Source organism: Onychomys torridus, chromosome 11 (assembly GCF_903995425.1).
Source record: "Onychomys torridus chromosome 11, mOncTor1.1, whole genome shotgun sequence".
Lineage (NCBI taxonomy): Eukaryota > Metazoa > Chordata > Mammalia > Rodentia > Cricetidae > Onychomys > Onychomys torridus.
In genome coordinates, this window is record NC_050453.1 from 19,487,772 (window position 1) to 19,559,860 (window position 72,089).

The following is a 72,089-nucleotide window of genomic DNA, read 5'->3' on the forward strand; positions in this document are numbered from 1 at the left end:
TATCTCCTCATAAATTAACAGCTGAAGGGTGTACAGCCCTACAACATGTACAAGAGGCCCTGGAACAGGCTTATGTGCATTATATAGATCTTTCTTCTCCCCTGTTGTATTTGATATTTTGTTTTTCTCATTCACCTACAGGGGTGTTTTGGCAAATAGGTCCTATTCTATGGGTACATTCCCCAGCTTCTCCAGTGAAATCCATTACTCCTTATCCTCAGGCTGTTTCTCAGATTATATTCAAGGGAATCAAGATCAGTGTTGAAACTTTTGGTAAGGAGCCAGATATTGTGACCCCATACACCCAGTCTCAAATAGCATGGTTGAAAGCTAATGATAATGATTGGACCATACTGACATGCTCCATGTAGGGTCAGTTTGATACTCACTACCCCTCCAATGATGTGTGTCAATTTTTTAAATTGCATCCTGTCATATTTCCCAAGATAGTACAGATGACTCCTATTCCTCAGGCCCGTGTAGTAGTTACTGATGGCACATCACGTGGTTTTGCTGTGGTAGTTTCTGGTAACAGTGAAAAGAATGAAAGTCCAGGGCACTTCCGCCCAGATGGCGGAGGTACAGGCACTGTTGCTTGCTTTACAGATGTTTTCTGATGAGTGTGTAAATATTTATACTGATAGCCAATATGTGGCACACGCAATTATGCCTTTGGAGACAACAGCCTGCATACCATCCATTTCTCCATTCATGAATATTTGTTGCAAGTGCAAGGACTCATATGGTCCCGCTCACATAACCTTTATGTGGGTCATGTTAGAGCTCATACCCAATCACCTGGACCTCTAAGCGAAGGTAATCAGAGGGCTGATGCCATTACTCCTATGGTTGTCACATTAATTTGTTCTGCCTTTGAAAAGGCTACTCAGTTGCATCAATGTTATCATCTTAATGCTGGATCTCTCCATTATCATATGGGTATAACCTGGGAACAAGCCATCCAGACAGTTAAATCTTGTCCTCTTTATGCTCAGTTTTTACCTGTTCCTCATTTGGGAGTTAATCCCCAAGGACTTTTACCTAATCATGTGTGGCAGATGGTCATTACACACATGCCTTCCTTTGGAAAATTACAATATGTCCTTGTGTCTATTGATACATATTCCTCTCTAATTTTTGCCTCTGCCCATTCAGGGAAAAAGGTTAAGGATGTAAAGAATCATTGTCTTCATGCCTTTGCTTATATGGGAGTGCCTAAATGCATAAAGGCTGATAATGGTCCTGCCTACAGCAGTATGGGATTTTCAAAATTCTGCCGAGATTTTTCTATTGCTAATAAGACTGGTATTCCTTATAATCCTCAAGGACAGGCTATAGTAGAATGCTGCCATCATATCTTAAAAACATACATTGCTAAAGTAAAAAGGGGGAGCTAGGGGCTCATCTCTCCTCCCCACATTCTATTCTTTCCCTTGTTTTATACATTTTAAACTTTTGTTTTGGATTTTTTTTTTTTTTTTTTTTTTGGTTTCTTGAGACAGGGTTTCTCTGTAGCTTTGGAGCCTGTTCTGGATTAGCTCTGTATACCAGGCTGGCCTCGAACTCACAGAGATCCACCTGCCTCTGCCTCCCGAGTGCTGGGATTACAGGCGTGCGCCACCACCACCCGGCCATTTTAAGCTTTTTATCAGTGGATTCTGCTGGAGTATCCGCTCCTGTTGCAAATCATCACCCTCTGGTGCGATGGAAGGATCTTTCTACTGGCACTTGGAAGGGACCCAATCCGGTGTTGGTGTGGGCCCGGGGTTCTGTTTGTTTCTTTCCTCAGGACAATGAGGTTCCTCTTTGGGTTCCTGAGTGCTATGTGCACCCTGTGGCTGCTGCTGAAGCCCAACATGGCAGAGACCTATTGGGCCTTCATGAAAAACTCTCCCCTTCTGATTCCAATGGGGATTGAGAGCCTAATATGACCAGCCTTGGCAAGCATTAACATAAGCCTAGGAACTGTAGCCATGCGGTTGGATTCTTCAGAAGGTAATGTATGGTAACTGCTCTTTCAAGTATGTTTGAGAACGTGTCACCCAGACACCTTGGATATTAAGGATAACCCTGAAGGTCACTGACTTCCATTTATTAACAGTAGCATACCAGCTAAGGCTTTCATTTTTTGTAACCCTCTTCAAGCTGGTGTAGTACCTACTCTTCAGGAGTGGCTCTGTGCAACATTTATTGGCTTCCTGAAATTCATCTAGCCCCTTTTGAAGATACCTTAAAATCTGTGAGCCTGAATGTAGCCATTATGAGACCATTAGTTCTGCTCCTTGTCTTCTGTCTGTCTTTTTTTTCTTTATGGTTCTTAGTTGTTCTTTTACAGAGCTGCCAGCTTAAGTCGTGCTAGGATCAAGAAAAATGGGCCTTGGTGGTTCGTGTTCCTGGAACTGTGTCCATGCCAGTGGACTGTGGCAGTTAGACACCGATGATGCTCACACGCTCCAGAAGAGAATTTGACATTGCTGTTGCTGTTGTTGCTGTGGCAGCCACTACTGCTGCTGTTTCTGGGATTGCCATTTCACTACAGCTAGCACAATGGAGACCCTGGCAGCAAAAGTAGCTACCATAGTTAATTACTCTTTCATTCTATTGGGCATGATAAATTTAATTCAGTAGTTATATACATTTCGATTGGCTTTGAATGTTATAAATTCAATAAACTCAAGTTCCATTTGCTTTTGGGATACCATCTTACAAGGACTCCAATTAGAAGTAAGGCTCACAAAGGAAGGGAATGGCTCAATTGCCTTTAGCCTACTGGCTATGGGTTGGTTAGGACTTCTGTTGGTCTTTTCTGTGTCGCACAGATTGCAAGCCCAGCGCTACTTTGAGATCTTTGGCAGCAGTTAACCCTACAGCTCACGTGGTTGAACCTGTATGATAATGAGTATTCAGAGATGGGTAATGCTTGGGGGGCGGTTGTCAACCTAAGACAGAGCGCTTGTGTGGCCTGGGCAAGTGTCTCCATGACGGGTAAGGCAACCTGCTGATGTCCCACGCAACCTAAGTCAGAAGCTCATTTTTTAGTAAAAAGGGGGGACCTATAGGGCCCTGGAACTCCCAAGTTGGGTAACTGCAGCCATGCTTGCTGACCTTAACCTCCCTATGCTGATTCCCTGCTGGTCTCCACCCTCCTGAATGCTCACTAGGAGGTTCTTTGTCTGTGTATCCTGCATTTGGTGTAAGCAGTTTAGATGCAAGAATGTAGAACATTCAGTAGCGAACTTCTGCCCTCCAGGGGTTCTTCCATTGTGCTGTAAGCCTGTATTTAAGGTTTCTTCCCTTCTTCAATAAACGGGCATTTGGCATCCTTTGGCACATATGACCTGCTGTCTTTTGTCTCTTTCCTTTGATCCACAGCCCCTGGCTCGCACATGGTAAACGGGTGGTGGTAGCATGGGTGCTACCACAACAACAGGCAGCCAGAGGGCCACAGATTGAACACACCTGCTGTAAGGGACAGAGGCTGTACCCACTCCTTTTGATTGTGACAGGGTCTCAGACCTTAGCAGACCCCCTGACTTTTGCACAACTGACTCCATGATGGGAGTACCATTCAAGCTGTAAAACTTAGCATGTAGACAGCACCATTTGCCAAAACTAAAACAAAGACCTAATGCATCAAGTCCATAGTTCTGGGAAAGTCTCTGAACATATTAACCATGCTTTTTTTGACTTTCTGGAGTTCCACTACTCCCTAAGTATTCCTGTTAACTGAAGTGTGTCAATTTAGAATATGGTTTTTGTGATTAAAAGTTCACCCTGAGAACGGCTCAGTGCTATACCGGGATCCCAGTATAGTGGCCAGCTGGCTAATAAAGACTTTCTATTGGTTTAAACCCATGCCCAAGTAGTCTTCTCCGGTGAATACCCCACAACATTGATCCCCTTGCATGTCCAGCACAGATCCTGCTATCTATAATCTGAGCTTTTATTGATGTGGCTGAAATGGAACCAATGAGTTCACAGGGATTTGTAACTTAGTGAAGCCTGGGGTAAGTGACACCCTGGAAACCCAGCGTGTAGAGTGGATATGAGTGACCTTAAGTAGTGGTGACAAGGGAAGAGGGCCAGGGTTGGACTTCATCACCCCTCCTTGTGAAGTGTCCAATGGATCAGTTATACTCAGACTCACTCACCTCTCTTCTCTATCCACCCCATCTCCTATCTTCTGACTCAAGCATGGAAGTGTCTAAGTCACTAACCCCCATCTCCAAAGATGAGGACCCAGCCATCTTGGGGATGTAACAGGGATGGAGGCAGAGACAGAGGCACCAGTGGTAGTCTCTTGGGGCCAAGAAGAAACTGAAGCTCCTGAATCACTAGACAAAGGGCCAGGAGCAGTGTTGTCCCTGGGTCCAGGAGGAAGAGTGAGGACAGAGCCAGAAGCCAGGGAAGAAGGGGCTCTGAAGGAGGCCATGCTTTCCAGAAGATCCCCATCCCTGATGAATCCCTTGTTCTGCAGAAGATTACAGCACTCAGGAAATGTTTGGGAGAAGAGGCTGGCCCAGAGAAGTTAGTTCCAGACCAAACAAATGTCCTAAAGAAGATGTTGGCCTGTCAGAAGATAACTGTCCCCGAAGACAGCAGGCAAGGCCTCTGAGACAATGCTGAGTGGCTGGAGAGATGGCTCAGCGGTTAAGAGCACTGACTGTACTTCTAGAGGACCTGGGTTCGATTCCCAGCACCCACCTGGCAGCTTACAACTGTCTGTAACTTCAGTTCTAGGGGACCTGACACCCTCACACAGACATACATGCAAGTAAAACACCAGTGCATGCAAAACAATCTTAAAAAGAGAGAGGGAAGAAGCTGAACAGGAGGCTGGTACTGGAGAAGTGGTCCTCTTTGAGAGGCTACTGGTCTCAGAGACAAAGGGGGCTCCAAAGAGTAGCCTCAGGGCAGCCGCAAGTCGCTGGGTGGGCTGGGTGGGGGGAGCTAGGCCATCTTCAAGGAGTTCAGAGGAAGAGCCTTCCTTAGTGCAGCAGAGGGCAGGAAACTCCAACTGTGGCTTAGCATCCCATTCCAGGCAACCTGCCGCTTCCCTCTCTCCCTCCCCTGGTGGACTTTAGTACCCACCTCGTCCTACCTCTGGCTTCCTTGCCTTTTCCTGCTCTGGGTCCTCACTGCTGCTCCATACACTGTCTGAACAAAGTCAAAGGAGGGCTGTTGGAGGTGAAAGGGACACCTGAGATATGACTGCATGGAGCAGCTGGGACTTCAAACCACATTCTTATCCCTCCCTGGCCCAGATTCCAGGACTCCAGCACTCTAAGGAAGTCTTAGAACCTTCCGGAAGCTCTCCTAGAGAGCTCGGAAGCCTTGGCCATGAGACAGTGACAGCAAAGGCAGTAAGATGAGGCACCAGTTATCAGCACTCTCTTCTTTCTCTCCTGGGATGAGCCAGATCCCATGAAGTGCCTGCCCACTGACGTCTGGGCTTGGTGCTGCCTGGGTCTGGAAGGACCCCAGACCTCCCCTAACCTTAAAGAAGATTAAGTTCTTTTTTTTTCCTCCTGAGACAGGGTTTCTCTCTGTAGTTTTGGCTGTCCTGAAACTAGCTCTCTAGACCAGGCTAGACTTGAACTCACAGAGATCCTCCTGCCTCTGCCTCCCCAATGCTGGGATTAAAGGCGTGTGCCACCACCACCCAGCTATGCTCAGTTCTTTTTTGGTTATGGTTGTTATCTTTCTTGTTTCTGAGCAAGGTCACCCTATGTAGCCCAGGCTAACCTTAAATGCATGGTGACCCTCTTGCCTCTCTTTAGTTCTTGTGTTCTGTTGGGTCATCTGCCGGATCCTTGATGGATTATGTGTTTGCTAACAGTCCCCTGGGAAACTGAAATCTTTCATCTTGCAGGGGAGCTCCATAAGCAGGGAGGTAAAGAACAATAACAATGAATTCCCTGAGATTAAGCTTCACTAGGCAGAGTAAGGCAAACTCAGCTGCAAAGAACACACTTAGACAAGCTGAGCTGCCGAAAGACCGAACAGAGAGCAGCTGCCTGGAAGACGCAGAAACCAGCTGAACTGCCTGAAAGTGGTTTAGACCCGTGGTTCTTAACCTGTGGGTCACAACCCCCTTTTTGGGGGGCAGAGGGTGGGGAGGCCTTTCACAGGGATCCCCTAGGACTTAAGACCATGGAGAAACACAGATGTTTACATTATGATTCATAACCGTAACAAAATTACAGTTATGAAGTAGCAACAGATATAATGTTATGGTTTAGGGTTACTACAACACGAAGAAGTAACTATATTTATTAAAGGCTCACAGCCTTAGGAAGGTTGAGAACCACTGGTTTAGACCAACCTAGGTACCTGGAAAGGACACTCTCCAAACCTGCTGAGCTGCCTGCAGGCTGTGCAGTGTGCTCCAGGTTTCCAGCTTTTGTGAGCTGTCTGTCACCCATGCTGGGGTGACTTGGTGATGTAATCATCTTTGAGTCATTTCTGCTTCTGTAAGTAGCCCCCATAAAACCCATTGGTCCACCAAGTTGGACTTCAGTGGTACCTACACTTTGTGGGATCCCTATCTGGGGTGAGCAGATGTGTGTATTGTCTCCCTAGGAAAGGTTTTGTCACACAGCAGTCTTCTACTCTATTGTATGTCAGGACTTGGGGAGGAGACTGGAGGCCTGAAGGTGACCCATGCTCCCCACCCCCCTCACCCCCACCAAGAGTCTTGGTCTCTGGGGAAAAAGAGGAATATGGGTAGTGGCAAATACCCTGGCAAGGCTTGAAAAGACAGGGAAACTTTGAACCTAGACAGATGGAAGATGCCTACAGATAATATGAAAGCTTCTAATGAAGGTGTGGCCACCTAGGGTAGGGTTTTTTTTTAGGCGGGGTGGGGCGGTTCTGGGAGCAGGATTCATCCTGAGAGCTGGGTCCCTCACTGAAAGGGGCCATCTCTTGGATCCCTATTCACCTGTACCTTCCTCATTGAAATGAGCTTCCAGGAAAGACAACTTCCTGAGGCCTTCGTTCTCTTCTTTGGTCTTGCATTAAACACACACACACACACACACACACACACACACACACACACACACACACATGTATATGTATCCTCCCTCTAATAGGCAGGATCTCTAAACTTTTTTTAAGCCATATTGGCTTTAAACTCAATATGGAGCCAAGCATGAACTTGAACTCCTAATACACCTGCCTCTACCTCCCAGGTGGGGATTACAAGTGTGTACCTCTATGTTCAGTTTATGTAGTGCATGATGGAGATAAATATTTTAAGTCATGACAACAGACTGTCATTCATGAGAGACTTAAGATCTACACACATGACTATGAGCACTGTGAGAGGTACCAAGAATTCACTGTGGTTACTTTTTCCATCTCCATTAGCACTCACTGAAAGGAAAAGTATAAGCTCAGGCCCCCCAAGACCATGTTCTCAGCACAAAGACTGTTTGCCACAGAGGGACAGAGGGCAGGAATAAGGGACAAAGACAGGATATAGAGGAAGCAGGAAAAGGGGCAAGGGAGAAGGACAAGGGGGATATTCCTAGGCGGGAGAGAGGACTGATGCAGTCCATAGGAAAATGGAGATTTATAAGAGGTAAAGGGAGATGCCAGGCAGTGGTGGTGCACACCTTTAATCCCAGCACTCAGGAGGCAGAGTCAGGTGGATCTCTGTGAGTTCGAGGCCAGCCTGGTCTACAGCATGAGTTCCTGGAAAGGCGCAAAGCTACACAGAGAAACCCTGTCTTGAAAAAGAAAAACAGAAAAAAAGAGTAAAAGGAGAAGCCCCATGTTAGGATGAGGTGTTTAATTTTAACTGGGCATGTTAATTAGGGTAGCCAAAGGGGGCTTTTGCTGCTGGACTTCAATACTTTGATAGCTGGACCTTGGTAGTCAGCCCCAAGAGGAGGAAGTGGCCAAATAAGAGAATAGACCATGGGGGCTAGTTTTAGGAATGTAATCTAACAGTTTTTGGCAAGGCCTGCCAGAGTCACATGCTCGAGTGGGCTAGTGTCCATTCACTTACAGCTGACTGGGAAGATGAGGGGAGATAAAATGAACACAAGCAAAACACAAAGTGAAGCTGCAAGGTGACCTGGATGAAAACAGAGGGAAGAGACCTGGGATACAGTCCTGCTAGGAATTCCTGGCTGTGCCCACTTCCACCCCTTTCTGCTCACTCACATACAATAGCATCTCAATGAGACTTCAAAATTAAGACCAGAGACAAGAGCTGAGCAGCAGGGGCACTTGCCTTTAATCTCAGCACTTGGGAGGCAGAAGCAGGTAGATCTCTGAATTTGAGGCCAGCCTGGTCTACAGAGCAAGTTCCAGGACAGCCAGAGCTTCATTTAGAACTCTGTTTCTGAAGTAGGAAGTACTCTTGAACACATTGGCACCAGAGATCACTTCCTAAATAGAACACCAACAGCACAGACACTAAGCACAACAATTAATAAATGGGACCTCTTGAAACTGAGAAGCTTTTGCAAGGCAAAAGACATGGTCAATAAGACAAAAAGACAGCCTACAGAATGGGAAAAGATCTTCACCAACCCCACATCTGACAGAGGACTGATCTCCACAGTATATAAAGAACTCAAGAAACTAGACATCAAAATACTGAACAATTCAACTAAAAAATGGGCTAGAGAGCTAAACAGAGAATTCACAAAAGAAGAGTCACAAATGGCTGAAAGACATTTAAAGAAATGTTCAACATCCTTAATCATCAGAGAAATGCAAATCAAAATGATTCTGAGATACCACCTTACACCTGTCAGAATGGCTAAGATCAAAAACCACTAATGACAGTCAATGCTGGAGAGGATGTGGAGCAAAGGGAACACTCCTCCACTGTTGGTGGGAATGCAAACTTGTACAACCACTGTGGAAATCAGTATGGTGGTTTCTCAGAAAATTGGGAACTGAACTACCTCAAGACCCAGTCATACCACTCTTGGGCATATACCCAAGGAATGCTCAATCATACCACAAAGATACATGCTCAGCTATGTTCATAGCAGCACTATTTGTAATAGCCAGAACCTGGAAACAACCTAGATGCCCGTCAACTGAAGAATGGATTAAGAAAATGTGGTGCATATACACAATGGAGTACTACTCAGCAGAGAAAAACAATGACAGCATGAAATCAGCAGGTAAATGGATGGAACTAGAAAATATCATCCGGAGTGAAATAACCCAAATCCAGAAGGACAAACATGATATGTACTCACTCATAAATGGATTCTAGATAGAAAGCAAAGAATAATCAGACTGCAACCCACAGAACCATGGAGGATATATATATATATCAAGGGAGACCCTAGGATGACTGTGGCTTATAATAAGTTTTGGTTTTACTCAATTACTGAGCAAGCCTCAATGAAACATTTCACTATTAAGAATTTATACTGTATCAAGCTGATAATAGCTAAATAAATAAATAAATAAATAAATAAATAAATAAAAGAAATTTTAGAGGCCAACAAAAAAAAAAAAAACCAAATAAACAAACAAACAAACAAAAAACCTCTGAAACCTACCCAACCCCAGAAGGAAAAATGGAAAAGGGAAGAGATACTGGCCATGCAAATCTTCCTCTCTCATACCTTGATCTTGACTCTACACTCTGTCAGAACGTTCAAAATCTGATCCCTTATCTGAATGTCCAGCTCTTTTCTTGCCCCTGGACAAGGCCTTGGGACTCAATTCATCTCCTCACTGCCAAAGCATCCTTCTCTGGTCTTTGATGACACAGTATCCCTGCATCCCATTGCCTTATATCAATTCCACAAGGATGCATGCATGCATCCTATTCAGCTCCAGTCAAGAGCCAAGTCCTAATGATCTTCAGAAACAGTTGCCATAGTATTGCAGGCATGTTTAGGATATGTGTGTGTGTGTGTGTGTGTGTGTGTGTGTGTGTGTGTGTAAGCATGTGTGGAGGTCAGGGGACAGCTTCATGGAGTCAGTTCTGCTCTGACTCCATGAGTATTGGGGAATAGAAATGAGGTTATCAGGTCTCAACAGAATTTTGTATGCTGTGGGCCATCTCTCTGATCCCCAAATTGATGTTCTTACATGCAGGAAACATGAGCGATCCTGGTGCACTGCCAGGACTACGTGGAGGAAGCCTGTCCTTACAGGGCAAATGGCTTGAGTACCTCTCTTTGTTTTTTCTTGGCATTCACTGTACCATTTTCAACTTAAGGTCTAACCTGGCCTCAGCTTGGCTGGGAAAATGCCCTGACAGAAGAAACAGCACCCCAGGATGGCTCACACCACCCAGTATGTAAGCCAAGCCACCAAGCATACCATTTTTGTAGTCTCTTCTCTATAAATTGACCTTATGTATTTCTGTGGCGAGTAAAATTATTAAAGACTCTTACTTTGGAATGGAACAAATTCTGATTTAAAATAGCAGTCACTACTATTTATTTCAAAATTTGGTACTGAGATATTTGATGAAGCATTATTTGAATGCTGAGTAAGAAAATGTTATTTTTTTTAATTAAGCAAATCATGTATGGCATGTGCATTTAAATGAACACAGTGGCATGTTGATCCATGTATGTCTAGAGGAAAAGATGCTCAAAACACATATGGGTTTTAAAAATTAAGATTATTTAAAAGATCTTTAAAGTCACAAAAAAAAATCTTCATTTTAAAAAAGAATCTTCTAATAGAGGACTGGATTAGGGTTAGGGGCATTAATTTCATGAACAAGGGTACGTTTGTATTATGTGAGTATGAAAATGAAGCATCACTGTGTAAGGAGGAGCTTTTCAAGAAACTCACACTTCAAGCACAAACAGCATTAGGGAGCTGCCCCCTTGTGGAGATTTTGGAATAGGTCATTATTGTGGTTAAGTAGTTTTTTGTTTTTTTGTTTTGTTTTGTTTTTCACTTAAAAAACAAAAGTCTTAGCCAGGCGGTGGTGGCACACACCTTTAATCCCAGCACTTGGGGGAAGTCAGAGGCAGGTGAATCTCTGAGTTCAAGGCCAACCTGGTCTACAGAGTGAGTTCCAGGAATGTCTGGGCTACACAGAGAAGTCTTATCTCGAAAAAACCAAAAAACAAAATAAACAAAACAAAAATTCTGCTTGCCACCACTCAACCCCCGCCACCACTGCCCCCAGGATGGAGGAAGCCTTGAAATGATTCATTCTTCCACTAACAACAATAAAAATTGGACAATGGGGCCAGACTTAGTGGCGCACGCCTTTAATCCCAGCACTTGGGAGGCAGAGGCAGGCAGATTTCTGTGCATTTCTGGCCAGACTGGTCAACAGAGTGAATTCTAGGACAGCCAGGGCTGTTACACAGAGAAACCCAGTCTCAAAAACACCAAAACAAGCAAACAAGCAAAAACCCAAACAAACAAACAAACAAACAAACAAAACAACCCTGGATAATGGGGTTGGTTAAGAGCGCATGCTGCTCTTACAGAGGACCCAGATTCTGTTCTCCACACAGGTGGCTCAGACATCCATAACTCCAACTCTAGAGGATCTGGTACCTTCCTCTGGACTCCACAGGCTTTGTCCTCACATACACAAACATATATACACATTAACTATATAATATATATGTATATATACATAAAATGCCATTTTTAACTGTATTGAAGTTCATTGAGTTATACAGATTTGGGTCTGGTTAATTGCGGTGTGTGATGTTTTTATTTACTTACAAAGTTTCTTCAAATAATAGGTTTGCAAAAATTAAAAATAAATAAAATAAAAAACCTGGATAGCGAACAAAATCAGAACGTTGCTTTCTCTCACAAAGAAGGCTCATGTACAAGAGAAAGCACTGGAACTAGGCCGACAAGAGACCGGGAGGACAGTGGATGCCGACATGGGCCGAACTAGACCACAGCGGAAATCTGGGGCCTGTGCTCAAGAGAGTAAGAATTCAAATTGAAATGAGTCACTTAAGCACAGGCACAGAGTAGTGTGAGTGCACAGAACCCCTACAGCTGCCACAGGCTAGCCTGGTCTACCTGCAGACTTGCAGGGGGTGCTCACCAGGCAGATGGGGAGGACAGAGATCAGAATAGCCCTGCTAGAAGGTAGGTGCAAGCATGGGGAGCACGACGCCTCACGAAACAAAAGTCAGAACAGCCAACCTGAAATGCCAGGACTGACGTCAAGGTTAGAGCCCTGCCTGAACCACACAGTTAGTAAGGACAAATTATTGAACAACAGAGCAGCAAACCTTATTGTCCCCAGGGAGCTGGATGCAGAGGCATACATCTGCAGCTCTGTGGTAGAGACTCAACTAGTTATGTGCAAAGCCAATTTTATTTTAAAAGTCCTTTCTATTTTTAAATGATTTTATGGTACCTGGGATTGCAACCCGGGTCTGAACATGCTTGGCGAGCACTCCGAGCTTTGGGAGCTCATTGGACAGTCTCGATTTTGCGGCCTTCTGCTTCAGTTTTCCTTTTCCGAGACGTTTTTACTTGGAGTTTCCCGAGTTTACATCTGAATTTTTCCAATTCTTTGTTCATGTGTTTTAATCATTTAAAAAAAAAAAAAAAAATCTTGGGGGCCGGAGAGATGGCTCAGCAGTTCGGAGCACTGGCTGCTCTTCCAGAGGACCTGGCTTCAGTTTCCAGCATCCACATGGCTGCTCACAGCCATCAGTCACTCCATTTCCAGGGGACCTGATGAGCCCTTTTGGCCTCCATGGGCTCTGCAGGCATGTGGTGCACAACTTTGTTGACTTATTTCCGGTCCCATCAACCTCTTCATGTCCCTTGCTCAGTGTGGCCCGATCCCAACAGTTACTCTTGTGAGCAGGAACTTGGTGAATGAGCCAGCACCGACGCACCCACAGTGGAGAGAAGCCTTACCGCAGTCCCGACTGTGGCAAACCATTCAGCATGGAGGCATCCACCGGGGTGCTCGGCCCTACCAGTGTGCTGCCTTTCAGCTGGCAGTCCACACCGCTCAAGCATCGTAGCAGCCACAGTGGAGAGAAGCTACACCCCTGCCCTGGGTGTGGCAAGGCCTTAGGTCACGGCTTGCTTCTCGTGACCCAAACTATGCGAAGTCACATTCAGAGGGACTGGCTAGCTCCGTCCGTCCTTTGGACCTTACTGGTAGCCTAACTCCTGTCAATGGCACGGACGTTCTCAGGTTTTGCCTGCTTTTCTTCCTTCGCCTGTACAGATGATGTCATCTTGTGCTCTGTGGTTGTCTGTGATCTGTCCTCATCATCTGTTTTGGGACTAGGAAGACTGTCATGGAAATTAGCTGTTAATGGGGGGCTGGTGTGTGGTGATTTGGAGATTGCAAAATGTTGGGCATTGCTCCTACCTTCTCTGCTCTTTTTTTAAAGGGTGGCCTGTTTCCTCCACCCCTGACTAACAAGAGCTCAGCTTCCTCTCCACTGACAGAGCCCTTCTACAACTAACTACCTGCCTGGCTCCCGACGACAGAACACCCCTCTTCCATGCGTTGAACCACTGTGCATTTACAGCACATTTTACTTACTTTCTGACATTTAAGACCTGTAGACAGTGTCAGCCCAAGCTGACTTATTCAGTGACAGGAATGTTCACAGTTCACAGGGAACTCAGATGTGATCTTTGGATTAGGTCTTTTTCAAATTCATCCAATTGGGTTTACCCCCCTCCCCCACTCCCTTTGGGGGATTGTAAGCCTTGGTCTCTCTCATCTGCCATCTGTATCACAAATGCCTTCACCATCCCTCTCCTTCTGGTCACATCAGATGTGCCCCGGTGTGGCTGGTTCCTTCCAAACCTGCCTAGATCTTTGCAGAATATATTGATAACAGGCCCTGAAGCTTCAGCACCTTGCACAGGGTTAAGTCAGTGCTAAGGGATGTTAGCACCACACTTCAGAGACACACTTCAGAGAAAACCAGGTGGGGCCTTGAGAACTAAGCATATTAATGATTACAATCCAATAGAGTGCCTCCTACTGCCCTTCCCATGTCGGCGACATTATTTTCAATTTACAGGGACAGACAGGGAAGGCAGCTGGAAAATCTGAAAGCTGGTGATTTATCCATTGTTGGGTATAAATGACTACAGAGACCTGTGGCTTTCCATTTATTTATTTCCATTTTCCATTTTCTACTGATGTTAACGAGTCCCTTAGATTGTTATCAGTGTCGGATTTCCCCCATGAGCACTGAAATCCCAGAAATGTCAAAGACTTATTCTTCTATTTAGCTTTCTATGAAAATATAAAAAGCTGAGCAAAAGAAAGTCACAAAGTTATTATACAAAATGCATTCCATTTTAAAAATGGCGTTGACAGTAATACATCTCTCGAAGCGGTAAGGTTTTCCTGTAGGCAGCGGAACTCCTCACTTAGTGGAATATTGCTCTCTGAACGTGTGCACACTCAGGCTTGTTAAAGAGCTCGTCTTCTGTCTCTGGAGTGAGTTGGATGTTATCTTTGACTGGAGACAGGGGCTTCTTCCAAGAAGGAAGCTTTTCAGAATCCCTGCAACAATATAATAAAGACAAATTCGATTTCCAGGTACAGACTGTTAAAGAAGCAACAACCTAAATGGGAAAAACAGGGGTATACAAACCCTCTACTGCAGAAATCTAGGTCAATTCCTTATGGAACACATTCAAGGCTTTATGGTGAATAGTTCTAGTAGGTTTTGAATCTTTCTTCCTTGAGCCTCTTCTTGCTTTCAAAAATAACCTTCCAATGTAGGTGCTAGTCTATTAGTTTTGGTGCCTTTCCTAGATCTTGCTCTGTAGCCCAGGCTAGCCTTGAACTCGCAGCGATCCACCTGGCCCTGCCTCCTGAGTGCTGGGATTAAAGGCATGCGCCACCACTGCCCGGTTCGGAGGAGAGCATCTTTAATGAGTTATCTCAACGACTCTTAAGTTTATTTAATGTTGAAAATTTTCTTCGAAGATTTATTTTACTTTTAATTATATGTATGCATTTATGATGTGGGAGCAGCAGCCCATAGATAGATAGATAGAAAGGATACAGTTTCCCCCTAAAGCTATAGTTACAGGCAGTTGTGAGTTGCCTGGCGTGAGTACTGGTGAGCTGGGAACTAACTCAGGTCTTTTGAAGGAGCAGCAAGTGCTCTTGATGAAGGCCTCTCCAGCCCTTCTTCAGATCCTCTGTCTGTAACCAGTGGGCCCTCTCTGTAGGCACACTCGAAGGCAGTACCTCCTTGTGTTTGACTTCGGTGTCGGCCAGAGAAGCACCCGTTTATAGTTACGTTTCTTGTACTTCTCAATAAAGCAAGTGTCCTAAGGGAGAGCTGGGTCGAGTGGGGCCCTGACAGCTGCTGCTGAAGTCACACCGTGGCTTCTCACAGGAAGCTTCCTCAGCACTTCCCAACGCCGTCTTCTAGAACCAGTCACGTTCCTAACATTACTGGGGCCCAAACACTGGTTCGTGTGGTTGCATGTGTGAGCACTTAACCAACACAGACCCCTCTAGGCTCCCGCCTAACACTGTTCTCATTCAGTCCTGAGCAATGAGAAGGAAAGGAACTTCCGGTCTGGAAAAGAAGCTCTAAGCTGGACTGAGAGCTGAAGGCAACAGAAACTGATTCCTAGGAAAGCCCAGAGAGCTGGGGACCGGGCTACACAAGACAGTGCTCTGTCCTGCTTCCAAGAGGAACCAGGAAACTCACTTTTTAAACCCGAAGTTTTTCCAGAGTTCACTGATCTTTATCTGCAGCCCAGGCTTGTTCTCAGCATCACGGTGTTTTCTCTTCTGGATGCTTCCTGGCTTTTTGCTCAGGCCGCTGACTCTGGCAGGTACCAGGGGCTTGATCTTGGTTGTAGAAAGAGAGTCCATAGAACTAGACCTACACAGGCCAGGGATCTGAAGACAAATCATAAGTTTTTGTTACTGTTATTTTGCTTGTTAGAGATGGGAGTGTGGGTCTCCCCAAACGCCAGTTTTAACCTTTTGCTCTAAAAGAACCTAAGTGTCCTTTATACACCAGAATAGGGAAATAACCCATATGCAATGCAAAAATCTAAAGCTGTCTGCAACAGAAACAAAAAATCTAAAGCTGTCTGCAACAGAAACAATCAGTCATGGAACAGGCAACACACTCCTGGCATAAAATTTAAGTTAAAAAAGCAAGTCTCATCCCCTTCCTCTTCACCTTATTCAAGAAGGGCTGCTGGGTTTGTTGCATCCAGTAAGCAAGCCACATACACAGAAAACTATGAGTAATTACTTTGTCTTCCTTGATCCCACTTAATGAAACCTCTTGGAGATTCCTGCATTTCAACATGAAACTGAATTATATTGTGATTAAGTCTGTCTGCCACACCACTATGTGAAGGTAGCATAATTGACTTAAATCTCTTGTTATTTTTGTTTCTACTCAAGGGCTGATTTTATTGTTTGTTTGTGACAAGGTCTCTATATTCCTGGTTGTCCTGGAATTCAGAGCGCCTCCTGCCTCTGCCTCCCATGTGCTGGTATTAAAGGCATGTGCCACCACACCTAGCCTTTAAGGGCTGATTTTTCTGTGCGCACAGCAACTGTTTCTTAGGATAGAGAGGGAGGTGGGTGAACAAGTCTTTAAAAATGATTGATCTGGGCTGGAGAGATGGCTCAGTGGTTAAGAGCACTGGCTGCTCTTCCTGAGGTCCTGAGTTCAATCCCCAGAATCCACATGGAGGCTCACATCCATCTGTAATGAGATCTGGCCATGTAGACACAGTACTGTTTATATAATAAATAAATAAATCTTTAAAAAAAAAAGATTGACTTGGCAGCGCACATAAAAATTGAAAAATTAGGGGTTGGGGATTTAGCTCAGTGGTAGAACACTTGCCTAGCAAGCGCAAGGCCCTGGGTTCGATCCTCTGCTCAAAAAAAAAAAAAAAAAAAAAAAATTTGAAAAATTAAACAAAATCCAGAGCTCTGCCTGGGCCCATGGCGTTTGGGTATGTGAGAGCCAAAGTTGGAATCCCAGCCCTGTCTATCACTCTCAGCCTCAGTAGTGCTTCTCATAGAGAAAGAGAAGACAGCCCAACAGCACACATTGCCTTCAGCTGGGCTTCAGTCTCCTGAAGTGTGGGACAATGTTGCTGAGTCATTAAGTTTCCATGGCATTAACGTCTTTTTGTTTTTGTTTCGTTTGTTTTTCTCTACTTTTTTTTAAAATTAATTTATTTTTCTATTATCACCTTGATACAGTATAAGTTCTTATCTTAATAGTGAAATGTTTCATTGAGGCTTGTTCAGTAATTGAGTAAAACCAAAACTTATTATAAGCCAGTCATCCTAGGGTCCCCCTGTGCTCTCTCTCTCTCTCTCTCTCTCTCTCTCTCTATATATATATATATATATATATATATACACACACACACACACACACACACACACACACACACACACACACACACACACACACAGCCTCCCTGGTTCTGTGGGTTGCAGTCTGATGGTTCTTTGCTTTCCATCTAGAATCCACTTATGAGTGAGTACATATCATGTTTGTCCTTCTGGGTTTGGGTTACCTCACTCAGGATATTTTCTAGTTCCATCCATTTGCCTGCAGATTTCATGCTGTCATTGTTTTTCTCTGCTGAGTAGTACTCTATTGTGTATATGTACCACATTTCTTAATCCATTCCTCAGTTGACGGGCATCTAGGTTATTTCCAGATTCTGGCTATTACAAATAGTGCTGCTATGAACATAGTTGAGCATGTATCTTTGTGGTATGATTGAGCATTCCTTGTGTATATGCCCAAGAGTGGTATGACTGGGTCTTGAGGTAGTTCAGTTCCCAATTTTCTGAGGAACCACCATACTGATTTCCACAGTGGTTGTACAAGTTTGCATTCCCACCAACAGTGGAGGAGTGTTCCCTTTGCTCCACATCCTCTCCAACATTGACTGTCATTAGTGTTTTTGATCTTAGCCATTCTGACAAGTGTAAGGTGGTATCTCAGAGTCATTTTGATTTGCATTTCTCTGAAGATTAAGGATGTTGAGCATTTCTTTAAGAAAATGCCTTTCAGCCATTTGTGACTCTTCTTTTGTGAATTCTCTGTTTAGCTCTCTAGCCCATTTTTTAACTGGATTGTTCAGTATTTTGATGTCTAGTTTCTTGAGTTCTTTATATTCTGTGAAGATCAGTCCTCTGTCAGATGTGGGTTGGTAAAGATCTTTTCCCATTCTGTAGGCTGTCTTTTTGTCTTATTAACTGTGTCTTTTGCCTTGCAAAAGCTTCTCAGTTTCAAGAGGTCCCATTTACTAATTGTTGTGCTCAGTGTCTGTGCTGTTGGTGTTCTATTTAGGAAGTGATCTCCTGTGCCAATGCGTTCAAGAGTACTTCCTACTTTCTCTTCTATTAAGTTTAGTGTAACTGGATTTATGTTGAGGTCTTTGATCCACTTGGACTTGAGTTTTTGCCTGGTGACAGATATGGATCAATTTGTCATTTTTTTACATATTGACATCCAGTTATACCAGCACCATTTGTTAAAGATACTTTCTTTTTTCCATTGTATAGTTTTGGCTTCTTTGTCAAAAATCAGGTGTTCATATGTGCGTGGATTAATGTCAGGGTCTTCAATTGGATTCCATTGGTCTGTATGTTGGTTTGTATACCAGTACTAAGCTGTTTTTATTGCTACAGCACTATAGTAGAGCTTGAAGTCAGGGATGGTGATGTGGAGGCTACTGTTTATGGGAGATAGCAAGCCACATGTTTTCACCCCCCTAAACAAGTCGTTTGACCCATCTGTACCAGATGTGCTTGATCACATGTGGGCAGGAGTTACGTAGGCAGGAAATATGTCAGGATGTATATTTGTCCCGGAAAATGCAATGAACTATATTATGGGTTTTTCTTCTCAAGCCCTTGCAAAACTTGATTCTGGGCCATCTTTTGGAAACCCATCTACCTGGCCTGTATTTAATTAAAGCTTGCTTTAAATCTGGTTTTAAATTGTGGTAGTAGTCTTATTCTTGATCACTGGGATTAACAGATATTTTGGCAATACACAGCAAATCTTACCATGGACTTCATTCTCACAAATTAATTAAAAATTTTAGGGTAAACAATCATAAATTGGATTATATAACATATGTAGAAATACTTATTACTTATGTACATGGAAAAAGATCTTTCAGAAACAGAGAAAAGTTCCAACTAACATACTAAACATCCAAAGGTAAGCAAGAACATATGGTTTCCAAAGAAGTTTGAAAGTGGGTATTTTTTTTTTTAAATTCAGAATATAGATATTTTAATTTAAATTTTTTGTGTATATTTCTCATTTTCTGGCAATAAGTATACACTGCTTCTGAAGTTAAAAATAATTCTAAATGTTTTACCTTACTCCTTACAAGTGTGTCTTTCTTTGAAAAGGGAGGTAATTGTTGCTTGGAGTTCTGACTTCCTTGATTATCAAGTGACTTGTCGTTACAATCCGATTCCTAGATTTCCCAGATGGAAAACAAAAATTTACTTGCGTGTTTTGTTTGTTTGCTTGTTTGCTTTACAAGAAAGGGTTTCACTGTGTAACAGCCCTGGCTGTCCCGGAACTCACTTTGTAGACCAGGCTGGCCACCATACCCAGCTTCCTTGAGTTTTTATGACAACTCAACCAATATTCAAGAAAATGTATGAAATGAGAAACTCGGGTAAATAACATAATTTTATGAAAGACATAAAAACATGGGAAATAAAATGAATTGATAGCTCCTGGGAGAGGGAGAATCATTCTTCTTTGAGGTTATGATTACTAGAGGGTTTCCCATGCTGCACACCTATGCACATATGGGCAGCACCGCCGCAGTCTCCTGCTCTAAGGGGACTCACTCTTACTTGGCAACAGTTCCAAGTCTCTGACTACAGAATGCGGAACCAGCACAGTCCCACTCGCTCTTAGCTGTGCTGTAAAATGGGCAGCAGCTTCCTTCAAGATGGGCCCTCCTTTGAGGGCCTTGACAGATGCTCACTTAACATCAGCAGTGATGTGGAGGCCCTCCTCTGCCTCAGTTCCACAGCACCAGACTCTCCAGGTAGCCAGACTTCTCTCCATGCTTATCCCCATGCATCAATAGGAAGGCTGGTAAATGAAGGCAGCACTTGGCGTTTCTCTAAGGTTTCCTGAATCCTCTTGGGATTCTATACTGTTATCATGCACTTAACAGTGACCCAAGATGGCCTTATGCCTTACAGACCTTCACATTTCTCTGCCGTAGCTCACAGCTGTGGTGGAAGTGGTGAGGCTAATTTCTTTTCTTTTGACATTGTCTCTTGCTCTGTAGCCAAATGGTCAGGAACTTATTACACAGACCAAGCTGCCTCAAACTTACATCAGCTTCCTCACCCTGCTTCCTAATTTCTGAGATTACAGATATACACTATCACATCCATCTTCAATGACTTACTTTTCAGACAGGAGTTTGACATGTAGCCCAGGTTGTGGCCAAATTTGCAACCCCCAAATTTGAGGTTACAGAGCTGCCCCATGCCCAGGCAAACAATTTCTTACAATAGGGTCATAGGTAAGACTCTTAAGGTTAGACCCTGGCTAGGTGAATGGCTGGATCTAGTTTAACAAAGAACTGTCACCCAAGTGCTCCAACACTGAAGCACTTCAGATGACACAATGACAACAGACTTTCAAAACAAAGCCTAAAAGACAGCAAAAACAAACAAGCCAAACCAAAGACTCAACAGCATTGTTTGGGAACATTTATAAATCAAAGGAATATTATGCCTAACTATGAATTCAATTTTTTTGAGCATTAACCATTTCTCGTAAGAGGGGTTTACTGTATGTGGGGGCAAAAGGACGTTCAATGAATGAGTCCTCACTTAGTTTTTTTCTTTCCTTTTTTTTTTGTTTTTAATTTTTTTTTTTTTTTAAGCGTTTTGTGGGACAGGGTCTTGCTGTGCAGCCCAGGCAGGCTTTCCTAGTGTTGGAGTGCAAGCATGCAGCCTCATACCTGGCCAGGCCTATTTCAACACCACCTTAGTTAGGGTAGAAGATGTTTATCCCAGGAGACAGAGTGGCTCTCAGCATGCGCAGCCCACAGCGTGGGAGCAGAAGAGGATCTCCTTATTGAGCTGAAAGCTTACAGAGTAAACAAAACGGAAAGATGTGCTGGGGAAGAAAAAAGGCTCCCTCTCCTATAGGAGCTCAGCAGGCTCACAATGTCCTCCACACAGCGATGCTTCTGTGGAAAAATGTGTGAGAGCTGGCAACTGTCCTGGTAACTCAAATGGCCCTAAGAGGCAACATTCCATGTAGCAGAGGTTCATGTTCAATGAAAGACTTCCAGATCACGGGACAGTATTAAACATGGAGCAGCTGAAGACAAAGCAAGTGACAGGGAGCTGATGAAGCAGTTCCTTGTGTGGGCAGGGCCTGGCAACCCAAGTTCAATCCCTAGGGCATGGTAGAAGGACTGAATGACTCCTATGGGCTGTCCTCTGATCCCTTCTTGTGCACCAGGGCATGTGCCACCACACACACACACACACACACACACACACACACACACACACACACACACGTATATTCATTAGATAAATAAATTTAATTTAAGAAAAGAAAGGAGAGAAAGGGAAAGGAAAGGCAGAAGCCTCAATGGCAGCAGCTGCAGTGCTGACAAGCTCCTAAAGCACTAAACAAGTGGGACAGACTTCCAATTCAAATGCGTACATTTAGGGGCTGGAGAGATGGTTCAGAGGTTAAGAGCACCGACTGCTTTTCTAGAGGTCCTGAGTTCAATTCCCAGCAACCACATGGTGGCTCACAACCATCTGTAATGAGATCTGGTGCCCTCTTCTGTACTAAATAAGCAAATCTTAAAAAAACAAACAAACAAACAAAAAACAACCCACAAATACGTACACTGACTTCAGTTTTCTTCAAGTGGAGATGATTTTTTTCCCGAGAGCTGAGGACCGAACCCAGGGCCTTGCACTAAATCCCCAACCCCTCAAGTGGAAATGATTTATCCCCACATTTTAAGGGCTATTTTCTTATGACTAAATCTAAAAGTTTTGAGTATTTTCAGGTTAGCTGGAAGGCTTGGCTGGTAAAGTGAGTATTTTACCAAGCTATATGCATTTATTACATGCCATTCAATATTCAGTATTGTCAAGCAAAGTTTTGCCAAACAGTACCACAATTTTAATTGTTCTTACAGTTTGGTAATTATATTTGGTGAAGATAAGACAGTACTAATGACTTTGAGGTAACAGATTTAAACAAGGCTATAAAGCCATTACATTATTTCAAAGTACATTGCTGTGGAATAATGCTTTTATACACTGGTTTAATAAAACGCTGACCAGGAGCCTGGCAGGAAGTATAGATGGGATAAGCAGACAAGGAGAATTCAGGGAAGAGAAAGGCTAAGTTTGGAGACACCAGCCCACCAACCAGGAAGCAGCATGTAACAGCACACAGGTAAAGCCATGGAACACGTGACGACATATTGATTAACAAAATTGGACTGAATTTAAGTGTAAGAACTAGTCAATAATAAGCCTGAGCAGATGGCTGAGCAGTTTGTAATTAATATAAGCCTCTGTGCATTCACTTGGGTCTGAGTGGGTGTGGGACCACGGGGCGGGGTCAGGAAAACTTCAGGTACAAATGGTGCCCAATGGCTTGAGTTTCCACCTAAAACCTGAGAATACTTAATAAGCAATTCTTTTTTTTTTTTTTTTGACCTGAGGATCGAACCCAGGGCCTTGCGCTTGCTAGACAAGCACTCTACCACTGAGCTAAACACCCAACCCTTAATAAGCAATTCTAAATGGAATGAAAAACAGGTTCCTGTTTCATGTCTCATGTGGGCAGTGAGATACTGCAGCATTTGGGTTTCACCACAACATGATGGATTCCCGCCTCTGTACACATTGGCATCTCCAAGCCGAATGGTGCACTGCGTCACAGACATAGCTTTTGCTAGTACCAGAAAAAAAAGGTTTCTGGGCTTCAGGCTGCTAGATGGAGGCATGGACCTACTGCTTCCCAGAGTCACTGGTGAGCATGGCTCCCCCAAAATGGTGGTAAATTTACTGCTGCCATGCTGGGACGCTTAGGTGGGTGGAGCAAGCAGCCAAGGCTACTGCCTTGGTTCTAGCCATGCAGTTTTAGCAGTTTAAAATCTCACCGGGCAATGGTGGCACACGGCTGTAATCCCAGCACTCGGGAGGCAGAGGCAGGCGGATCTCTGAGTTCGAGGCCAGCCTGGTCTACAGAGCAAGATCCAGGAAAAGCGAAAAGCTACACAGAGAAACCCTGTCTGGAAAAACCAAAAAAAAAAAAACAAAAAAACAAAAAAACAAAAAAACCAAAAACCCTCTTCTGGTCACAGAAAGATTATAGATTCACAGTAAGACAGATTCAGATTAAATAAAACTTTAAGCAGTTTACAATATATGTAAAAAATGTACATAGGCTTGAAAGAAAGAGGAAAAGGAAGTTAAATAAATAAATAGTTTTAAAAGATAAGTCTTTAAAGAGACAGCGAAAGTAATATAAATAAGCCATGTAAAGATGAAAAGCACATAGACAGTCTGGATTATATTGTCTTTGGGATTTTTAACTGCAGAGAGACATTTGATTGTAAAAGCTGCTGAGTTAAACCAAGATATATATTTTAAAGATATCTTTTTTTAAATATTTATTTATTATGTATACAGTGTTCTGCCTCTATGTATGCCTGCATGCCAGAAGAGGGTACTCTTAACCTCTGAGCCATCTCTCCAGCCCTTTTTTTTAAAAAAAAGATTTATTTATTTAGTATACAATGTTCTGTATATTTATTATGTACATAGTGTTCTGTCTGCATTGCAGATCTCATTACAGATGATTGTGGGCCACCATGTGCTGGGAATTGAACTCAGGACCTTTGGAAGAGTAAGCAGTGCTCTTAACCTCTGAGCCATCTCTCCAGCCTCCCCCCCTTTCTTAAAAAAAAGATTTATTTATTTATTATGTATACAGTATTCTGTTTGCATGTATCCCTGCAGGCCATAAGAGGGCGTCAGATCTCATTACAGATGGTTGTGAGCCACCATGTGGATGCTGGGAATTGAACTCAGGACCCCTGGAAGAACCGTCAGTGTTCTTAACCTCTGAGCCATCTCTCCAGCCCCTCAAAGATATCTTGAGTTCAAAATTTATGTCTAAGGATATGTTGCTTTGGAAAAGAGGTTCTGCTTTTGTTTCCACAGGAAGCAAGAGGCTATGGATTTGTTCCAGGTTAAGATGGATCAGATCTGATCAAGCCAGACCTCCTGAACCTTAGCAGATGGTACCTATCAACAAAGGTTATAGCCACTCTTCCCAGGACTTGACCATTATCTCGAATTTTCTCAGGACCCCCATAAGTCTACCAGCACCCCCTATCAGCAGGAAGTCGCCTAGAAAACCACGCCTACATTCCCCCCAAAAAATGGGTTATGGATGATTGTCTTTGTTTAGATTGTTGGTTACAAATTGTTATTTATTATAAATGCAATCTCTTTCTAAAGAAGGAAAAGGGATAGTACAAATATGATAGGATAAAAGGGTGGATTGTTGAACCTACCTTTAATTTTTTTTTTGTTTGTTTGTTTTGTTTTGTTTTTTGAGACAGGGCTTCTCTGTATAGCTTGGCGCCTTTCCTGGAATTCACTGTGTAGCTCCCAAGTGCTGGGATTAAAGGCATGCACCACCACCGCCCAGCTTTGAATCTACTTTTGTTTGTTTGTTTGTTTTTTGAGACAGGGTTTCTCTGTGTAGCTTTGGGCCTTTCCTGGAACTCACTCTGTAGTCCAGGCTGGCCTAGAACTCACAGAGATCTGTCTGGCTCTGCCTCCCAAGTGCTGGGATTACAGGCGTGCGCCACCACCGCCTGGCTTGAACCTACTTTTAAAGAACAACTTGTTTAGGGGTTGGGGATTTAGCTCAGTGGTAGAGAGATTGCCTACCAAGCACAAGGCCCTGGGTTCGATCCTCAGCTCAAAAAAAGAGGAACAACTTGTTTAAAGTGTTTTACATTGGTATAAATTTTGGTTTGTTGATACAAACTTAATTTTGTTATACAGTATAGATATTTCTACTCTTGTTTAAGGCATTACGTTTGTGTAGCTCATTTAAATTGTAATGGATAATTAAGAAATACAGATTAATAATTAGTCTTCTTTGATAGTCAAACTTATAGTCACGTTAAGTTTTCTAGGTATATATAGATATAATTCAATTAGGTAGGTAATCTTCAAATACTTCAAAGACCTACAGAATATAGCATTTAAAATGTTTTAAGAGCTTAGACTTTCTGGACAGTGAGACAAGTCTGCTCCTGGAAGCACTTCTTTACTTCAAAGAGGAAGATGGGCATTGAAGATACTCCATATAGAGTTTATCTTCTTCTTGGCAAAAATAGCCATTTGGGCAAGACACTGTTCTGGGCTGGACTGCTTGACAAAATGTTGTATCGAGTGGACATGCAGGACCCATAGAAAGGTGACCACTGAACTTTGTAAGGCGAGATGGTTCTTCAGGTTCCCGCTTTGCAGAAGAAACTGCCAGACATTCTACAGGACACAGAGAGAAGCAACTGAGAGACTCTAGGCCTATAGGCTGAAAAATGGATGCCCCAATATTGCAGAAAAACTTTGGGTAAATATCCAGGTAGCCAGCTGTCTCTGTCGTTTCCAGAATTTTGGAAGTTGCTTACAGAGCATTTCCTGTTTATTTAGATAATATTATATCCTTCTGAGGTCTTTGATGCAGTTGAAGACTAGATAATTATAATTTCCCTTAGTTAGGATAAAAGATAAATTAGATATGAAACCTTAGACTCACAAATATAGGATAAATAGAATATTTTCTTTGAATTTGCCAAATATAGACTAGATATTGTAACTGTAATTCTTGCTTGATAACTGTTTTGTTTGATAACTGTTTTGTTATATATAATTTTACTATGTTAAAGTTAAAATTTTCCTTATTAATTCAACAGAAAAGGGAAAATGCCATGAAATAATGCTTTTGTACACTGGTTTAATAAAACACTGATTGACCAGTAGCCAGGCAGGAAGTCTAGGTGGGATAAGAAGACAAGGAGGGGCTGGAGAGATGGCTCAGAGGTTAAGAACACTGACTGCTCTTCCAGAGGTCCTGAGTTCAATTCCCAGCAACCACATGGTGGCTCACAACCATCTGTAATGAGATCTGTTGCCCTCTTCTGGCCTGCAGTCATACATGCTGTATACATAATAAATAAATCTAATAAAAAAGGGAGGGGGACTGGAGAGATGGCTCAGAGGTTAAGAGCACTGCTTACTCTTCCAAAGGTCCTGAGTTCAATTCCCAGCAACCACATGGTGGCTCACAACCATTTGTAATCTGGTGCCCTGGTGCCCTCTTTTGGCCTGCAGGGATATGTGCAGACAGAACATTGTATATGTAATAATAGACAAACAAATCTTAAAAAAAAAAAAAAAAAAAAAAAAAAGAAGAAGAAGAAGACAAGGAGAATTCAGGGAAGAGGAAGCCTCAGTCAGGAGACGCCAGCCCACTGACCAGGGAGCAGCATGTAATGGCACACAGGTAAATCCTGTGGAACACGTGGTGACACATTGATTAACACAATTGGACTGAATTTAAGTGTAAGAACTAGTCGGTAGTTAGCCTGAACTAAGGGCCAAGCAGTTCCTAATTAATGTAAGCCTCTGTGCATTCACTTGGGTCTGAGAGGCTGTGGGACCACAGGGTGGGGCCAGGAAAACCAGCTATGATACATCACGATTTACGAGTAATATTCAGTTAAGGCTTTGATGTTAGTTAAATCGGTGCCAGAAATAAAAAGAAATTGAAGTCAGAATAAAATGTTTTATATATATAAAAAGATTAAGTGCTTTTAAAATTTCAAACAAAAGAAAAATTGCTATTTTGTTTTGTTATAAAGGAAGTTTACCAGCAACAACAACAAAAAAAGAATAAAGGAAACTATTTCCAAAGTACTAAGATACAATGAACATGAAATCATTAACATACCCATTCCTTCATATGCCATGAAATGCTAGCTGAATTAAAATTTATATTAACAGTAAATTCACAGTATCAGTTCATCTCCTGGCCATCACTGCTTAGAAGACAAGGGTGTGGCACTCTAGTCCTAGTCAGTGGAGCCATCCAGGAAGTACCAGTGTAGGTGTCCAGGAGTAGAAGGAATGAAGGACAGAGAGGCCTTTCACGTGAATAAAACTCAAGTTTTCCAACAGGAGGATTTTGTTTTTAAATGACTTACTTTTATCTTACGTGCATTGGTGTTTTGTCTGCATGTATGTCTATGTGAGAGTGTCAGATCCCTTGGAACTGGAGTTACAGACAGTTGTGAGCTCCCACGTGGGTGCTGGGAATTGAACCCGGGTACTCTGGAAGAGCAGCCAGTGCTCTGCTGGGGATTCTGCTTTCTTTCTGTAGGCTGTGGAGGTGTTACTCTGATTGATTGATAAATAAAACGCTGATTGGCCAGTAGCCAGGCAGGAAGTATAGTATAGGCGGGATAAGCAGAGAGGAAAATGCTGGGAAGTGGAAGGCTGAGTCAGCAGACGCTGCCAGCCGCCGCCATGAGAAGTAAGATGTAAAGTACTGGTAAGCCACAAGCCATGTGGCAATTTATAGATTAATAGAAATGGGTTAATTTGAGATATAAGAACTAGATAGCAAGAAGCCTGCCACGGCCATACAGTTTATAAATAAAATAAGTCTCTGTATGTTTACTTGGGTCTGAGCGGCTGCAGGAGCCAGGTGGACACAGAAAAACTCCAGTTACAGAGCTCTTAATCATTGAGCCATCTCTCCAGCCCCAGAAGCACAGGAGGACTTTGAATAAAAATTGAGAAAGCTAGTTCATTTCTACAGTGTTGGCAAAATTTCCTCAACTGTCTGATCAACACACCACTTTTTCCTACATTTGAGTCTGAAAGCCAAGACTGCAGGAACAGACTCACCTCTGAATCCGAATCCTTACTGGAAGGCTGGGAAAAGTTTGATGCATTTAAACTGCACAGTGAGTCTATGCTTTCCTGAGATCGTGAGGACCAGCCCACCTCATGCAAGGGCTGAGACTTGGCGCTTGACTTCTCACTCTTGGACTGACACGTGTCAGCCACGGCACAGGTCTTGGACAGACAGGTCTCGCTCTTTCTTCGGAACTGCTGTAACACAGTGCTTGGAGAGGGACTTGGAGTTCTCGAAAAATTTCCAAGCGTTCCTGACCAACTGAAACAACTTCTTAGTGTCCCCAGAGTGGGCGGGGAAAAGGTCCCCTCGAATTTGCTGGTCTCGGAAGACTGAGCCTCATCATCGGAAGACACAGTCTCACTGCCTGAGACCTGAGCACTTGGATCCTGTGTCCCACTTACGTCAACCAGCTTCTGGCCCTCTGTGCCTGGACAGTCTGATGCTCTGAGGCCCTCTGTGCCTGAACAGTCTGGTGCTCCGAGGCCCTCTGTGCCTGGATAGTCTGGTGCTCTGAGGCCCTCTGTGCCTGAACAGTCTGATGCTCTGAGGCCCTCTGTGCCTGAACAGTCTGGTGCTCCGAGGCCCTCTGTGCCTGGACAGTCTGGTGCTCCGAGGCCCTCTGTGCCTGGACAGTCTGATGTTCTGAGGCCCTCTGTGCCTGAACAGTCTGGTGCTCCGAGGCCCTCTGTGCCTGGACAGTCTGGTGCTCCGAGGCCCTCTGTGCCTGGACAGTCTGATGTTCTGAGGCCCTCTGTGCCTGAACAGTCTGGTGCTCCGAGGCCCTCTGTGCCTGGACAGTCTGGAGCTCTGAAGCCCTCTGTGCCTGGACAGTCTGGAGCTCTGAAGCTCTCTGTGCCTGGACAGTCTGGTGCTCCGAGGCTGGTAGTGGCTTTGCCTTCGACAGCAGTTTCATTTAGAGGATGAATGCTTGCTTTTTTTGGTACATAGTCATCAAAATTTGGAGAACTACAAAAAAATCTAACAAGACACAGGAAGACAGGATTATCTTTAGTATTTTATCAAGATTCAAATATCTACTTTCTTGCATAAAGACCACAAAGATCTTGAATTTTAATTGAAGTTTAAAATCTTACTTTTTGTTTTGTTTTTTGAGTCAGGGTCTCTTAACATAGTACTGGCTGTCCTGGGGCTTGATATGTAGACCACACTAGCCTCAAACTCACAGAGATCCACTTGCTTCTGCCTCCCAAATGCTGGGATAAAGACTTGTGTCGCCTGCCTGGCTGAGGTATAAACTTTATTATAACATGCACATCTTTAGAAAGTTATTTATATGGTAAACCTTTACAGAGAAGACAGAGTCCAGGATTCCTAAATCCTTGCATTTGGGAGACAAGAGACAGGGGGATTTCTGTGAGTTTAAGACAAGCCTAGTCTACACAGTTCTAGACCAACCAGAAGACAAAACAAAAAACCCAAACCCAAACCCTGTCTCAGTTCACAGTTGGTCTTCCCCAATTAGTCTATAATGTTGTCTACTTCTAGATCCTGAAAGATAAACTGAAATATAGGAAGGTGTTGATAGTCATAAAGACAACTAAGACAAGACTGATCAATCAGCTCCTCAAAATACCACAAAAGGAGAAAGCATGGGAAGCGGAAAGAGAAGCTAAAAGAACACAACTCTGACCACACAGCGTGCCTGCAGGGGCTACAGTCCTCCTGTACTCGGATTCTGCACGGACGGATCCCAGAACTAACGGTATGGACGGGAACAACAATGCACTCTGGTCTGAACTAAGGTGTGCTGACTCATATGGACTAGAGTCACCTAGGAAAGCAGCCTCTGGACATGCCTGTGAGAATCCTGTGGACTGGGCCGAGGGAGATGAAGACTCACACTAACTGTGGGTAACACCATTTCATGGGCTACAGTCCTGAACTGAACACAGAGGAGACCAAGAGCTGGGCAGTCACTGTTTCCCTCTTCCTGACTTAGGTGCCATGTGGCCAGCTGCCTCCTGCTCCAGACCCCTTTCCATAGACATGATGGACTGTGACCTAACAGACCTTTCCTTTGTCAGGCACTTCCGTCACAGCCACAGGGAAGTAACTAAGGCAATCAGGAGAAAAAACACACAGTAGGCTTCCGCAGATGAGGCTACCCCGCTTATGAGGTGTTCTGAGGACACGGTACCTGCTTCTGGTCCCTGGAACCACAACTGCGCCATTTTCTTCGTTCTTCCTCTGTAACAACACTGCGAACCTGTTCCTTGTCCTAGATGGAGTGTGCGCCTCTGTCTTGTGGGCAGTCCTGTCATCCAGGTTGGGTACAGACATTTCAGAAGGGCTGGAAGATGTGCTGTCTCCACCGCTGGTTTTCTTGGTCTTCTTTGTAAATGAATACTGACTCAATAGGTCATCTTCGGACAGCGATTCTACACAAGAACAGAAGCATGCATGAACAGCTGGGCTTCCTGTGTTGCTGGCTATTGGCCTGGATCTTACAGCCTGAGTCCTATTGTCCCAAAGGCAAAGCATCCTTTTTCCCTGCACATGTTGGGCAAAGGCTCTCATGGAGCGATATACTCAGTCCAATTTTATTTTTTTGAAAGATGTGCCTCGAAAACGATTACCTTAGCTGCATTTTACAATTTTTCAATCAGTTAACATTTAATGTCAATTATTTGTATGATTTTATATGAAATTACTCCAATCAAAATTTCAGGGCATAACAGATTCTGAATGACCATATATCTATATACATTAGATTTGTTTATTTATTATGTATATAGTGTTCTGTCTGCATATATACCTGGATACCAGAAGAGGGCACCAGATCTCATTATAGATGGTTGTGAGCCATTATGTGGTTGCTGGGAATTTAACTCAGGACCTCTGGAAGAGCAGCCAGTGCTCTTAACCTCTCTATCCCCCTATATTTTTATTCTAAGTGTAGAAAAAATTGGAGGGAAGCTTATATACAAAGCTATGACTAATGACTGAAAGTTTTTAATACTCCAATACAACCATCAACTATTTACCCCCTGTTGTGGTTTCTGAGGTAGATGTGACTGTGTTCCAGCTCGGCTCTTCATTACCATGCCAAGAGGCCAAGGAGAGTTGCTGGGGTCAAGTGTGCACTACAGAAAGTGAAAGCCGAGGAAAGTAGGAACGTGGACAGGGCTGCAGCACTTTAGGTCCTTCAGCTAGTTCTCAGTCTGCTCAGCTCCACCCCACTGCAGCCTAAATGCACACTTCCTGGAGTCAGGCAGAGCTTGGTAGGAGGGCTGGAAAACAGGGTAAAGACACCTGCTACCAACCCTGGCCACTCGAGTTTGATGCCTGGGACACACACAGTGGAAAGGGAAAACCGATTCCTGCAAGATGCCCTCAGACCTCCACTCACACACGTTGTCATACATGTGTCTGCTTCAATAATAATAATAATAATAATAATAATAATAATAATAATAACAACAACAATAAATAATAGTGTAAAATAAAATTTAAAAAGTGGTAAGATAGGTTGGGATTGCCAAATTCTAGAGGAAAATATTCATTTTTAAAGAAAAACATAGTTGTTTTATTTTATTTTTAATTATTATATTTGTGCTTTAATTTTACACATTAGCCATGGGTTCCCCCGTCCTCCCCCCTCCTGCCCCCACCCCCACCTTCCCCCCTCCCCTCCCCTTGAAAAACATAGTTTTAAAAATTGTAGTTCAGCCAGGCGGTGGTGGCACATGCCTGTAATTCCAGCACTCAGGAGGCAGAGGCAGGTGGATCTCTGAGTTCAAGGCCAGCCTGGTCTACAAAGCTGGTCCAGGACAGGCTCCAAAGCTACAGAGAAACCCTGTGTCTCAAAAAACCAAAAACAAAAAACAAAACAAAAAAAAAAAAAAAAAAAAAAAAGAAAAAAAAAAGAAATTGTAGTTCAATAAACTTTATCTTAATCCCCAGCAAAAGTTAAGTCTGCTTACTAGGCAGGACACTACGAGCCTTTAGAGAAGGAAAGGAAACACACACTATAGGAGCCTTCAGCAACAGATGCCAGACCAAGCTCACTTTCTTTCTTTCTATTTTTTTTTTTTAAGATTTATTTATTTATTATGTATACAACAGTGTCCTGCCTGCATGTGTCCTTGCAGGCCAGAAGAGGGCACCAGATCTCATTACAGATGGTTGTGAGCCACGATGTGGTTGCTGGGCATTGAACTCAGGACCTCTGGAAGAACAGCCCCTGCCCCTGCCCCCCTTTTTAAGATTTACTTGTTTATTATTTTTAAGATTTACTTGTTTATTATATATGCAGTGTTTTGCCTGCATGTGTCCCTGCAGGCCAGAAGAGGGCACCAGATCTCATTACAGATGGTTGAGAGCCACCATGTGGGTGCTGGGAATTGAACTCAGGACCTCTGGAAGAATGGTCAGCACTCTTAACCACCGAGCCATCTCTCCAGCCCCCCCCCCCCCCCCCAGCTCAGTTTCTTATAACAACAGGTTGCTAGCACCAATAGCTGGGAACTTCTAGTGTCTCATGGTATCCCAGTGGATAGTTAGCATCCACTTCTTGGGGACAAGGATCTGTAGCAAGTTGTACACCCTAAGAGACAAGGTCTAGGGCCCTAGATTCCTGTACTTTCTCTAATTCACTTAAGTTGGTTTTTTTTTTGTTTTTGTTTGTTTGTTTGTTGTTTTTGTTTTAAGTTTTTCGAGACAGGGTTTCTTTGTGAAACAGTCCTGGCTGTCCTGGATCTCGAGCTGTAGACCAGACTGGCCTTGAACTCAGAGATCCGCCTGCCTCTGTTTCCCGAGTGCTGGGATTAAAGGCGGGCGTCCCAGCTCACTCAAGTATTTTATAGACAAACACAATTATAACCTAAAATGTAAGACACAGGGGCCATAGTTTCAACAATCTACATGGAAGTTTAAAATGTCGTTGCACTTGGCTTGAACAGCAACTGGAGAAATTCAACCTGAGCTCAGCCAATGACAGGAACAATGATAAGCATGCTAATAGGCGTAATCAGTCTGACTCTGCAATAGTAAAAGCAGCCTTGGAGAAGGGCCTGAGTGTGCCAGTGCACACCTGACTATTGTCTGCAGGAGCAGAGCACCCGCCGACCACCACATGCAATGCATCATGTCCAGGCAGCTCTCTGAGCTCAGCACAAAATGGAAGACCGCATCTTCCATTTTGTAAGGGGGGGATCCTATTCTCTGCCTGACCTTCTTTGGGCTGTCCCTGAGCTTGGATGCCTGACGTATCTTTAGTGAAATTTGACACAGTTCCCTGCAAATGCTCTCCCCACCACCCATGTGATAATCAGGTGTTGTGCTCCCAGCTGTATGATGGGACCTGCTGCCAATTGCAAATGCAACATACTAAGAGCACCCTTAGGTGACTCCGCAGCTGCTGTCCGTCCCCCTACTCCCTGGAATGAACTGAGTGCTCTGATTGGAGCTGACTTCGGAGGGTCTTTCTCTCCTACTCAGAGCAGCCTGAACCTTGCTCCTCACCATTTCTGCTCCCTCTTCCCTCGTGGGCTGGTAGCCAACGACCCCAGAGGAAGCAGGAGACCCATAAGCAACAATCATCAGCATTTAGAAAAAATGAAATACATACCATTTCTTGGTCTCTTCACTACAGAAGACTTCCTGGGAAGATTTAACCCTTTAGTACTAATCACTTGCTTAAGGCCCACGGTACTTGACTTTTCCGTCAACCCAGGAGCGTGGGAAACACCATTCACCTCAAGTCTAGGACAATAATTCCTGTGCCAAATGCTGTTGGCAACAGGTGACTTCTGACAAGCTTTGTCATTCCAGCTGTGACTTCTTGAGTGGACAGGCTAGAAAAGAACAAGGAGAAAGGTTACTTGCACAGGAGAAATAGCCATTTCCTACTGTACCTGCTTATAGTAATGTTCAATTACCGTTCAAAATTCCTTTCCTCTGCTAACCTCACCCTTCTCCATTAAACATGTATTATCTTCCTAGGACTGTCTACCCACCGGCTCATTTCTAAGACATAAAACCCAATCTTCCACGGGGCGGTGGTGGTACATGCCTGTAATCCCAGCACTCAGGAGGCAGAGGCTGGCAGATCTCTGTGAGTTCGAGGCCAGCCTGCTCTACAGAGTGAGATCTAGGGACAGGCTCCAAAGCTACAGAGACCCCGTCTCAAAAAACCAAAAAAAAAAAATCTTTCTAAAAAGATCAACACAGTGAGGCCAGTGAAAGTGTCTGTAAGTCTGTGTACAATAATCCCACAGCTCACAATCACTTCCACAGCCTTCAAACAGCACCGGACTGCAGAGGCATGTGCTGAACGTAGTCGCCCACTGCACTTAGCCATCTGTTCACTTTTAATTAGTTATTTGAGATGAAACAGGCTCTCCCGTAGTTTGGGCTGGTTGAACTGATCCTCATGCCTCAGCCCAAGCCCGGAGAGAAACTTGTTGTATCCAAACCCAAATGATCTAGTTTTGAAAGAACTAGCTTGTGTCAGACTTACTTGGTACCACGTGGAGAAAACAAAAGCCGCTTTGGCATCACCGAGACTTGCATAAAACTTCTGAGAAAGGGTTTAAACTGAACAAGCAGAGATGGTGCGAACTCCCAGGACACAGCGTCGTAAAGAATACATATAATGAAGGTGGCAGTGAAGAGTTCAGACACATGGCAGGGCGCTCATTAAATGTTTGCTAATTTATGAATGAGCCTAAACAGCTTGTATTCAAGGGTCATGTTTTGGGTTTTCAGTAATGCCAAGTGCCACAGAGTCTGAATGGTGTGAAATGAGAAACAAGACGCCCAATGTATCATATAGTTATAACAAATGCTTGTCTTTTAAAAATATCACCTAGTCCCTTTCTAGGTTTTTTTTTTTTTTTTTTTTTTTTTTTTCGAGACAGGGTTTCTCTGTGTAGCTTTGCACCTGTCCTGGAACTCGCTTTGTAAACCAGGCTGGCCTCAAACTCACAGAGATCCACCTGCCTCTGCCTCTCAAGTGCTGGGATTAAAGGCATGCGCCACCACCGCCCAGCTCTTTTTAGTTTTAAAAGCCTAATACTTCTACATTTCAAAAGATAATTTCTCTAGAATTAAGTTAATCATTCTTTAAAAGTCATTAGTTACATGTGATGGCACACACCTTTAATTCCAGCACCCAGGGGGCAGAGGCAGGTGGATCTCTGTGAGTTCGAGGCCAGCCTGGTCTACATAGTGAGTTTCAGGACAGCCAAGACTTCATAAAAACAAAACAAAAAGACAAGATTTCACTATATAGCCCAGGCTAACCTTGAATGGCAATTCTCGCGTCTCAGGGTCCCAAATCCTGGGACTACAGATGCTTGTCCCCCCAGGCGGAGTTGTTTCCATGTACACTCTGCATAGCACTGAGTACCAAAATACTTTCACAGCTGCTGAGCAAAGAAAGCCTTGCCTCAAAGTCCTTGAGTCAAAACTAAAAGGTGCTCTTATACAGCAGTTCTTAAAATGTTACCATAGTGTCTGGACTGTAGTCATCAATCTGCTCGAAGGTATTTATATCTCTGTTTCCAAGTGCTATTTGCAGAGCTACGGAGTCCTCAACATACCTGGGTTGGTAAGGTTAAGGAGAATGTCCTTACACACAAGCAATCGAATCATACTGCACTAAGGAATGAAAATGTTGTCCATTACCACAGAGAATCTTCAAGGTTTATGATGTACATAGATCCCACCTACTGTTCACATCAGCATCACTGATAACAGGCAGGGTAGCTGGCTTGTGTCCCTGAAGGAGCTGCCCATCTTCTTGAAGGGAAGCCCAAGTCAATTCCTCCCTTTCCAGAGAGATGTGGGGAAAGTGCTGAGGAATCAGGCCTGTGATTCACTTGCTCAGAGCAGGTGATCTGGTGCCAGTGCGGTCAACTCCATTGGAGCAATCACTAGCTACACAGATGAGCCTCGGGTTCACATTCAAAAACTTAACTCTTCACTAACACAGTTTTTCGGAGTTGAGTAAAATATGACAATCTGCACCATAAAATGTAAGACCAATTTCCAAGGTTTTCTTTCTTTTTTCACTAAAGTCTCACATAAAATATTGTGCTACTACCAATAACGTTAACAGAGTAAGTGAATTCAACCACATGGCTCAGAAAGGATACCGCCCAGCATAACTCAGGGTTTCGGGGTTAACGTCATCTCCATAGGCATTCAGAGGGACCAGCTTCCTTTGGATGGGGTCGAACACTAGCTGGTAGAGGAAAGTATTGTTGGCTCGGATAAATCCTGTGATGTAATCCTCCGGCACCGTTATGTTCATCTTGAGATAATGCCCAATTTTCTTGATAACCTAACAATGGATATAAAAATATTTCGTGTAAAGCTGAAGAGGAGGGAGTGTGTCGATTCTACACCTGACACTGGAGACTGAGAGGGAAAAAAAAATCAATTGCTTTTATCTACACCAAAAAACCTTTTAACAGAACACACAGCCACGCCACCTCCTTCAAAACTCTGGTCTCATGACCAGTTTTGCACTGTTCGTCCAAAATGCAAAATATCCAGTTTATGGGAAGTGTACATTTCCAGAAATACCTTTTAAAGCACTTTCAGCAACTGATGCCCAGAACAGGGACCCTTAGAGGTAAGTCCCCTTTGTCAGTAAGAACAGGACTTTACCTAAGGGTTTCAAAAGCTCCCTGGGTAAGAGCTGGATCAGGCAAGGAGAGGTGAAAAGAACAGAAACTTTCTGAGAAGTCATGGGCCATAAGAAGTGTAAAGAAAGAAGACTCTTCGGAAACATAATGCAGCATGCTTTAGAGAAAAAGGGAATTAAAGTTAATAAGCCTCAAGAAATAGGTACTTTACTGCCCCACTATGGTGGTCATTATTACACTTACGTTCCAGACCCCCCCACTTTTCCATCTAACTGCATGGGATGCCCCTAACATAAAAGCAGTAACTCATAATACTAATCTGATGGGAGGAGAAGGAAATCCTTACATTCTCCATAAAACTAGCACTAATGTTTCTTTTTATGGACATATTGAGAGACATCCTATGTGTTTTACTACCAAAACAAGAAGTGTGCCTCCAGGATGTATACATCTTTTGTCTAGATATTTACTTGCTGATTCTCCTAGTATACCTGGACAAGACGTCTGGGTTCTTAAGTTTAATTCTATTGGCTCACCTTTTGTGACACCTATGTGAACTTAGGAGTCACCACCTCCTGACACTCCTCGTAAGAAAGGGATAGGATTTGGGAACATATTAGCAGGACTACGGGGTGTCCTTATTAGTATAGTTTGAACCTTGTCCCAAAACAATTTTAATGGAGGGTAGATTGTGATGGTGCAGGATGGGGTAAGAGTGCTGGCTTCGTGATTTCTGTTAACATGAAAGAGCTTTTTGTTTAGTTCAAATGAATTAATATTCAAATTTTTGTTTAAACTCCTAATTCAGTATATTGAGAGCTATAATCCACATAATCAAAAATTATTACCATACAAAACTTTTCAGAGTATAAAGATCCTTATACTTAGACCAGACACCCAAGAACTACTCCTAAGTACTAGGATCCAGGAGTCAAGAGTTCTCATGTCCAGTCACCTTTTCCCTTAGGCACACTCACAGGCCAGAGACGACTATTTAAAATCCATTTTGAACTCCCTCTATTGTTAACTGCTCCTTCGTAAAGTGAAGGTCCCTCCTACCTTAACAATGTCCGGGTTATTGGCCAGCCTCAGTACTTTGCAGGCCTTTGCTAAGCCAATCCCACGCAGGGAGGAGAGGTAGTCACAGCCTGACAGGATACACATGTACCGGAACTTCTCCTCCGTGAACACGTCCCCAAGCTGCTTGCACATGCCCAGCCGTGCCTGATCCACTTCCAGCCCATTTCCAAACTGGTCCATTTTTAAAATCACCTTTACACAGAGGGAAATGATCAATACCTAGAAAGGCCACTTTACCAACATTAAGTCATCACAATAATTCTAAGGAATCACTCTTGCTCCACAAGTTTTTCTTCTTACCTTCTTTTACATACTAAAGTGGCCAATCTTTTATTATAGTTATTGGGGCAATATATGCTTATTGCAGGAAATTTTAAAAACCTGAAATTGTCCATGCCCCATTTATCTGTCACCCAGTGTTAAGATTCTGACGAGCATGTGCTTGGCAATCTAAGAAGATGCATATACATATTATATATCTGTTATCCAAAGGTAACTACCTATGGTTTTATATCTTAATTCCCCTTTAATGGATCATTATAAAGTTTAGCATTAAATTGATCTATATACAATTTCTAAATAACTGAATAATATTCTTGTCATGAATAAGTTTGCTTACCAAACCTAATTAAAAAAAAAAAAAGTAAGGCATGTGTTATTAATATTAAAAAGTAAAACTAGCCAGGCTGGGGAGGAAGGAGAACTTGGAGTTCAAGGCCTGCCCAGGCTATAGAGTTGAGTCCAAACCCAGGCTGGGCAACTTAGTGAGACCCAGTCAGAGCACAGGGTAAAGAGGGCTGTGGCTCAGTGGTAAAGAAGGCTTATCTATCAGTCAGGGGTTCAACCCCATCCATAAAAAGTCAGCCAAAAGACAAGCTAAACACTAAAGAACTCACAGGCTGGGGCGTAGCTTAGTGGTAGACACTTGCCTAGCGTGCATAAAGCCCTGGGTTTATTACCAGAACCCCTAAAAGCAAACCAAACCCAAACCGAAATGATAAAGCAATACACAGATATTGAGTGACATAAACGGGTATTCCAGGTGAGGAAGACTTTGGTGTCTCAACACACATAGTTCCCCCCGCACAGCATCGTGGGTAGCAGCTGCAGCTCAATACCTTCTTACAGCCGAATGCCAGGAGGTCAGAGTCCTCCGTGATGACAGCTTGTGCGATTCCAGTTTTGTTAAGGTAGGCCAACTGAGCATCGGCTTCATAGGGAGCCACCAGGCAGTCCACGCCCAGGGCCCGGGCAGCCTGTGAGAGACCACAGTGAGCTTGCAGCATGGTGTCAGAATGGCACGGGGTCACCAGCCTCCACACACACACCAGTAATACTTTCCAAAAACCGTGCCCTTTGAAGTAGAATCTTTCTACTTTGAGCTGTAAAATATTTTATACTGTTTTGTTTTAATCAGTTTATAGGCTTGGGTGGCAGCCCACTGGCCACACAATTCTGAAGACCTGAGTTCTGATCCTAGAGCCCATAAAAGAGGAGTACAATGGAGCCTATGGGAAATTCCAGCACCACCACAGCAAAAAGAGAGGTGAGAAAAGAGAATCCTTGGAAGCCGGCAGGTGGCATACACACTGACAAATAACAAAGGCCTTGCCTCGAATGAGGTCAGAAAGGGAGGGCTGACAGTGTTGTCCTCTGACCACCGCCCCATGTGATCTGTGGTATGTGCATGCCTGCACATGTGCACATACACGTACATGTGTACACACATACATACACACACACACACACACACACACACACACACACACACACACCTAAAAAAATTAATTTATAAATTTGAAGATATCCTGCTATAAAATTGGTAGTGGTGGTGAGTCTATAAGTTACTGTATTCATTATATCAAATTACAAAAAGCTTCTACCTTAAGAGTTGTTATATTCTGAAAGTATACAGACACTGGTTTGGACGGTCCATGTACTTTTCCTGTAAAGACTGCAGGGAGGCAGGCCTGTCTAACACAGTACTGAGAAACTGCAGACCCTCCTCGCTGTAGCTAACACCAGGGGAAGGAAACACATCCCTCTGCCTTTCTCCCTTCTCCCTTGCCTACCAAGCTTCCCTGTGCACCACCACTTGTGTCCAATCGAGATTTCTCCTCTGCTGTCCACAGAACTCTCCTCAGGGGAACAGAGAGCACACGTGTTTTCTGTAGACCTCACTCTCTCCTATAACTCCCTTGCTCTCCAATTCAAGCCATAATCAACAGTCAAAAGACAAAGAACCATGAGAGAAGAAGCCTCAGGGTGCTTCTTTGAGCTCAGAACAGACAGCAGGACAGCTTGATGCACAGAGCTGACCTAGAATGAGGAAAGTGGGGGCTGAGCCTAAGGTCTGGGTGAAGAGTGCTTAGAGGCAGATTACAGGGGTTCTGCGGAGCCCCTCCATCAGCGAGTCAGCTAGACACATCTCTGGCCATCATTCACAAAAGAATGCGAGTTGGTGGTTAAACACAGGCCCCACCATAGTGGGGTAAGAAACAAGCCCCGGGAGCCTGTCCCTTGCATCTCTGTACACACCATCCACGGCAGAGCATTTGTTCAGTGGCTCTGCTGTTTCTCGCTAACTCACTTTTATTACTTTGTGGGCCATGGCGTGTGTGATGTTGACAGAGCGAGTGAAGCAGTCTCGGGCTTCTGACACCTTGCCCTCTCGAAGGAGCTGCTTCCCTTTAAGAAGGTTGCTTTGTCGTCTCCTGAAAGGGAAGAGCATGACTAAATATAAATACTTACAAGCAAAATCAATTATATCAATTATAGCAATTTCGCTAGGATGAAAGAGTTGAATACATTTAAAGCTGCACAATTCACATCAGATCTGCTGGCATATCAGCCCAGACAAAAGGAAATGAGGGGTTTTTTTTTGTTTTGTTTTTTCAGAATGGGTATCATGTAGCTCAGGCTAGCCTCATACTCACTAAGTAGAAGATGGCCTAGAACTCTAGACCCTCCTGCCTTTACCTCCCACATACTGGGATTACAGGCAGCGTCACTACTCTAGCTGAGCGAGTGATTAATGTATGCAACACGCCTGAGAAAAGACTTTCCCGCAGCAATGTTTCATGTTGAAAGGCAATTATTCCTACATGTGATAACAATCTAACACAAACAGAACATTTAAGGGTATCTGTTCATGTACTATGCTGTACAAAAAAACCAAGATTGTATGGCCTCAACTTACTCTCTTCGAGACCTTTCCACTTCCTTTTTCGAAGGTAAGGTACATCCATCAAAGACAAGAATAGGCTTGACCCCATGAGACAGCAGCATATTAACAAACTTCATACAAAATCCTACATACCTATGGGAAAGAGAAAGAGAATGCATTTACAGGCTTTGAATCTCTTAAATTTTATTTATTTATTGCTTTATTTAAGACCAGATGACAAGATTGTGAAGAAATATTTGTTTTATGATGCTAAACTTTCCAAAGGAAACAGGCGGTTCAAATCCCGCTGCAAGTACTTATGGGGTACGTGGTGGTTAGTAAGCAATTTGACTCTCAAGGCCAGTGGTTCTCAACCTATGGGTCACAACCCCACTGGGGGATTGAATGACCCTTTCATAGGGGTCGCCTAGGACCATCAGATATATCAGATATTTACATTACGATTCATAACAGTAGCAAAATTACAGTTAGGAAAGAAGTAGCAATGAAAATAATCTTGTGGATGAAGAACTTTATTAAGGGCGGTGGTGATGCACGCCTTTAATCCCAGCACTTGGGAGACAGAGCCAGGTGGATCTCTGTGAGTTCGAGGCCAGCCTGGGCTACCAAGTGAGTTTCAGGAAAGGCGCAAAGCTACACAGAGAAACTGTCTCGAAAAACAGAAAACAAAAAAAAAAGAACTTTATTAAAAGGTTGCAGCATTAGGAAGGCTAAGAACCACGGCTCTAGGGCGTTCTCAATTGTGGATAAAAAGGCTTTGACATCTTTCAATTTTCGTATTTTATTGTTGTTCCAAATACTTTTTATTCTTCTATTTTAAAAAAAAAAAACAACTGACTTGAAATATCTCAAATCTATTGAAAAGTTTTAAGAATACAACACTTGATTCTCCCACAATACCTTATCATACCCAAGAGACATGACAATATTTTCTACAATGCACCCTACGTGAAATTTCATCCAATAGTGCCTGCCAATGTCTCTCAAAACCAGTGATACCCCGGTTAATGTTCAACATGGTGCTCGGGGTGTCTCATTTTCACATTACACAGCAACATATAAGCACTGCAACTCTCAGCCAGAATGCTAATGGGTAGAGATGCTGGACACTGAGCGTCTGAGGGAGGACCCCAGCAGCACTTAAGCTAAGCTTTCAAATCAAATGTGGTCGCTTCTGTGTTCACTTGCTGCATTCTTTGCTGTGGATAGTGACTAGGGCCCCACACGGGAGAATAGCGGCTATAGCTCGATTAAACATCCAAGGGCAGATGAAAGCACACCAGGACTAGTAATGTTTTAAAGCAAGTTTACATCTCTAACTAGAAAGCATAAAGCATCAGGTACCACCCACTCATTTTACTTCCAAGTCAGCACACGTTGACGTTAATCTCTACAATAACCCTAAGTGTTTATAATTAGCGTATCAAAAATTCCAAATCAGTGACCTTTTATTTCTGGCTAATACTGCTGCCCCTGGTAGGATGAAAAAGTAAAAGCAATTAATTATACCAAATATGACTTCTAAGGGGAAATTTAAATCCATAGCAGATATTAAGCATTTTAGCTTCATCAGTATTTAATGAGGGCCTATCATAGACTTTTCTAACAATAAAGGATATTGCCTGCATTTTAAAAATTCTTCCAATTAATCACAAATTTGAATCAAAGGCTGGAGACAGGGCTCAGTGATCAAAAATGCTGGTTGCTCTTTCAGTGACTGCTCCTCTAGGACCTGGGTTCAATTCCCAGCATCCACAACTGCCTGTAACTCTAGCTTCATGGGATCCAAATGCCCTCTTCTGGTCTCCTCAGGCACCAGACACACAAGTGATACAGACATACAGGAAGACAAAACACCAATACACATTAAAAAAAAAAAAAAAAAGATATCCCAAACTAGACACTACGTTTTCTTGGCTATGGAACTATTCATATATTCAAAGAAAGCCACTTGTGGTAGTTTTAATGAGAATGGCCCCCCACATTTGAATACTTGGTTCCCAGTTGGTAGAACTATTTGGGAAGGACTGGGAGATATGGCCTTGTTGCTGGAAGAGGTGTGTCACTGGGAACAAACAGGCTTTAGGATTGAAAAGCCCACACCACACCATTCTGTTAGCTCTCTCTGCCTCATGCTTGTGGTTCCAAGTTTAAGCGCTCAGCTACTGATCCGGCACCATGCCTCCCTGCTGCCATGCTCCTCGCCATGATAGTCATGATGTTTTATCACAGCAACAGAAAAGTAACCAAGACACCAGATGTAGTGACACACACACGCCCAGCACAGGGAAGCTGAAGTGGGAGTGAAGGAACTCAGGGCCACCCTGGGCTATAAGGTAAGGTTAAGGTCCATCTGGGATATACAAGACCCTGTCTCAAATATATAAACAACACAAAAAAATCAAACATGGAAAGCAGTCACAAAAAAGTGAGGGCTTTTCTTTTTGAAAAGCTAAAATGGTACAGCTTTATGTTCAGAAATCAAAAAGCAATCACACACATATGTATGCAAAAAGGGGGGGAGAGACAGTATAGTTTTATAGATGAATACATGTGAACCTGTCCAAAGTGAGGTCACAGAGCAGACTGGATGACAACAGGCCCCACTATTTTTGGCCAGAACATATTGTCCCTTTGCCTCATTTTGCTAATGGAGATTAGTAGTGTGTTGTGGGAAAATATCATGGATTCTGAAAACAGTGTTAAAAAAGGTAGAAACAAAGGCTTCTCTTAAGCAAAGAATAAAGGAGATAATATTTGATCTTGGCCTGTCTATATCGGGCTGACTTCTTACCAAGAACATAAGTCAAGTCTATAGCACAGAAGGAAGTCTGGCAATATTCTAAACAAACACCTATCTTAACAAATGCTAGTGTTTATTAAAACGATGACTGGAAAACCAAAAATTTTAAAATAGCACCGAGATGCTGGGAATATAGTGCAGTTCATAGAGTGCCTGCTTAGCCTGCATGAAGCCCTGGGCTGCTCTTAGCATGACATGAAACTGAGCACGGGTAGTACAAGCTTGTAATCACAGCATACAGTATGATTCCTCCTCCTCCAGGAAGGAGAAGTCCCATCCTTGGCTATAACAAGTTCCAGGCCAGTCTGAAATACCTGAAGAACCTCTCAAAAAACAAAAAGTACCAACTCATTCTACTTCTTCTTCTTCTTTTTTTTTTTTTTTTTTTTTGGTTTTTCAAGACAGGGTTTCTCTGTAGCTTTGGTGCCTGTCCTGGACTAGCTCTGTAGACCAGGCTGGCCTCGAACTCCCAGAGATCCACCTGCCTCTGCCTCCCTTACTTTGTGTTTCTAGGATCAAATGCTGTGACCAGACATGGGGAGGAAAGGGTTATATAGCTTGCACGTCCACATCACAGTCTGAAAGAGTTTGTGTACCAGCCAGCCCCTTTGCTCCTTGTGAATTGTTCAGATCAGAGTGCTGGGATTACAGGCGTGCGCCACCACCACCCGGCTCATTCTACTTCTTATACAAACTACTACACACCCTGAACTTACCTATCTGTAGGTTCCCCTTTGGCTAGCTTCTCAGCACAGGCAATCGCTCCTTTGTGAAGCCAACAGTAGGTATCCACGGCTACTGCCTGTCCTTTGTACTTCTTCACGTTGACGGGCTCCGAAGCCTCCTTGACGAACTGAAGCAGTCCCTGAATCCCCATAGTGCCAAGTTAACTACAGGAAACGCAGGAAAGGGGAAGACAGCAATATTACAGCAAAGCTTACTTACCAAGAAGTTTTAGAAAAATAAACCCAGCCTGGATCCTAGCACAGAAACGAACAGTTAGCTGATAACTAGCCTTGTCTCTGCCAACTTCTGTAGATCACAATTTCATTCATCACCAACACCACTGGGTAGTTTCTTGGTGGTTATTCTTTCCAAAACACTTTCATACTTAGAATCCTAACATGGGCTGTCACCTCTTAACACAGTCCTAGGCACACCAAAGGTATTAAAACTTTAAGTCTCTTTCAGAAAGATGGTGTTGGAAGCTTACAAAACCATGCACACTATGGTATATTCACCTCTACAAAAAGGCATGAAAGGGACACATCCAAAGCTGCAGAGGAGAACCTCAAGAGTTGGGAGAAAGACAGACATTCCAAGTTAAAGGTAATCAGAATCATGGGAATGGATCTGGACTTTTACATGACATAAATCCAACACCATCAGAATGCAATACTCCAAACAATAATAAGTAATAATAATAATAAATGAGTCATGGTAGAGTCTAGGGACAATTTCATCAGACTCACTGAAGGCTGTACTAGAGCAATGTGAAAACACGTTTGCTGTGCAAAAACAGCTTCATCCAGTACAAGTATTTCTATCAAAGATCATGTTTTTGTTTGTGTTGGGTGTGTGTGTGTACAGTGAGTGTACATGTATGTAGAAGCCAGAGCAAGGCATTGTGTGTCCTTCTCTATTGCTCTCTGCCTCTTCCCTTGAGGCAGGGTATGTTACTGAACCAGCCCAATGAGTTCTTGGGACCCACTATCTCTGCCTTCCAATCCTGGGGTGCTACTGGCAGGGGTGCTGGGGATTCTAACTCAGGTCCTCATGTTTGCAAAAGCAAGTGCTCTTACCCACTGAGCCATCACCCCAGCATTAATTTTTTTTTATGGTATTGTGTATGTGTGTTGGAGTTTATTTATTTTTGGTTTTTCAAGACAGGGTTTCTCTGTGTAGCCCTGGGTGTCCTGGAACTCACAGAGATCCGCCTGCCTCTGCCTCCTGAGTGCTGGGATTAAAGGGGTGCGCCACCCGCCTGGTTTGTGTTGCTTTGGAGTTTAAATGAGAGCCTTGTTTGATCTGCGTATGCTAGCCTAGCTGGACCTCTAGCTGAGCTTTCTGGGATTCCCCATCCGTGGCCTCCCTTCCCTCAGCACCGCGACTACAGACAGGCACATGGCTCACCAGATTCAAGGTCATGTTTTTACTACAGGATAAGAAGCCAGCGGTGCCCTGTTGACTCCATATGAAAACAGCAAGGCTCTTATCCTGAAACTTGAGGTTCTTAGGCCTAGAGGGGGCATGACTTCTGAATTTTAAACACCAGGCAATTTGGATGCAGCTGGGCCTCCAGCCACGATTTGTGTAATCCACAAATGAGTCCACTACCTTTAAAGGCAACGTCTCCTAAATGTGTGTTCGTGCATGCTGAGGAAAGAAAGGACATAATTACATTTCATGAAACTTCGTTAGGTTTCTTCTAGGCTAAGTGAATCTCGGGTAAATATTTCCTCTTTAGCACAGGAGGGACTGAGCGCCATAGGGCACACCAACCCCAGGAGATCGCCGGCGGTACCCGAGGTAACAGCAGCCGCGGCTTCACCGTAGTCCTGTCTGCCGGGAATGAACAGGCATGGCCCGCAAGCCCATTCCAGGCGCTGCCGTTCCTCGAACCTGCACATGAAAGGAAACACACAAAGGAAACTCAGAGACGAGTGGACACTCGTCAGCCCACACCTGCGAAAACACGGGAGACGTGGCGCCCACGGTACTCTCCGCGCTCGCGTTCTCTTCCCGGATCCCGCGCCGAGGAGGGAGGACGCGTGGATCGGAGCCGCGGGGACCTCACTTTCCTCCACACAGCCCGCTCCCCTTGAGCCCGTCCGCCGCCGGTGTAAGGGATCACTCACCGGGGAGCAGCAACCCGAGTAGCTGCAAGCGCAGCCGGGGACCTTTCAATTTGCGCGGGACCGCGAGGCCCCGCCCAGCGGACATGACGTCACACGCGTCCTGAGCCGCAGCCTGTGTCCAGTTCTCTGTGACCCCGCCTTCCTCTCATCCGGGTCTTGAGCCCTTCCTCTCATTGGAATCCACCTCCAATGGCCAATGCCGGCTCGAACCCGGTGAAGCTGGACCCAGTAGGGACCGCTCATCCATGGGCTGTGTATGGGGTGGGGGGTGGGAAGGCGAGAACTGGGCGCTCCGGAAGTTGCGTTATGGTTCTCGCTGTTGCTGCTGGGAGTTGTAGTTTTTGCTTGAGCACGCCATCACAGCCACGTACAGGGGCTCTAAAGAGTGTCCAACTTGTGGTCAAAATTGTTTTATTGTTTTAAACCTGGGAAAAGAGCCCAGATGGAATTAGTCGCTTAGTCCCAGGCCAACTCCACGATCTTTCGTCTCTCTGAAATGTCCTCACCTCGGTGAAAACTGAAGTTGAGTTTACTACCAGGCTTTCGTATTGCATTTATCTGCTCTTATCCTACTTTATCCAGTATCTGGCTTCATCCCTGACACGAGTTGGGAAAATGTTATCTTTATGACTAAACAACAAAATAGGCCTTATGGTTCACAGACATTAAAGATATCGTGCATTTGAGTGGCTGTCTTGGGCCCCATTTCCTAATGTTATCAAGGAAAGAAAACCCCTCTAGTCTCACTTCCTCTTAATTGACCTCTAAAACTCACTAATTTTAGAAGTCACACAGCTGGACCGTGCATAATTTAGTCTCCCACTGTCTTTGCCATAGCAGACACCTCTGACTGAAGCCATCTACGTATGGTATAAGAATCTTTCCCACCTATATCCTTTGGAGAAAGTTTTTCCCTCTCGCCCTTCAAGAAAAGGTACCATTTGCAATTCTCCATGCTCTCTGGGGACTTTAATATCCTAACAATTAAGGGACCAATTAACTATTCCTGGGGAAAGGAACTCAGAAGACACACGTTGAGATTTTCTTTTGGGTTACATTACAGAACCTCAAACAACTAATATACAGATAGATAGCAGCAGCTTGTGCACCGGTAAAACAGACCACTGAAGATTTGTAACTACCAGGTGTGCCTCCCATATACCCTCCCACAAGTCCATAGATACAATGTCTGGAGCCCCAGGGAAACTGGTCTTTGCTGGGGAACTACTCCATCTTTGGTTTGCTTGCTTTCCATTTTCCTTGCCCAAATAACTTACTTGTAAGTCACTGGACTTTTTGAATGGAGCAGGGAATGTGGGTTTACAGTTATAGGAAATTCCCAGATCAGGCTAATGTTCCCTTTTCTTTGGAATAGTGTAGTAAATCTCTCTCTCTCTCTCTCTCTCTCTCTCTCTCTCTCTCTCTCTCTCTCTCTGTGAGTGTGTGTGTGTATGCATTTTTATGGAATGAAACTTTAGCCATACTGGGGCCTTTAGTTCCATCTAGATAGAAGTCCACTTTGGGTAGGCAAAGATAAATTCTCGAAGTGCATCTCAACCCTTCCTTCTATTGCTCTTTCTTTGACAGTTACCATCTGTGGAGCTGCCCCAAGAGGTGGCTTCTAGTGCTCCACTTCAGTGAATACCCCAGGTAGCAGGACACATGTAACAGCTCTTGTGTAAACCTAGGAAGCCAGAATTCCGCAGGCCTTGGCTGCAGCTGGCTTTGCAGCTTATAGGCAGACACAATATTGGTATTTCTCAGCCTTTGACGGTGCTAGTGATACAGCAGAACAACACTAGGAGGTTCTCCTTTAGGACCTTTGACCTTCCTGGGCATGGCGATTTTGACCAAATTTATAGTCCCAGGAGTGAATTCTCTTCTGGGGAGCAAGCCTCAAACCCAGCCAGAGTTCAGGTGGTTACCCCTACAACTGTCATGCCACTACTGCACTAGTGGGCACACTTCCCTTGGCAGTTCATTATTTTAGGAAGCAGGGTCAACCACTGATAGTTTTTCTCCAGTGGGCTACATAGTACCTTCTGGTGCTTTGAAAGCTAACCATCAGGGAGGTTTTCTGGTCAGTTCTAGATTGATTTGTTTATCAATATCCTGCAACCAAAGTGTGTAGTGTCTTTAGCAATAGGGTCTTACCATCTGGTTATGGTGGACAACCCAGCATTGCTCTGTGCTTTATAACTATGGATGCAATTTGTCTAGCTGCTTCAAGCTCCCACTGCTGTGCCTTCCCCCATTGTAATGGACTGTAGCCTCAAATTCTGATTTAAAATAAACCCTTTCTCCCTTAAGTTGCTTGATTGATCAGAAATTTTTTCAGAACAATAGAAAAAGTAACTGAGATATATGTTCTTAAATTCTAGCAGAGATGTACAGACCATGAATTTTTTTCAGCTTGAGACTCAGTTCTGTTATTTTTCAGTTCCTGATGTCTTCTTCAAATTGGAAGTTAGTTTGACAGTACCCAAATTTCCTGACGTAACTCTACCCTGACACTTATTATCTCCCATCCTGGTTTACTTTGTGTCTCTATATTCTAAAAATCCTTTCAAGCATAATTGGTAGATTTTTATGATCTAAACAAACAAACAAAACAACAACAGATATGTTTGATAGAATTTATGTGAAGAGAAAAACAAGTGGGCCTGGAGAGATGGCTCAGAGGTTAAGAGCACTGACTGCTCTTCCAGAGGTCCCGAGTTCAATTCCTAGCACCCACATGGTGGCTCACAACCATCTGTAATGAGATATGTCACCCTGTTCTGTATACATAAGAAAATAATAAATCTTAAAAAAAGTATAATTAAATTTAATAACAATTTTAATTTGACTTATATAAATTTTAAAATGCATAACTAAAATAATGTATATTTTATGACTCATAGAAGCAAAAGGATAGTATTGAATGTGTTAAGAAACCCACATATATGCATGCATGGAGGAGGAAAAGAATGAGAATCAAGAATGGAAATATTGAGCCTGAGAGACGGCTCAATAGTATAAAACTGGCTGCTTTTCCAGAGGTCCTGGGTTCAGTTCCTAGAATTCACATGGTGGCTCACAATTGTCTGTAACTTCAGTTCCAGGGGGTCTGGTGCCTTTTCTGATCCACTAGGCACCAGGCATCAACAAGATGTACAGGCATACATGCAGGCGAAACACCCATACACAGAAAATAATAATTTAAAAAATCAGGATATCCTGGGGCTAGAGAAATGTCTCAGCAGTTAAGAAGAGGGTGTAGTGTTTTCACAGAGAACCTGAGTTCAGTTCTAGCACTAACAATAGGTGGCTCACAGCCACCTGTATTTCCAGCTCCAGGGCATCCAACTCTTCTGGTCTCTGTGGACACCATGCTCCCATGGGTGCACACAAATGCAAACACACACATACAGTTACACATAAAATAATTTGTTTTATAAAGCAGGATAGCCTAGGAAAGTCCTGTAACTCTGTCCCGAGGAGGCTGAGGCAGCAGCAGCATGAGTCTGAGATCATCCTGGGCTACATAGCGAGACCTCATTCAGAAAAAGAGTTCTTAACAACCTGAGGGGACAAAACGGACCAAGACTCCATAGTGGGATCTACAAAGTAAATGGAACTAATGAGCAAACACGCATCTCTACTTCTTAGTATCAGTTTAGGTCAACTTAGTCTTTGTCAGAGAAGGTTGTGATAATATTTATACAGTTAATACAGTGAAAATAGTTTTATAATAATATCACGGATTTGGAGGGAATACCAAAAGGCACTCTTCTAAAGTGCTGGTGACTTAAGTAGATAATCCTTTTCCAAAGGACAATCTGGCAGTGCATACAGAGAATATAAAAGAAAAAAACATGATAAAGCATTTCAATTCTGCAATTATTCTTTAAGAAATTGATCCTAAAAAGACTGCTGGATTATAGGATAAAGATGTAAGTGTGCCCATCATTTACAATAAAAACACATACAGTCTAAGTATCCAACAGCAGGTGGAAAGTTAAATCAGTGTGACCCATCCATAATGAAGGAATATAAAATATGACATTAGTGCATATGAATGCCCAGGAAATCATGATATAGAGGAAGTCCCACATATTTTATTTACATACAGAGAAAATAAGACTTAATATTAGATATCTCTAAATAGTAGTATGACAGCCAGGTGGTGGTGGTGCACGCCTTTAGTCCCAGCACTAGGAGGCAGAGCCTGGTGGATCTCTGTGAGTTTGAAGTCAGCCTGGTCTACAGAGCAAGATCCAGGACAGGCACCAAAACTACACAAAGAAACCCTGGCTCAAAACAAACAAACAAAAATAGTAGTATGGCTGGAGATTTTTTAAATCCCTTCTTCATGGCCAAAGTTTTTTTATTCTCCATATATTTGTGTTTTTAATTAATTAATTAATTTATTGTATGTGTGTGTGTGATTGCTTACCCCCCCCTCTCTCTCTCTGTGTGTGTGTGTGTGTGTGTGTGTGTGTGTGTGTGTGTGTGTATGAGTGAGTGTAGGTCAGAGGACAGCTTGCTGAATCAGTTCTCTCTTTCCAATATGTGGATTCTGGGGATTGAATTCAGGGCTTGAGGCGTGGTGGCCAGTATCCTTACCTGCTGAGCCATCTTGCCAGCTCAAGGAAAATGAGTTTCTACTATAATTAGAAGATAGATATGAATTTAGAAGTAAACGGACATTTTGACTTGCGATGAATGAGTAATATGAGAAGGAAGGACATGACATTTGGTCCAAGTGCAACCCTGCCTCAGATGACAAGAGCAATTGTTAGGAGCATTTCTGTGGATCCTGTTCTTCAGGAGCCAGAGGTTTACAAAATACACAGGAGGGGGAAAAATTGGGCAGAGTCACCACTGCCACTGCTAAGGAACTACCATGTGCGAGCGAAACAGAAGCCAGGGACAGACTGTTCTGCCATGAAAGGTCACCCCAAAGTAAGGCATTGGTGACAAAGACAGCCAGTGCCTTCTCAATCGTGGAGGTATTTTATAGAAGCCATAGTCTCTACCCCAGGGGTGATTTCTCAGTAGTTCTGATCATTTCTAGGAATCTCTATCCAGCACTCCACCAGTACGATTTACAGGTACTCCTGAGCAGGCAGTGTCTAAGTTACTGCATCACTAGAAGAGCTACTGAAGATGGGTCACAAAGATAAAATGGCACCAAGAGAAGTGTTGTGCAAATTCAGAAATGTTTATATATGTTAGAGATTCTATACTGCCTTATTGGAATTGTGACATGGAAAATCTAATCTTATGCCTAACACACACACCATGTAGACAATAATTAAGTCTCCAAAGGACAGAAATAGCTCAGCAAGGATGGGGTAGCTGTTGATAGTGTGTAAAGCAAAGGAAAACAATCCCCCAAAGAACTCAGATGGCTAACGAACTCAGATTCAATTCTGGGGAAGAAACCGAAGTTATCTGCCCTGGCAGTGGCCGAGGTCCTATCAAGGACACTGGGCATCATAAAGGTGAGCAGTGCCATGCTATAGGAAGAAAAGAGATCGCTGGAAGGAAGGAGGGAAGATTGTAGCTGAAGTTTTTCTGTGTCCCGCCCTGTCTACACCCGCTCAGACCCAAGTAAACACACAGAGGCTTATATTAGTTAAAACTGCTCAGCCAGGTGGTGGTGGTGCACACCTTTAATCCCAGGACTTGGGAGGCAGAGGCTGGCAGATCTTTGTGAGTTTGAGGCCAGCCTGGTCTATAGAGCGAGATCCAGGGAAGGCACAAAGCTACACAGAGAAACCCTGTCTTGAAAAACCAAACCAAACCAAACCAAAACAAAACAACCTGCTTGGCCATTAGCTCAGGCTAACTACTGATTAGCTCTTACACCTAAACTCAGCCCATTATTGTTAATCTATATGTTGCCACATATTATGGCTTTACCTGTGTGTCATTACATGCTGCTCCCTAGATGGGTTGGTGTCTCCTCACTCAGGCTTCCTCTTCCCAGAATTCTCATCTGCTTATCCTGCCTATACTTCCTGCCTGGTTACTGGCCAATCAGCATTTTATTAAACCAGTGTACAAAAACAGGTTTCAGGGCTACATGCTGCTGGATGGAAGCATAGACCCACTGCTTCCCAGAGTCAGTGGAGAGCATGGTTCCCTCAGAGCTGACATGGTAGTTTTGCCATGTTAGGAAGCTGAAGTGGATGGAGCCAGCAGCCAAAGCTGCCATTTCAGTCCTAGTAATGCTGCAGTTTAAAACAATAGATTCACAATAAGACAGATTCAGATAAAATAAGACTCTAAATGGTTTACAGTGTGTGTAAAAATGTATGTAGGCTTGGAAGAGAGAGGAAAATGAATATAGGCAGTTTATTAAAAAAAAGTTAAAAAAATAAAGCCGTTTGGTCTATATGATAAGGTAGCTTAGAGGCAGGCTGGAAATTCAAAGAGAGAGAGAGAGAGAGAGAGAGAGAGAGAGAGAGAGAAGCAGGAAAAGACACCAGCAAGCCGCCCAAGGAGCAACATGTAATGGGACACAGGTAAAGCCATGGAACATGTGGCAATACATAGATTAATAGTCATGGGCTAATTTAAGATACAAGAGCTAGCAGGCAAAAGGCTTAAGCCATGGCTATGCAGTTATAATTAATATAAGCCTCTGTGTGTCTACTTGGGGGATGCGAGTGAAGAGAGATTTGGCCCAACAGCTGGCAGGCTGAGACACAGGAAATCTTCTAGCTACAGAAGAAGGATAAGGAAGTGTGACAGGGCTCCATGTGAGGTGTCCTTACTTGTCACAGGTTAAAACTTGATCATCATTGGGCGGTGGTGGCACATGCCTGTAATCCCAGCACTCGGGAGGCAGAGGCAGGTGGATCTCTGTGAGTTCAAGGCCAGCCTGGGCTACAGAGCTAGTCCAGGACAGGCTCCATAGCTACAGAGAAACTCTGAAACCAAAAACCAAAAAAACTTGATCATCACAAGTCAGCAGAATTTAGATGAAAAATATGCATCTCCTTACTACAGAGATTTTTGGGAGCCAATGCATTTAATAAAAATCACAGTTTTGTTGTTTTGTTTTTATTTCTGAAATCACATGGATCAGTGCAGCAACAAACTATTATGGCTTAGTAAAATTTGTGAAAGCTAAATGAAACAAATGCGTTGAAAAAGAAATTCTGTTAATATGGGAAGCTGGTTAATAATGAAACGTCTTTAAAAAGAAAAAAAAAAAAAAGACCAGAAGAACATCTGGTGTTCAGAAGAAAAGACAGCACACCCTTCAAGGGCTGTGAGTCCCTTGTCTACAAGGTTGATGGAATAAAGTGTGATGGCATACTTGGTTGACCTGGTTGACCCTAGAAATGATTAGCATTGTAAGGAAACACTGTAAAGAACAGCTCTCAGAAACATCCAGATTCTTGGACTAAGATCCATTCTACCCACTGGTCCACACTCCCCACCCCATTCCCCAAACTATTAATAAGTATTCTGCATGGACCAGTGTAGGTTTTTTTGTTTGTTTGTTTTTGTCTTTGTGGGCCTGCCATCTAGCTCCCAAATAAATACATGGAGACTTATGCTTACTTACAAATGCCTGGCCTTAGTTTGGCTTGTTTCTAGCCAGCTTTTCTTAAATTATCCCATCTACCTTATGTCTCTGGGCTTTTACCTTTCTACATTCTATATGTCTTTCTTTACTTCTTACTCTATGGCTGGCTGTGTGGTTATGTGGCTGTGTAACTGGCCTCTGGCATCCTCCTCTCCTCTCTCATTCCTCTCTCTTCTATTTGTTCCCTCTGCCTCCCAGCCCCACCTAATTATCTCTCCTTTCCTAGCTATTGGCCATTCATTTCTTGATTAGACCAATCAGGTGTTTTAGTCAGGCAAAATAACACAGCTTTACAGAATTAAACAAATGCAATATAAAAAAATGCAACACATCTTGGCATCATTAAACTATTCCACAGTATAAACAAATGTAACACTTTTTCAGCTAATATTCCACAACAGACCAGGCTCTAATAGGGTTTACCAATATTGTTTCTCAGACCTCTGATGCCAAATTTGCCAGACGTTTAGGAAAGCTTTTCTTTGAAAGAGTATGAAAAGAACCTTTCCTAGTCAACTTCATCCCATCCTGGGTCCCTGCCTTTCGGCCAAACAGGTTTAAATATTTTCATAGTACTACATTCTACCAGAAAGTGGAAACAATTTTTGTACTCTTTTTTTATCTCATAGTATCTGGTTGGCACTTTGAATCTCTCTCCACCCCCTCTGGTCTCAGAGCATCATAGGTAGGACAATAAGCATCCTTCTGTTAATAATCCTTAGTATCTTGATCACTGAAAGCACTCTGTGAGCACATGTATTAGGTTCTGATTATAGGTAGGTCACCCTCTGAGCCTCAGTTTCCAGATTAGTACAATGGACACAACAATATCTTCTGCTTCACAGAACTGTAATGGGGATCAAGTCAGAGCCACTTTGTAACAATATATGTCCCATAGACAACTGGGGCCTTCTGAGTGTTAGATGCTTCTTGCTCTGGTAACAATATTTCATTTCCCTTTAGGAAATTACCCTTTGACATGTGATTAAGTGGTGCTAGGTCTCCCTGCCTCTTTCCCCAAACCTGCTTTCTTGTGTTGGACCTGCCATGAGCCATATCAGTTACAACCAGGAAGCATTTGCTTGGAACCTCTTACTAAAATAATTGGTACAGTCCTTTTTTTTTTTTTTTTTTTTAAGATTTATTTATTTATTATATATACAGCCTGTATGTCTGAAGGCCAGAAGAGGGCACCAGATCTCATTACAGAGCCACCATGTGGTTGCTGGGAATTGAACTCAGGACCTCGGGAAGAGCAGCCAGTGCTCTTAACCTCTGAGCCATCTCTCCAGACCAAGGTACAGCCCTTCTTATTCCACTGGGGACAAGAAGTAACTGAAATATTAAGATCTGAGGTGGAGGGGCCAGCAAGATGGTTCAACAGGTAAAGACACTTGTTGCCAAGCCCTGCAAACTGAGTTTGATTCCTGGAATCCACATGGCAGAAGAAGAGAGCTCACTCCTTCAAGTTATTCTCTGACACATATAACCTATGGTACATGTATGCATACACACACACACTCACACACACACACTGAATACATAAATACAATTTTTGTTGTTGTTTTGTCAAGACAGAGCCTCAATATGTAGCTCTGACTCTCCTGGAACTCACAGAGTTAATTTTTAAAGTCTTTAAAATAAGATTTGAGCCATAAGGATTGCTCACCTGGAGAGCCTTCCTGCAAAACTAAATTCCCACAGGTTTTTAAAATGTCATCCATGTTCAGACTGCCACTACTGTATGCACCTCTAACAAAAGAGAAATTTATCTTAAAATGACAAGTTCCCTTTTGGATATTTTGTGAAAAAAAAAAAAAGAAGCAAAACATTTATTTTTAAAAAATAATTAATGTATTTATTTTTCTATTATCAGCTTGATACAGTATAAATTCTTATCCTAATAGTGAAATATTTGATTGAGACTTGCCCAGTAATTGAGAAAAACCAAAACTTATTATTATAAGCCACAGTCATCCTAGGGTCCCCCTGCTATATATATATATATATACATATATATATAACCTCCCTGGTTTGGTGGGTTGCAGTCTGTTTTTTGCTTTCTATCTAGAATCCACTTATAAGTATTTTAGAATAGATGAAATAGGATAAAACACCAGCATTTAAAAAATGAAGATATCAATATCTAATCTTAATGATATTATTTGTCATATCAATTTCTGTCAATATTCTGGAGAGAGTACTGAACCAGTGAAACGTTTGAGGGGGTGTTTGTTAGATGTGTAGTTGGCTGCAGCCATTGGCATTTTTTCCTTCATGATTCTGGAGGCTGGAAGCCCAACACTGGGATGTCAACAGGGTTGGTTTTCCTCAGGCTACAATGAAAGATCTGTCCAGGCCTTGCTCCTTGCTTGCACAGGGAGGGGATAAGAGTGTACCTTAGCTGGTGGAGCACTTGTCAAGCTTGCAGGAAGCCCTAGGGGTCCAATACCCATCACAGCATAAAATGAGAAGCATTGTGGTGCATGGCTACCATCAGCGTATTCATGAGTTGGAGACAGGAGGATCAGATGTTCAAGGTCACTCTGGAGTACATATTGAGTTTGAGGCCAACCTGGGTTGCATGAGTACCTGTCATGAAATAAAATAAAGAATAATAGATGAAGCCTACAGACATATAAATCTAAACATGCGTATGTAATCACTAAAGAACAGTGGGAAAACTGGCCACAGATGTCTTAGTGCAAATACTTATTAGATTCTAAATGGCAGGATTAAGGCATGTGTTTAGCCTCTGCTTCTGAAAATAGAACTGCTGGCTGAGTAAGTCCCCTGGAGGCTGAAAGGCCAATAACTGGACAGAAATTCATTATGGTGTCATTCCGAGAACAGCTGCTGCATACAGAATCTGGCCCTCACTGCCCTGCCTGGTGATCAATGCGACTCCTTCGTGCCTTAGCAGCCTCTCCATCTTGCATTTCTCCTCACTTAGCATTCTGCAACTGTTGTTTCACTCACTCTGTTGATGTATTGATGTTTGCTTTATGGTTCCTGGGTATGTTTCACCAAGTTTTCAATAGAGGTGTCCCTCCTGGCTATCTGGTGAATGGATGTCCTTCATCATCTTATCTCCTTGGGACTATGTGCATTGCAGCTCTACTCTTCCATTACAGTCAAAAGAGCTGTATCTATTATTGCCTAGGGTGGAATCCAAAGTTCACAAGGAAAATGGATAGCATTCCCTCAACGTCAGTATGTGTGTGCAACATTGACACACCAAGACAGATGACTCCCCTTGAGCTGCAGCACACTGAGTCATTAGAGATGTGTCTGCTGCTCTGGGTGCTTTCTCAGCCTGGACCACTGTGTAGTTGTTAAGGACCTCACGAAGATTGAAGAGTTGGATTGGGGCTGTGGTTTGGAGGAAGGTTGTTCCCCTGAGGACTTGTGTTGGTCTGCAATATAATAAGATGTAATGGGCCAGGCCGTGGTGGCACACGCCTGTAATCTCAGCACACAGGAGGCAGAGCCAGGTGGATCTCTGTGAGTTTGAGGCCAGCCTGGTCTACAGAGCTAGTCCAGGACAGACTCCAAAGCTACAGAGAAACTATGTCTTGAAAAACTAAAAATGAAGCAGGAGGATGAGGATGAGGAAGAGGAGAAGGAGGAGGAGGAGGAGAAGAAGAAGGAGAAGAAGGAGAAGAAGGAGGAGGAGGAGAAGGAGGAGGAGGAGAAGAAGGAGAAGGAGGAGGAGGAGAAGGAGAAGAAGGAGGAGGAGAAGGAGGAGAAGGAGGAGAAGAAGGAGGAGGAGGAGAAGGAGGAGGAGAAGGAGGAGGAGGAGAAGGAGGAGGAGAAGGAGGAGAAGGAGGAGGAGAAGGAGAAGGAGAAGGAGGAGGAGGAGGAGGAGGAGGAGGAGGAGGAGGAGGAGGAGAAGAAGAAGAAGAAGAAGAAGAAGAAGAAGAAGAAGAAGAAGAAGAAGAAGAAGAAGAAGAAGAAGAAAAAGAAGTAATGGAGCCTCTAAGAGGTGGAGCATATTTCTCCTGCCTCTAAGGTGATTGGGTCCATCTGTGGTGCTGCTTAAGGAAGAGACTAATGTAGTTCTTATGGGACACACACTAGTTCTGGAAAGAGTTGTCACAAAAGGGAAACTCTGGCTCCTCCCTGCTGTCTGGCTTCCTGAGGACTCACCACGTGGCCTGTTCCTCTGGCATGTGTTCCTACAGTGGTGCCATTGGCCACGCTAATAATGTAGCCAGTTCCTCACTGAAGCTGACTGGATAACAGAATCATACTCTTGGACACCCTGAACAGTAAGTTAAATAAGCTTCTGTAGACAGATTGCTAAATGGTCTTATTAATAGAAAACCCAGGAGCCAGGTATTGGGGTAAATTCTGAAAGATCAGAGAGACAGAACAAGCCACAGCTAATCTCGCCTCTCCAGCTTCTCAGCTGATCATGATTCCTCAAACTGGAAGCCTCTGAGTCCTCACCCAAATGGATCTCAGCTGAACTGCTAAAAAGCTAAAAGCTTAAAAGCCTCTAGTTTCTGGTCCTCATGCCTTATACACCTTTCTGCTTTCTGCCATCACTTCCTGGGATTAAAGGCACAAGTCACCATGCCTGGATGTTTCCTGTGTGGCCTTGAACTCACAGAGATCTAGATGGATCTCTGCCTCCCAAGTGATAGGATTAAAGGTGTGTGCCACCACTGTCTGGCCTCTATGACTATATAGTGGCTTGTTCTGTTCTCTGACCCCGGATAAGTTTATTAGGGTGCACAATATATTGGGGGACACAATATCACCACAAGCTTCTATTCTTTGTAAGTTACCCCTCCTTAGATACTTTGTTCCATTGATAGAAAATGGATAATATACTTGGATGTAATCCCAGAGGACCTGCCTCACTTATTTATTTTACTGGAGGGAGAACTTTGAAGGCCAGAGTTGGAAAACATAGGAGCATTATTAATAATATCTCTAACCTGGAAATAACTCAGATCTGTCAATGGTAGAAAGAATAAATTGTAATGCATTTACATAATGTAATTCTATGTAGGAATGTAAAGAAGAAAATTTATAGGTTTTCTAAATAATATGCATATTTTCAAACATAGTTTTGAGGTAAAAATGGTCAACTGCTAATGTCTAATCTCAGAAAGTCGAAGATGGGATTGTATCTGCTGTCTTCCTAATTCCATGGCCATTATAGCTGTTACTAACTGGACCTGAATATTCCTCCTCCTCTCTGGATGCTCCCGTTTCCTAGGTAACCAGCTCCAAATTGTCATGGTGAAGAATACAGGCTTGTGGAGTGAGGCAGGTCCAGCTTGAGTCACAATTTACTCACATCCAATAATAGCCTTAGCCCATAACAACACCTATTTTGCTTGGCTTCAGCTTTTCTTCTTTAAGACAGGCAACAATAATAAGAGTTATCTCTCAGATCTGCTTTGAGAATCCCAGGAGGGGACATATGCCAAGTACAGTTCTAATAAAAGTTCATTCTTTTCCTTTTTCTTCCCAAATCATATTTTTTAAAAAAGAAAGTCAGGGAAGAGTTCAGTTAACTGATAACTTTGAAGATGTTTGTGTGGGCCCTTTGTGCCTCTGCCTCTGCCGTGGCTCCCCAAAAGTAGTGTAAAGGCATGGAGTGTAGAGCTGACACACACAGGCTTCAGATCCCTTTGCAGCCCAGCTGTGCCACCTGTGAAATGAGGATTAAAATGCACCAACACCAGAGGGCGCACATGAGCATTAAGTAAGTGTGAAATCCATATGACAGTTTAAAACATACATAATAGGTCTGGTTCTTATAATCCAGGACAGTCACGGTTAAACATATTACATATGTAGAGAGACAGGTGAAGGTTTAGTTCTCTGAAAGACAGCTTTATCGTATGCCTATTACAACTTCCCCAAAATACATTTTTGGTATCAGCCACATTAATTTTTCAGAAGTGTCACTTGGTATTAAGACATTATATAGTGGTTTTATTTTCACAGTAGAAAAAAAGGGGGCTATTTAAATCTTCTTTTTCACAGTAAAAGGTTGGCACCAACTCTTATTTCCTCTGAACCCTATATCCTACATTGTTTATATAATATTCATATAGATAATATTTAGATTAATTTCACTGAAAAAACAGCCTTCGAAGTAGTTATCTTAGTCAAAATTTCAAACTCTGACTGTTCTTCCAGAAGTCCTGAGTTCAATTCCCAGTACCCACATGGCAGCTCACAGCTGTGTGAAACTCCATGATCCAACACCCTCACATGTAAGCAAAACACCAATGCACATAAAATAAAAATAAAAAACTATTAAAAAATTTTGAGCTCTGAAAATATCGTGAATATTTTATTTAATATTTTTTGAGACAGTGCAGTGGCTAATGTTGATTTTCATCTTGACAGAGTCACCTCAGAGACTAGGTTCTGAACATGTCTGTAAGGGATTGTCTAGATTAGGTTAATGAGCTGGGAAGATCCACCTAAATTATGGGTGGCGCCATTCCACTGGCTGGGATCATGGACAGAACAGAAAGGGAAAAGTGAGCTGAACAAAGCATTCCTTTGTCTCTGCTTGCTGCTGTGGACACAGCATGTCACCATGCTTGGTTTATACAGGTGCTGGGGATCAAACCAAAGGTTTTATGCATGCTAGGCAATCAATCTAGCAACTGAACTACACCCCCAGCCCATCTGTAACTATTTTTGATGCAGGCTGTTGACTAATTTAAATGTTCATTCATTTGTTCATTCTGTCAACATGGTCAACAGGTACTTAAAATATATAATATATCTGATTATTTTATGTATCATGGAGAAACATAAGTCAGAGAGTGAAAGATTGGGTGACTCAAGGTAAGGAAAAGGATCTTCCAACTTCAAATGGCATGACACAGCTAGATAATGACTCACTAAGAAGGAACCCACTGACAGGAAAGGGCCTTAGAGAGGTTAAAGACATGCCAAGTGGACGTGTGATGGAAGAGCATCCTTAGAAGAGGGAATGGAATATGCAAAGACCGAGCAGTGAAAGTGTACCTGGGAGGTTCCCAGAATGGCAGAGGCCAGTATGGCTGCGGTGATTAAGAGCCACATTAGTAGTGCTACCGGAAGTTATGGGAAGTTACCGGAAGTCAGAGTTTGGGCTGGGTGTTTCTGGATTCTGTTTGTGGCCCCTACTCCAAAGAACTGAAGACAAGGGTTCATACAGATTTGCAAAACCAAAATTATAATTTTACTTGGAGCAAAGAGATAGTGCATATTAAAGAGAGATACACTGTCAAGATTGGCGGCTGTGATGATACTTAAGAGCCCCGAATTTCTTGCTCCCTGTAGATTTCTATTTATAAACCGCATCGTTCTCATTTATTTGTAGTGCTATTTTCATGGTGTATAAATTTCCATGAATATATGCATCTATTTATAAACTCTTTTCTGTTCCACTGATCCTTTATTCATTTTTTAAAATCCACACTTTCTTACTCTTATGAGCTCTGTATTTTGCCTTATGGACAGGACAAGTTTTATCTTCTTTATTTTTAAAATTGTGTGCATCGACTTATTTGTGTATGTTGGAGGATGCTTGTGTAAGTCATCTTTCTGCTGCCAACATTTGGGTTCTCCAGGACCGAGCTCAGGTTGTCAGGCTTGGCAGCGGGTACCTTTCCCTGCTCAGCCCACTTATCAGTCCTTTTGTTGTTTAAGGACTGAAGACGCTATGGGCATGTATGCTCACAAAACATTTTAGAATAAGTTACTGTGGTTTCTCTGAAAGGAAACTTAAAAGTTTAAATGTTACTGTTTTGTATTTGGGTGAATTTAGTTTACTTTGGAGAACTTTGACATCCTGTAAAATTAAATCAACCCATTTAGAATTGTTTGCATATGTGATCATCAGTGCCTTTTATTATCACTTAAAAATCCTCCCAGCTGACTGGATATGCCAGGTTAGATCAACTTTGATAGTTTGTTGCTTGACTTCTGCTGTTATTTTGTCTTTAAAATGTTTCCAGTTAGCACTCGGGAGGCAGAGGCAGGTGGATCTCTGTGAATTCGAGGCCAGCCTGGGTCTACAGAGCTAGCCCAGGACAGACTCCAAAGCTACAGAGAAACCCTGTCTCAAAAAACAAAACAAAACAAAACAAAACAAAAAATTTCCAGTTGGTTAATGCTGAAGCAGGGGGATGCTGTATTTTCAAGTGGACCTTATACATAGAAACCTGTGGAAAAAGACCAGTTCTTACAGTTTGTTTATTTGTAAAAGCTCTTTATATACTGAAAAATGTTCACTGTTTATATGTTATAGTTATTTTTTTTCCAGTTTGACATTTAATTTTGTCTCTTGTTGTTTTTACATTTCAAAGCTTTAAATTGACCAAGGAGTCGGTTCTGTAGATAATAATTTGTGCCTTCCTTCCTTTCATAAATGATATTTTGCAAAATGCATTGCATTTTATTTTGTTCTCTTCTGCCCTTGTGATTTGCTTTCCCCAAATACAGAATGCCAAACCTGTCAAAAATGTGTGTTTTCACTTTTGGTCCACTAGGGGCCAACACTTCCTTGACAGACACTGCTGGGCCGTCCTGAAACTTGTATTTTTCTCTCTGAGGAGAAAGGAGACTGGTTAAGGAAACCTAGTTGAAAATAGCTAATTTCCATTCAAGTTAGATGGATCAGAAATGACATGGAGGAGTCTGGACAAAAACCACAAGCTACTTCTGAAAGCGAGAAGTGAGTAAGGAAGAAGTCAAAATTGCTTCGAAACGAGTAAAAATAAAGCCACAAAATGCAAATTGGACAACTTGAAGTTTTGTTAAAATTTAACTTGGGAGGAGAAACCACTAAAAGGGGATCCGGGTTCTACTCTAAATGCACAGGAAGCGCCAGTGAGTGAAAAGGAGATACAAGCCACAGCAGCCGGCTCTTCTCCTTCCCCTTTCTCCTCAGTCAGGACAGGTGTGGGTGGGGCTAGCCTGCTCCCACTTCCTGTAGGACTCCTGTGCGGCTCACTGGGTAGAAAACAATTCTCAAACCCCAAACTACACAGGACGGGAGGGGTGGCTTCAGTTCAGTGAGCACCTGTAGACGAGGATGCTCCCGAGGGACGGAGCGAGCCCTGAGCAGGAGACGGAAGGTGATTTTCTCTCTGAATCCCATTAATGTTCTCAAATTCATATTTATAACACGAAAGCAGACAAATCTGTGTGAGAAAGGAAAGCATGAGGGAGGGAGGGAGGGAGGGAGGGAGGGAGGGAGGGAGGGAGGGAGGGAGGGAGAGAGAGGGAGGGGGGAGGGAAGATGCTTGATCAGGACAATTAATTGACAAGACTATGATCCTTTTATTGCTGAAAACCAAAACATCACTTTTTTTTTTTTTTTTTTTTAAGAGTTCCTTACCTATAGATGGCTTCTTATATTTAGGTCTGGTGTGGAGGGATCAAATAGCCCACATGCAAACTGCTATAAAAAGCAAGTACTGTGGTTACAAAGGCACATCTACCAGCTTGGGACTTTTCTGAATGCCCTTCTTAAGTAGGGCAAGTACGTCATATCAAATATGAGAGCTCATCCCATAAAAGGAATTTATTTTTACATCAATTAAAATAAACGTATGGGCTGCGGAAGGTAGCTCAGTTAAGCAGAGTGCCTTCCCAGCATGCATGAGGCCCTGGGTTTAATCTCCAGCCTAGCATAGATCAGAACACAGGTGTACACCTATAATCCTAGCACTCAGGAGGGGGAGGCAGGAGGATCAGGGTTCAAGGTCATCAGGTGTTTAGGGAAGCCTAGGCTAGAGACCTTGTCTCTAAACAAACAAATAAAGTTTGTTTGCATATAAGATAAAGTCCAGTTTTAAAAATAAAATCTTGGGCGGTGGCGCATGCCTTTAATCCCAGCACTGGGGAGGCAGAGGCAGGCGGATCTCCCTGAGTTCCAGGCCAGCCTGATCTACAGAGTGGGATCCAGCAAAGGTGCAAAGCTACACAGAGAACCTTGTCTCGAAAAAACCAAAAAACAAAACCAAACAAACAAAAAAATCTTTCATTTAATATTTTATGACTTCTCACATGCAAATAACACATCTTGATCATATTTACCCCAACTCCTCTTTCCCACTCTCCTAGGCACCCCAACTTTCTCTTCCCACCTCCCTATAAAGAAAAATTTTAAAGGCAGAACTAAAATATGTTTCTGTGACTTTTGATTTAGTACCCTCCATGACTGAGCATGCACGCACATGAGAAAGAAGGCATTTAAAATACTAAGCCACATCATAAATTACTTCATAGAATTCATTTGCTTAACTCTCAAGTAAACTTATCTTTATGGGTAATAAATGCACAAGGGAAAATACAAGAAAATTATTTTCTTCTTTTTAAAAAGCAGGCTGAGGTGGTGGGGGTGGGGATGGGGTGGTGGGGTGGGCACAATGGTAACTTGAGGCAAGTCTGGGCTACTGAGTGAGTTCCAGTTGGCTTCAGTCTGGGTTATGTTTGAGATCCTCAAAGGGGGGGGGGTGCACAAAGTCTTCCCTTAAATGAACAACCAGAGCTGACTCATCTCCTCTCCTATTGGAAGGCATTTACCTTATTTTCAGTGATTGATGATTAAAAAACCCCGAACAATCAAACGAAACCAGCAAACAATTCTATAGATCTATGTGTCTTGCGTGGAACGTCATTTAAAGACAGACGCCTAAGGAGGAATTGACAGACCGAAAAATATTTTCTTTTTTTTAGTTAGGGTTTCTATTTCTGTAATGCAACATCATGACCAAAAGCAGTTCAGGGAGGAGAGTTTATTTTACTTAAGCTTCCAGTAACAGTCCATTATGAAGGGAAGTCAGGGCAGGAACTCAAGCCAGGTAGGAACCTGGAGACAGGAGCTGATGCAGAGGCCATGGAGGGGAGCTGCTTACTGGCTTGCTCTCTACGACTTGCTCAGCCTGCTTTCTTATAGAACCCAGGACCAGCAGCCCAGGGATGGCACCACACACAATGGGCTGATCTCTCCCACATCAATAACTGGTTAAGAAAACGCCCTACAGGCTTACCTAGAGCCCAATCTCATGGAGGCATTTTCTCAGTTGAGGCTCCCTCCTTTTGGATGCTCTAGCATGTGTCAGGCTGACATCAAACACTAGCCAGCACAGGTATGGATACTTTAATATGCAGAGAGCACTGCCCTTGTGTGGATGGTGTCACGCTATATTCTCACCGAGGGAGTTCTTGTGCACCACATTCCCTCCAACATTGCCTTTTTTAAATAAAATGTTTTGTTCTTTTCCAATCTGTTGAGTCAAAAAAATTCTTATTGTGATTTTATTTTGTGTTTCCTCTATAATGATAAAAGTTCAGCATCATTTAGTTTTAAAGTCATTTGGAGACAGATGAGCAGGAACAGACCCAACTCTCCCTGTGAGTGCTCAGCTAAGTGTGAGGCACTGTTGGACAATGTTAAAGATGTGTAGGGACGTCTTTGCTGTAAGCACCCTTTACTATTGACTTTTCTATTGCCAGAGCCAGATGCTTTGAATATTTAATTGATTGACATTCATCAGACTTGTCCCTTTTGCTTGACTGTCTGGGGGCAGGAGATGCTGACTGAGAAATCCCTCTGTTAGTAGTCAGTTAGACTGTTGTTATGACGGCAGGGCTGCTTTGAACTCTGGACACCTTGAAGAAGCAATCCATCAGCTATAAGGAATACTGGTTCCCTTCCTCTTCCAAAATACTCTCCCTTCTGTTTTTATGAACTATTTAAAATGCACAGGATAGAAAGAGTGAGGAAGAGGTGGGACAGGGGAAGGGGAAGGAGGAAAGAAGTTGAGAATTTATTAGAAAAAAAAAAGTATTTGACGGCCAAATACATGTGAACATAAACAGCCAAAATGAATATAAACCAAATGATAGGATCATTCATGTTTGGTCAACCCTTTGCATTTTGGCATCTCTATTGACCTCTCAAATGAAAACGTTGAAATTGCAGCAAATGACATCAAACCCTGTGGTGCATCCTCTAAGGCTGTTGTAGTGGCAACTGATGCAGCCCCTCTCTGCCCTTTCCTGGGGCAGGGGCCTGCTGCTCAAAGGCAAGGTCACTCAGGCCTGTTTCTTATTTCTCACTAGCTGAAGACAAAAGAACTCTGGTGGACTCTTAGACAAGGGAAGTGGGAGATAAGAGGCCACCTCTGGACTCAGATGAATCTGAGTTGGGGAGGCTGTATGTGAGCATTATCAGGATGGCCAGGGTTGCAATGCTTTGTGTCTCATCCCCACTGAGAAGAGTCACCCCTTCTTACAGACTGTGTGGGCTTTTCCTCTCCTCTCAGATGCACCCCCCTCAGCTGGCTTACTTGAATTTGGCATTGTACACTGGCAGGCAGCCTGCTCCTGACAAAAAGCATTTTGCATTCAATTCATAGCTTGCTTCTGAGTTTATTTTTATACTTAAAAAATGGGTACCAAATATGCCCAAATATATTTCATGTGCATTCAAGCATTTCTGTTAGATAAGCCAATGACATTTCCAGACCTTCTAATTCATTTTCACTGAGGTATGGAAGTGAGGAACAGTCAAAAACAATAGAATAGTTAAAGAGTCTTCATTTTGAAAATGGGCTTACACAGTGATGGCTTAGACTTGCCCTTGTCATTTTAATGAGCTGGGAAGACAATACATATAAATGGATTGTCTCACTTCTTTAGAGTGTATGGATACTGTGATGTATCTCATCAATCCTCACTGATGGACGTTGGGCTTGTTTGCTAAAGTTTATTGTACTGGGGCTGATGGTGGAGGAGTAGAATACCACTTAGGTTCCAAACCCCTATGTTTAATCTTCATCCCACTTCCAGATAATACCTACGAAGCTCTCTTTAGTTCATGGTCTGTTGCCAGAGTTGAGAACAAGAGCAGTAATACCAGCATCCAAGTGCCATCTAGAGTGGGAACACTTTCTAGTTAGAGTAGAAGCCATCTTGTGGCAACCAGGCTCAGAGTAGATGTCCTCATTCGGCACCTGCTGTGATGAGGGTCATCAGTTTGATGACCTTGGTGATGACATTAAAGGCCACAAGAGCAGCCATGTTTATAATTTCAAATAGTCAGCATTGGAACCTGTAACAGAACCTTGGCTGCATTTATTTTCATAATCTTACAACATTGGCACCTGCACTATCATTAACAGCATTTTATAAAAGTTGCCATTACCATGGTGCCAGAACCTTCTATACTTTGCCCTGAGAAAATAAACTTGAGAGTGAGTTAGCGAAGAGCTATTCTTTTACCTCTCTAACCCAAATCCCCTTGGAGTAATTGGGGAAGAAGTTGAAGTAATTTCTGGTATGCAAAAAGAGCTTATTTCTGAGAAAATAGATTTGTACTTCTCAGAGAAGAAAAGGGACAAAAAGAAACACAATTTCATGAGTCTCTTCAAATATTTTTATCCCTTTTTCTCTAACTCTTCTTTTTTTAAAAGAAAACTTTATAATCATCATCATTATTCTTTTTATTGTTATTATTATTTTTTTTGTATGAGTGTTTTTCTACATGTGTGTCTGTGTATCATGTGTGTGCCTGGTGCACCATGAAGTCTGAAGAAGACATCTGATCCCCTGGACTGGAATTTCAGATTGTTGTGGGTCACTATGTGGGTGCTGGGAATTGAACCCAGGTCTTCTACAAGAACAGCCAGTGTTCTTAACCACTGAGCAACTCCCCAGTCCACTCTCCATAATCCTTCTGTCCTACTCCATTTTCCTCCTGTCACCTCCTAAACTACCATGCCCATTTCATTCAAATTTATATTAAGGGTTTCTAGAAACTGGCTGGGCTGAGGCAAATATGGGGAAAACAAATATTCCTTAAGGAGACAAAACAAAACTAAACAGGCTTAGCTTTATTATTCATTGGGAAATTGGGAATAATATAACCAAACAGAATTCTGAATATTTTTTTTTACAGAAAGTTATGCACTCCCAAGTGGTTTTTACTTTCTCATTCATATTCGATATGAAATTAATGCAATGAATAACTTTCTGAGTATTTTATAATGCATGTAATCTAAACTTTCAAAATACCCAAATAATAGTGTTTGTTATACAAAGAGAAACACCAGAAAATCCTTGGTGTGGTGTGTTTACATGTAGAATGTCCAAAGGAATAGGTACTTAAGATTTTGCTTCCTGAGTGGCAATGTTAGCAGGTGGAGCCTCAAGGGAGGTCTTTCAGTCATTGGAGAATAACCCTAAAGGTGAACATGAGAACTAGTGTCTTTCTCTTTCCCTGCACAGCTTTGTTGTGAGTGGATGTCTTCCCAAGTACCTGCACCGTGATGTCCTATTACAGTTCCAATCCATCCGTGGACTAGAACCTCCCAAACTGTGAGTTGAGACAAGTTGACTACCTCAGGTCTTCATTGTCGTGATACATGATGAACACACCTGATTATTATTTTATTTATTCTTCTCTCATACATTACATCTGACTGCAGTTTTCTGTCCCTTACCCCTCCACATCCCCTCTCTCCCAGATCCACTGTGCCTCCATTTCCCTTCAAAGGAGAGCAGGCCTCCCAGAGATAGCACCCCAACATGGCCTAACCAGTTACAGTAAGACTAGGCACAAACCCTCATATTGAGGCTGGACAAAGCAACCCAGTAAGAGGGAAAGGGTTCCAAGAGTGGGCAAAAGAGCCAGAGACATCCCTGCTCCAACTGTTAGGAGTCCCATAAGAACACCAAACTACACGATGATATGTGTATGCAGATGACAAAGCTCAGACCCATACAGGTTGCTTGATTGCCTCTTCAGTTCCTGTGAGCCCCTATGAGCCCTGCTCAGTTGATTCTATGGGCCATGTTCTCCTGGTGTCTTTGACTCCTCTGGCTCCTACAATCCTTCTTCCCTACTCTTCTGCACACACCCGATACTTAGAGAATAACAAGATGTTCTGGAATACCAGAATGCTGTAAAAATGTATTTCGATTGTCTCTTAGGTCAAGGCAGAAAAGACAGGATAGGCAAAATACCAGAGAGGAATTTTAACAGCCAGGTAGAATTAGCCTCAGGAAATAGGGCTGAAGTGCTACACAGAGAGGACTTGGATTTGGAGCCTGAAGGCTCCAGAAAACGTTTTAGGCACTCTTTTCTTCTCTTCATCATTACAGCAGACAGAGTAGCATCATTACAGTAGACAGAGTCCCAAGGTACACTGAATAAAACGCATTAACCAGAAGCTGTAAAAGTCAGAGCTCAGGCTCCAAGGAGAGCATTATCTTTCACTGAAAAGAATATTAACACTGAAAAATGTGCATCATCTGATTTTAGTCTCAAACATCCAATGTAAATGTTCCCCCCCACACCTCCCTTTTCTCAAATGCTCCTTTATTCTTACATCAGCTTCCCCGACTCCTGCTTCTTTTAAGAGGTCACATCCTGCATCTCCACAGTCTAACTCCTGGCACCACTGATTCATCACCAGCTCCAGGAAGGAAATGCAAAGTGTGGACATGTGACTACTGTATCCCTCCTTCATGGATCCTTTGATGCCACCTTTCCAGGCACTTTGCCAGTCCAAGTGTTCATGCTGCAATCATTGTGAGTTCTGGGAAGATGGGAAGTGTCCTCTTCCCTTCTGAGTTAGTTTTTGACATCATTTCTGATGAGGGAGGTGTCTCTATATGCCCCAGGCTGGCTTTGAACTCTAGGCCATCCTTTCTGCACTCCCATGTGCTAACACTGCAGGTGGGAGCCAGCACACCATCATTTTCTTTAGCCTTATGATTCCAATTTTCTAGATACTTTTAAGGCAGCCTCTTCCTTTTGACTTGCTCTTTGGAATCTAGGAAGCCTGTTTAATCTATTTTTTTAAAAGATTTATTTATTATGTATACAGTGTTCTGTCTGCATGTATGCCTGCAGGCCAGATGAGGGCGCCAGATCTCATTACAGATGGTTGTGAGCCACCATGTGGTTGCTGGGAATTGAACTCAGGACCTCTGGAAGAGCAGTCAGATGCCCTTAATCGCTGAGCCATCTCTCCAGCCCATTAACCTATTAATCTAAGGAGGAACCCAGACAGCCTGGCTCCCCAGGGCTTCACTGGAAAACACATTGAGGAACACTGGATGTGCATCATTAAAAATCTTCCCTCATGGACTTCCTGGACTTTTTAAACCTGTACTTTCTTGGACCCTCTTTCCTCTGTAGAACAGCTTGCCAATGTGGGTCTCAATGCTGCGTTCAAAGGACTTTATTTCCCAGTAGTCGCAGTAGTGGCTGTCTTAGCTTTAGAACCAGAATGAACTCCAAGGCACCACGTCCATTATTCATTCCTGAACACAGGTCCATGAGCAGACCAAATGGCCACTAAGGCATTGGAGGCCCCACTATTCTAAGTTTCTTCTGCTCTTCACAGCCTTCAGGAGGGAGTGGCTTGGTTACTATGGAGACCAAGTGAACTTAATATAGATGGGAACATCAATTGTCTTTCTACTTTTTTATTTTATTTTGTATATGTAAACCATCTGGATAGTTTGAGTGAAAATGGTCCCCACAGGCTCATAGGAGTGGCACTATTGGGAGGTGTGTTCTTGTTGGAGTGGGTGTGGCCTTGGAGGAAGTACATCACAGGGGTGGGCTTTGAAAAAGTGATCAAGCCAGGTCCAGTGTCTCTCTCTTCCTGCTGCCTGATGATCTGGATGTAGAACTCTCAGCTGCCTCTCCAGCACCATGTTTGCCTGCGTGCCACCATGCTTTCCACCATGATGATAATGGACTAGACTTCTGAACTGTAAGCCAGCCCCAATTACATGCTTTTCTTTATAAGAGTTGACATGGTCTTGGTGTCTCTTCACAGCAACAGAACCCTAACTAAGACAGCTTTTCACGACCTAGTACTTAACTACATAGCACAGGCTGGCCTGGAACCAGTGAGCCTCCTGCAATCCCAGCCTCAAATGCTGGAATAACAGACATGCACTACCCCATCTAGCTTCACTTCAACTTTCCTCATTCACCTTAGTGACTGGCTTTGCATTTCTTCATCTTAGACAAAGAAGTCATGATTATTTCCTAGGAAAATACAGGAATGTAAGTGAGGGTAAGATTTCTATGAGACTATCCCACTCTCCTGCCCAGTCCTAAACTTAGCTCTCTTCAAAGGAATTGTCCACCTTACTATTTTGGATTCCTTTGGGTATGCCTTGGAATTGAACCAGAATCTCTGAGAGAAAGAATGCTCTCTACAGGCAGACAGCTACATGGGTGGGTTTGTTTCTGCTTTCAGAAACACATCTGAAGCTGCTCTGGCCAGTCCCTAAAGCACCAGGATTCTAACCATGATGGAAAGAGCATATAACCAATTGCCCAGAGTGCTTTTATTTTGCTCTTCGCTATGGTAAACAGTAGCTGAAATGTCACAGCTGACATAAATGAAAGTGTGACAACTGCTAAGATGTGAGACCGAGGACTGTCTGCCTTCCTGGTTGGATTAGTTGTGTTTATTTGGCAAAGGGCAGCACAGAATGGAGGATGAAGAAAGGGTGGTACCAGAAAAGTTTGTCAGATACAATTCTCGTGAGACAAGAACATGGTGGAGTGTCTGACTAGGTGAAGAGATGTTGAAAAATATCGAAGAATATTTATATGTAAGTATGCAGTGCATGATGAGTGTATTTTCCTAAGTGGCTTCATGTGAACTATATAATCTTCACAGACCTCTATGATGTACGTGTTACTGTAATTGTTACACTGTAAATGAATTCTCTCATGCCCAAGACATAACCAGCTTTTCCCCCCAAACCATTTATCTGTAGAATCAAGATTTGAACTGAGTGAGACAACTGCAGAGCCTGGAATCTTTGCCACAAAGTCTAGACTTAGCACTCTGAACCGTGAAGTATGGGAGTTTAAGAAATTTCTTTCAGGATTTAGTGCCACTCCAGGACAGATGTGTGTGGCGGCATCTTGTGTGATCTGTCAGTCATTCCCCTCCAGCGGA

At 43.1% G+C, this 72,089-nt stretch overlaps 1 protein-coding gene across 1 annotated transcript; it reads right to left on the reverse strand.

The window, feature by feature from the left end:
* Positions 1-14,161: 14,161 nt before the first annotated feature.
* Exo1 (exonuclease 1) lies at positions 14,162-46,564 on the reverse strand. The gene is made up of 16 exons (XM_036202750.1): positions 46,527-46,564; positions 46,070-46,290; positions 44,385-44,558; positions 40,878-40,997; positions 40,269-40,392; positions 38,797-38,934; positions 37,658-37,870; positions 36,104-36,291; positions 35,455-35,548; positions 33,574-33,799; positions 30,142-30,382; positions 28,879-28,961; positions 27,971-28,437; positions 19,330-19,431; positions 15,651-15,844; positions 14,162-14,482 (listed from the first exon to the last, which is right to left on the reverse strand). Exons 3-16 carry the CDS (start codon positions 44,543-44,545, stop codon positions 14,347-14,349), a joined length of 2,487 nt encoding a protein of 828 aa, XP_036058643.1. The 5' UTR covers positions 44,546-44,558; positions 46,070-46,290; positions 46,527-46,564; the 3' UTR covers positions 14,162-14,346.
* Between the last annotated feature and the right edge of the window lie 25,525 nt (positions 46,565-72,089).

Excerpts from the sequence above, each read along its gene's own strand:
- Exo1 (XM_036202750.1), bottom strand. The coding sequence starts at position 44,545 with ATGGGGATTCAGGGACTGCTTCAGTTCGTCAAGGAGGCTTCGGAGCCC. Across the intron at positions 36,292-37,657 it reads ATAACCCGGACATTGTTAAG|GTTATCAAGAAAATTGGGCA; the intron begins GTAGGAGGGACC and ends ATCCATTGTTAG. Across the intron at positions 19,432-27,970 it reads GTAAGGATTCGGATTCAGAG|GAATCGGATTGTAACGACAA; the intron begins GTGAGTCTGTTC and ends TGGGAAATCTAG.